This window comes from Armigeres subalbatus, chromosome 1, assembly GCF_024139115.2.
Source record: "Armigeres subalbatus isolate Guangzhou_Male chromosome 1, GZ_Asu_2, whole genome shotgun sequence".
In the NCBI taxonomy this organism is placed as follows: domain Eukaryota; kingdom Metazoa; phylum Arthropoda; class Insecta; order Diptera; family Culicidae; genus Armigeres; species Armigeres subalbatus.
Window position 1 is genome coordinate 55,336,885 of NC_085139.1, and position 66,871 is coordinate 55,403,755.

The 66,871-nt window shown below is 39.2% G+C and overlaps 1 protein-coding gene and 1 long non-coding RNA gene across 2 annotated transcripts; one reads left to right on the forward strand and one right to left on the reverse strand.

Moving 5' to 3' along the window:
- Window positions 1–26,403: 26,403 nt before the first annotated feature.
- On the forward strand, window positions 26,404–27,537 carry LOC134208407 (uncharacterized). Its single transcript, XR_009978649.1, has 2 exons — window positions 26,404–26,507; window positions 26,573–27,537. It is a non-coding gene; the product is annotated as an uncharacterized LOC134208407 (long non-coding RNA).
- Window positions 27,538–49,547: 22,010 nt separating this feature from the next.
- Window positions 49,548–50,810, reverse strand: LOC134208408 (uncharacterized). The gene is made up of 2 exons (XM_062684386.1): window positions 49,982–50,810; window positions 49,548–49,723 (listed from the first exon to the last, which is right to left on the reverse strand). Exons 1-2 carry the CDS (start codon window positions 50,808–50,810, stop codon window positions 49,548–49,550), a joined length of 1,005 nt encoding a protein of 334 aa, XP_062540370.1.
- Window positions 50,811–66,871: the final 16,061 nt, after the last annotated feature.

A 66,871-nucleotide genomic window follows, 5' to 3' on the forward strand; every position in this document is an offset into this window, starting at 1 on the left:
GCATAGCATATGTGATTGTACAAATCGTGGGTGGCTATACAATGCTCAATTGAGCAATTTACTGTATATTGCCGCAAATTGGTACTTGGGATTAGTACCTTTTCCTATACAGTAGCAGTTGTATACCTGGCCACGTCCTTACAATCACGGAAGGACGGGAAGGAATGCTAGTTCAACATCTACTAGTGAAGATGCAGGGAACCCATACTACCTTCATAGATGTCTCTGGAAGGAAAATTTGTGTTAGTGGGTAAGGTAAATAATAGGGAGCTCTATTCGACAATATAGAGCGTTTGTCAATAACAGTATATGCTGAAAAAATATTAAAATATATTCATCAACTAGTCGACCCGGCAGACGTTGTCCTGCATAGTAGGCGAAAATGCGCGTTGTCAACCCATGCGAAATTCTCATACAAATCTTCATTTTAGCTTTTCACGATTTAATCAACTTTACTAATGATTTCCCAATGAGGAAATGACATATAAACCCGTCGGAAACTATAATGAACGAAACTGCAGAAGGAATGAAGAAAATCCATCCAGCCGTTTTCGCGTTATGCGGATACGAACACAGACCAACTCATTTTTATTATATAGAAGATTTACTTACGAACCGTCCAAAGGAGGACAAAGTAACCTGGATTTTACAAATGTTTCGCATTATATCGGCACCAATATTTCAAAAGGGCGAAACTGCTTTTGTAAACAAGAGCTTCTTACGTCGCTGGTGGGCTTGTTTGTGCCCGCCCAAGCAATCCAGCGCTTTCGAATGAAATAAGAGGATTCGCCGCTTCTGTCAGTGGTGTTGGACTGCGTGCGTGGGCTCAAATTAGCCCACCATCGACGTGAGAAGCTCTTGCTTACAAAAGCAGTTTCGCCTTTTTGAAATGTTGGTGCCGATATACAAAAAACTTTCAACCGCACACTTATTCACTGAACATTAAAATCAAAAACACGGATTTTACGAATGTTCTAAATCCTACCTGAAACACGTCCGATCACGCGATCGTTCTGCTGCCCGAAACAAGAGCCAACACGCACTGAACTGATTAACTTTATTACCGGCCGCGAAATGCCTTGCAGACCCGACGAACTTTGTTTCGCCTAAAATTGATCTATCCTCTGATTAGATCTCGAGTTTTTCAGAAATTTGTGTTTAATTTTTATGGGAGCCTCCCTTTCCAGAAGGGGGCGGGGCCTCGAACCATATTAAAAACCTTCCCCGGCCCAAAAAACCTCTGCATTCAAATTTTCACCCCGATCGGTTAAGTACTTTCATGAAATTCATGTTTATGTATATAGAAGAAGAAGATTATCAGACTAAGGCCGGAGTGACCTGTGCAGTGCATAAATGTCTTTTCCATCGTTGTCGAGAACCATTTTCACCAGATTCCTGTCCAACATTCTGGCTACGTGCCCGGCCCACCGCAGTCTTCCGATTTTCGCGGTGTGAACGATGGATGGTTCTCCCAACAGCTGATGCAACTCGTGGTTCATTCGTCTCCTACCCGAACCGTCCGCCATCTGCACCCCACCATAGATGGTACGCAGCACTTTCCTTTCGAAAACTCCAAGTGCGCGTTGGTTCTCCACGAGCATCGTCCAGGTCTCGTGTCCGTAGAGAACTACCGGTCTAATAAGCGTTTTGTAGATAGTCAGTTTGGTACGGCGGCGAACTCTATTCGATCGGAGTGTCTTGTGGAGTCCAAAGTACGTACGATTTCCTGCCATGATGAGACTCCGAATTTTTCTGCTGTTATCGTTATCGGAGGTCACCAGTGAGCCCAAGTACACGAATTCTTCAACGGCGAACACCTGGTCTGTGGTAGAGCGCTCACCCATAAATCCTGCCTGGTACTGCCCCACAAACTCTCTTGCAATTGGTGTTAGTCGGCGGCATAAAATTTGGGAGAGTACCTTGTAGGCGGCGTTCAGCAATGTGATTGCGCAGTAGTTGCTACAATCCAGTTTATCGCCCTTTTTGTAGATGGTACACACGACACCTTCCATCCACTCCTGAGGCAGATCCTCATCCTCCCAAACCTTGATAATCACCCAGTGCAGCGCTCTAACCAGCGCTCTGGTTCACTCCAGGGGCTTTGTTGTTTTTCAGCCGTCCAATCTCCACCTCACACTCGTTTGTAAGAAGGTTCCCGTTCATGTCCTTACACATATCGGGCTGTGGCACGTGGCCCTTACGTGAACGGTTTAACTTCTCATAGATTTTTCGTGCGTTATTAGCGCGGTACAGCTCCGTCTGCGTCTCTTCACGGTCTCGATCTTCCAGCTAGCGCTTTTTCCTCCGAAAAATCGAGTTTTGTCTGTTCCGCGCCCGTTTGTATCGTGCCTCGTTCGCCCTCGTGCGGTGCTGCAGCAATCTCGCCTAGCTGCTCTTCCGTTGGGAGTGCCACTTCCAGCTGCTGCGCGTAGTCTTTAGCTAGTCTACCGTCTTGTAGCCGCCCAATGTTTAGCCGCGGCAGACGACTCCGACGCGGTTTGTACACCCTCGAGTGTTTTGAGCGCAGACATACTGCAACGAGGTAGTGTTCGCACTGCGGTAAATGCGTACGTTCTTGACGTCGGAGAAGAATTTACCGTCGATTAGAACGTGATCGATTTGGTTTTCTGTTTCATGATTAGGTGAATTCCATGTGGCCTTGTGGATATTGTTGCGGGGGAAGAAAGTGTTTCGGACTACCATTCCGCGGGAGGCTGCAAAGTTTATGCATCGTTGGCCGTTGTCGTTCGATAAGGTTCCAGACTATCCGGTCCGATGACCGGTCTATACATTTCATGTGGCCGATGACGATTTGAACTTCCCGCAGTGGGCATCCATCGTATGTCTGCTCCAACTGTGCATAGAACGCTTCTTTCTCGTCGTCGGGTTTCCCTTCGTGTGGGCAGTGCACGTTAATGATGCTATAGTTGAAGAAACGGTCTTTTAACCTCAGCTTGCATAATATAATTTTGATATAGAAAAAAGTTTAGTATGTGTAGCATAAATTTTCAATACGTGCCCAATTCAACTTTTCCGTTCATTTCCTTCGAGTGTTGCGAAAGTGTCGTCCATACATCACTTTATTCTGAAGAATAATCTTCGGCTTTGTAATAATGCAGTTTTTATGAAATACTCAACATTTGAATAGGGTAGTCAAGCAAGACCATTCCCCCATGCTAAAACAATGCTGACTCAGTATGCTCAACCCACTGGTAGTGTTTAGGCCTGCAGATCAAGAGGTCTACGGTTCGAGGCGCAGAGTAGATAAGGATTTTTTCTTGTCAAGTCTTATGGAAAATACCATGTTTTCAATGACCTTACGTGGTCGTTAACTACATTTGAAGGTGATTGATTCCAATGCCTTGTCCGAGACCGAGAAATTGATAAAACTTAACTGCGCAAAGAGTGACCCCAGTGTATTTATTTAAACATTACAGATATGTATTTCGATGACACGTTTTAGTGTCTCAAGAATGAATCCATACGGTAGTCTGCGCGTATCACAAGCAATATCAAAGCAGTTGATTTCAATCGAGTTTCGTTATATAGATGGAAGAATGCGTAAAACATTATTTCAATATCAAACGTGTAGATATTTCTAGTGAATTCAATTAAAATAATCACCTAGCGTTCATGTAATATGGGATGGGGAACGTCAGCGCTGCGGTAGACTAAAATATTGCTGCCAATGTAAACGCAAATTCCAGATAACATGCTTATTTGAAAACTTTATTTGTTCATTCTCTGCCAAAACAAATTAACATCATAAATTTTCTGATATTATTTCCAAAACTATCTTTATATTCATAGTCAGCAATAACTCTATCCGGCTATGAGAAATTTTCGTTGACTAGGATATACCAGGGAACCCTTTCCCTTAGCTCGCAGTATTGTGCCCTACCTTACCTACCTTACGCGAATTTAAACCAGCAATTCACATCGCTCTAAAACATTCCTATACACACAGCCAACTGAACGTCAATAGATTTTGGGACCATCCGGTGTAATGGAGACACCAAAGCTGACTATGCAATAATTTCGAATATTATGGTAGAATAATATGTAAAATTATCGGTTTCCGTTGCACTCTGACGCCCCCCGATTGAATAAATTACGCCTTCTGTGAAGCAAAACCTAATGAGTTAGTGGGCTGAATTGGCACTTCAGGGAATGTCGACCTTACACGATGCCAACTTCTACTTCAATGCTTGCAATAATTTTAAACTTTATGATGAAGAAATATTCATAATATGGTTTTCGTTGCTCTCCATCATTCCGAATGGAATAAATTTTACAATTTAGGAGCTAAGGCTGAGCTTGTAGCACAACACTTGACCCAACCATGAATATCCTCTTTTCAAGTTTTCTCATGGGAACCTTATCAAAAGACTGGTTTGTAAAAACATAGAGTAAAACCCGTTTTATGTTTTAACAATTAAGTACCCATACCGTTGTCCAAAAAAAATGTGTGCAGCAATTTATAAATGCATTTTTGCGAATTCTCCATATCTTTGCCATACAAGTTTCATAGCCGTGAAAAAATGTTGAAAATTTCCATAAACTAGCATCGATATACGCATAAATGACGATTGCAACTAATATTATTAGGTGGTTCAGAACTATCAGAACTGTTTTTGACCTTCATTCATGCACGAAACGGTACCACGGGTTAATCAGATTATTTTGAATCACTTTCAATTTGTAATATCTTACACAATTCATTCACACCTTAGTGTGAGACCATATCATGTACATAGTTGAGCATGCCCGGTTCTGTAAGCCGTTCCTAGCAATTTCGATTCAATAAATAAAGCAAGTGTCACGTTGTTTCATCGTTCCTGCTCGATTGTCCATTCCGGGAAAAGAGCAAATAAATTCGTTCAATGTCACGTATGTCGATGTAACCTACATAGGTGCCCTTCCAGGAAGCTGAAGCTGGAATCACATCATCTATCAGCTGGGATGCTTTCTGTTGGCTGTGCTGAACCATCGTAGCACCGGCGGAACCATTGGCCAATAGGGAAATTAGAATCGATGAAATAATAAAGAGTCCATTACGAGCTTATGGGTGCATAACCTCCGCCGGAGCCGCATAAAGTAGCAATGGCTATGGGGTAATGCATTTTGCTAGTGGAGATCTGCCTTCACTGTACACTGTACACCGTACAAGCCACGAGGCACAGGAAGTGCATCAAAGTTTCACCAGTAGTGGCAAGAAGTCGACTAACAAGAGGCAGTCAGTAGTGCGAGCAATCATATTTGTTTGTCGGTTACAGAATGGAACAGTCTAATTGTGTACAGTTTTGGACTGGGATTTCCACATAGCGCTGAATCACATAAGGCTGAACACGAAAGGATGAAAAAGTTAAAATCTTACATAAGGCTGAAATAACAAAAGGCTGATATTTCTTCCTTCTTTATTCCGATTTCTTCCTTTTTTGACGTAAACTACGTCTAAGGGGAAGACTCGGATACAGGGTGTAAAATGAAAATTTCAAAATTGGGGACCGTCACGAAATCATGTAAGATTTGTAACATTAATAAGTCCTATATCTTTCAATGGATTTGAAAGATTTATATATCCGTCGATTCGCAAACATCCCACCAATTTGCCAGTAGTATCGAAACTTTTGAGTATCAACGCTAAACTATTGAAAATTTTAGTTCTTTCATGCATCATGCATCTTCTATGAAGCGCGTTCCAATCCTTGGTAATTGCCTACTTTCAGGGTATTATCAATTGTTGAACTGGGGTGTATGAATGGGGTGTATGAATGGGGTGGCCCAGCTGCTAGACAGTGGGGTACCTACTCCCTCACAGAGTGGGAGAAGCTGCTAAAGCTGTGTAGTAGTGTCGGCGGGATAGATCATACTCTTCTATATAGAGCGGGAAATTGGTTGTGTACTATATTTGATTTTACGTAGTTTACGTCAAGCGGTCGTGTCTTGTATACAACCCCAACATTCTTTGACGTAAACTACGTCTAAGGGGAAGCCTCAGATACAGGGTGCAAAATGAAAATTTCCAAATTGGGGACCGTCACGAAATCATGTAAGATTTCAAACGGTAATAGCGTCTTTATCTTTCGATGGATTTTCGACATTTGCTTATCAATCGATTCGGAAACTCTCCAGCAATTTGCCAATTCTTTTGATACTATTGATTATCAACGTTAAACTATTGAAAATGTTATTTCTTTCCAAACCGGGTGAAAAATTCAATCCCGTTTATAAATCCCCAACACGGACATCAGATTGCAGTAACGTACGGGCCTTTTGATCCATTGCTTCGTTTTCCCTGTGTATAAAAAGCCCCGTGTTTCGCGTGCGCGCATCATTTTCATTCTGCATGTCACGGAGAACGGACGATTTCATTCGTACGGGAGGGCTCGTTGATTGAGATTTATGAGTGATGATGCGGATGAAATTTTTCGTCAGGTGGTGGTGGCGGTCGTGGCAACAGCAGTACACATTTTCATCCGTGTTCCCAACAGCATCGTTGAATCTGGCAATCAACGTCGTGCTGTTGATGAGGCACATAAGTGAAAATGAATCGGTTCTTTTCAGGACCACCATTATGTTTGGGAGGAAGGTTAAGTTGAAATAATGTTTTGACGTAAACTACGTCTAAGGGGAAGACTCAGATACAGGGTGTAAAACGGAAATTTCCAAATTCGAGACCGTCGCGAAATTAGGATAGATTTCAAACACTGATAGCGTCTTTATCCTTCGATGGATTTTTAATCGCTTACTCTCCAGAAGTCGAATGATGGATTGAATCTTATGAATTTTTGCGTTACTGCTGCCGATTTATTGCAACAATCTCATGAATTTACTCTCAGTCAAACCAAATTCCTCCAATGAAAAATTTAATGCCCTGAAAAGGACAGATTTCAGATCATGCGGATTTCTAATCACCAACACAACAGCAACCATTCGATAGTCAGAATATCACAAGAGTATTTCACTCAAATGCAGATGCTGGCTCTATGGTTCTACCGCTACACTGCAACAGATTGCCATCGTTGGATTCTCTGTCGCAACGATCCTGTTACGAGCGCTACCTACGCCATCGGTGGGAACGAAGAGCGTGCGTCAGAAGAAGAAGCTGCAAAAATGTATTTGCATGGATGGAAATTAAACCTGAAACAAGTAGCAGTCTATCTACTAAAATAATAATCTTGAGGGGAAATTTCACTGGTATTGATGCTATCCATGCGAATAAATTTTTGTAGCATCCCTGACGCACGGTCGTGATTCCACTACCGACGGAAACTATCAGGAAAATATCAGATTAATATGAACTTTGATCAAAATTCGTCTCGCCTCAAATTATGGCTTAAGAGCTGCTTTCACTGATTATATATCAGACGCAACCGTTGCAGAAATAAACACCACCATAGCCGCCATCGTAGAGACACGCAAGAAAATTCTATCTGAGTGCTGTTGATGCCACCCACACCTTCGCCGGGAATAAAATTTCCGGTAGGAGCTCCGCCGATGCCGAAGGTGGTACCATGGTCTGCTCTCTGCGACATCTCCAGCTAAATGGCTCGCGCGCGCGGGAGAGCTGCTTTCTTGTAATCAATAAAATTTAACCTATAGCCACGCCCCTTTGGTAAGTGTGTGACGGTTACACAATATTTGCAGTCATACCGGACAACAAAGAGGCGGGACTAATGAGACATCTTTATGATAAGAAAACTGCTCTCCCCCGCGCGCGTGGCATTTCATTAGAAATGTCGCGGGCGGCGGTCCCAGCATCGGCGGAGTTGCTGAACGAATCAATCGGTTCTTCTCAGGGCCACTATCCTATGCAAAGGAAGAGGTGAGGCGAATATTGTTCAAAGAGCAAATTAACCACTTGGCGACGCCATAATGTTGCCGTCCGTAGCAGAATCACGAGTGCGCCCCGAGAGGAGATTATTAAATATTAAATACAGTATTAAATACAGTAAAAAGTGCAATTATACCTGATAAATTGAAATTTAGAAATACCCAAGTTTAGTCAAGGTCGTTTAGAATATTTTTCGAAAAATTCGAAAAAGAACAATGAACTGAATTTAAACAAACAAAACTAAACTACTCATATTATACAAAACTAGTTCCTTTAAGAAAGTAAATTTCATAATAAATCCAAAGAGTCTTCCGGACGTTTGGTCTTTTTGAGCGAATGGAGTTCAGGAAACCGTTACATTCGGGCAAGTGTCCTTCTGGCATTTGTTAAAAAATCGTCATAGACAAATAGACATAACACTTAGGAATTTTTCATCGTACACTGATTTAACGATCTTTTTTTATCTTTATTTATGTCTGTCATAAGACGAGTTTAAACAATCCCATTGAATTCCACCACTTAATTGTATCCTGACAGATACGTATTTCGACCTCAACAGTAAGGCCGTCTTCAGTGTCTTGTACTTGACTCGACTTGACGTCGAGTCAAGTACAAGACACTGAAGACGGCCTTACTGTTGAGGTCGAAATACGTATCTGTCAGGATACAATTAAGTGGTGGAATTCAATGGGATTGTTTAAACTCGTCTTATGACAGGTGAAAACATTCCACTAAAAAGCTCAAAATAATTTTCTTATTTTATTTATGTGTTTACCGATCATTCTAGATAATCATTAGCTAGTCAGGTGATCACTTGTAGCGCGCTAATCGGTTTTCGTCGATTAAAACTTTTACTCATTACTATCATTTTCCGAAGAAGGACAAACCAACAAATGTCGCTAGCGTTTGTGCAACGATGAATTTGATGAGTAAATGTTCTATTTGTTATGTGTCTGTAGAATCATTCTACCTTATTGAAAGTAAAATGTGTACTAGTGCCGCCAAATGGATGGATTCAGAATCAACTGATGTTTTAAAGAACGATTTAAACTTTACAAACATCTTAGTTGAAGACCGCTACTTCTAATTGTAAATTTGTTTATCCTAAACATAATGGCTTAAATTAGCTTCTCGACCTTGAAAAAGCTTGGGAGCCAACATCAGCCAACAACAGCCAAGATCGATGTTGAACCTATTTTAAAATAAAAAAAAACACCTTAATAAAAAAAACAGCCAAGATAACGGTCCAAAATGTAAATGAAATTCGATAATTCTGATGCCGAAACTGATTTTTCACCAAGATTTCGTCAACGATTACCGATGACTCGATGAAGTTACCAAATCTCAGAAAGATTTTTATTATGATTCGTAGAAATCATTACCAAGATTTCAGCTGCTACATTCTTGGCAACCGTCAAAATTTGATATTTGAGTTTGTTGAACTTTGTAGAAGGCGACGACTTTCTTAATTGTACAGATTCTGAAATACCCTACCGAACTAAAAGTCTCATGTACATACACTAGCGCCTTTGGGTGGATGAATTCTGAACTAAACTAATCTTCAACATAATGGTTTTTACCTACCAAACAAATTTGTAGAAAACAGCTACTTGCTAAATTGTATAGATTCCGAGATATCCAACTTTGCCGAAGGTCTCATGTACACTAACGCCGTTCGGTGGATCAATTCTAAACTAAACTAATTTTCAATATAATGATTTTGACCTTTTGAACAACTTTGTAATTCTTAATTCTTTCTTAATTGAATAGCTTCCGAGATATCCTACCTTGCCGAAAGTCTCTTGTACACTAGCGCCGTTAGATGGATGAATTCTGAACTCAACTAATATTTAACATAATGGTTTTGACCTTTCGAACAACTTTGTAGAAGACGGCTACTTTCTAAATTGAACAGATTCTGAGATATCCTACCTTCCTGAAGGATCAATTCAAATCAATTCTGAACTAAACTAATCTTCAACATAAATGTTTTTACCAAATGTTGAAAATATCGATTCCCGATATATCGTATCGGTATCGCCCATTCCTAAGTTGGGTTGCAAGCCCTAATGCATTTTGAAAATGGTTTACACAAGCGGTGAAAGGAAATGTCTCAATGTTTTTTCCCAGCAGCAATCGGAAAAATGATCGTTGGATATCAACCCGATCAACGCCACCAACATTACGGTAGCCGAGCAAAGAGTGGAGAAGATCGAAAACTTCGAATATCTTGGCAGCTAGCTAGCGCCACTCCGCAGAACCAATACCGACGTAAAAACACGAATCAAGACAACTTGGGCTGCTTCTGCGAGACAACGCACCATGATTGGAATACCCAACTTTCTGCTGTTATCGCCAGTGAGATTTAGTAGCCTCACAACTGGATCTCGTATTCTGAGCTCCATAGACGATGCCATCAAAAACCGATATCAATATCAGATATTTCTGTAAGGCGGGTTCACGACGTTAGGCATAAGGACGTTAGGCATAATGTACGTTTGGCATAATTTGCCTTCTTTACGTCCATTATGCCTAACGTCCATTACGCCTAACGTCTTTATGCCTAACGTACTTATGCCTAACGGGAAATACCCCTGTGGGGCCATCCAGAAACCACGTGGTCATATTTTTGAAGATTTTCAACCCCCCCCCCCCCCATGTGGCTTATCGTGGTCATTTGGCAGACCCCCCCCTCCCCCCTTTGACCACGTGGTTTTTTTTCAAGTACAAAAATAAAAAAAAAACCTTATGTAACTAAAACATATGGTTAATCCGATCAATTTTGAAGATGGACAATTTCAATTGATTCAAAATTAAACTAAACCCAGCATGGAAATTATAAATTTTCATGAAGTCGAAACTTTTGATTGTGTTATCATGTTGTAATGTGTATCAGGTATTAGGATATCTACAACTCGCACACCTTCAATGCATCACGAGGATACAAAAAATGTGGACTCGCGAATATCTTATAAAAATTTCGAGAAAAATTTATAATGGTTTAGAAATTTTCCAAAATATCCCTATATCTTTAATTTTTTTTAAATTGTTTTATTAGCGTTTTTTTTTAAATAACTATAAAGTTCATCACTGAATATCCCTATAGATTTCTTAGAGTATTTGGGACCTTCCATAGCTCTGGAAGTACTGGAAATTCTTAAGATATTAACCTCAGCGAAGCATCTGATCTGAACTCCTACAACGAAAGGTTTATCAGAGAATCACAAAGTTAATATGTAATCTTAGAGATGCAAATAAAACCTCCTACTGTTCTTTTGAGTAGCATTCCTGTAGAAATTTCAGTATTGTTTTCAGAATCATCAATATTAGAAATAAATAATTATAAAATTATTATTTTTTAAATTGTTTATTGCTAATATTAATTTATTCATGAAAATTTTGTATTTTTTCGTTGAACATTTTGATTTGTTTATGGAAAATTCTTATTTCATAATTGCAATTTTTGCTTTTACAAGTGCTAATTTATTATTGTTGTGTGTATTATTGTTCTTTATTGGCAATTTCTTATTTAATTATGGAAAGTTTCTATTTTTTTCGTTATTAAAGAGATTATCAGTCCACAGCTGGCTCATCTCTTAAAATTTCTAATTCTTCATTGTAATTTTATTTTGATATCGACTCGTGGAAGCCAATGATGCCATACTAAACAAATTTTCTAGGTCACTCTGATGGTTCTTTTGAATAATTTTCCAAGGAACTTCTATTCCACATCTAGAATATGCTTAAGTCAATGATCCTTTTATAAGCGACTCATAGAGGAATGAATGTATTATAGACCAATTATTATTTGGAGTTCAGATCATTCGATTTATCCAATCAACCAACTTATGAAAGATGTATGATATAATATCCCAGTAGGTCCATTGGGTTGATATGACTTCAATTATTATTTATACATGTAGCTTGCAAGCTACTACAGACTTTTTAGGTTATACAAAACGTCCTGGAAGTCGTAATGTTTGAACTACTCAAGTCCGTGAACCCAGAGCTTCTAAGGCCCTACAAAAACAGTTTGCGAACAAACCTCATAGTCATTGTGCAACTTGCTGTTGACTCAAGATAATTTTGGGTACCTTGTCTCTTTGATCGCTTGTAATGGAAATTAGGATCATATGCTTATTTCATCGGATTGGGTATATACCGATGATGAGAACATTGCAAATGTCTTGATTGATCTGGTAGATTCGTGGGCTGAGCTTGAGAGCATTTTGAAGTACCTTGAGCATCTCGTATTCCTGAATATTAATCACTGGCTTAACGTTCAGGATGACCCATCTTATCTGACCACCCATCTGTTTAGAATGATTCAAACATTTAAACTTTATTTACACGTTCTTAGAATCGAAATCTTCCCAAGGTTTCGGATATCTGAGTTTTCATGGTCAGTCAAAGTTGAGCTCCCATATTTTTTCTGTAAAGCCAATATCTAGATGAACAATTTTACTGAAGAAAATGATGACCTAGCTCTCTTTTGTGATTTTATAGACAATCTAAAACGCTGGGCATATATGACCCATCATTCCTGAAAGGGTTGAGATTTGTTTTGGAATTCAATTTCAATCGTTATTATAACACTATTTTTTAACCTAGATTGTTTTAGGAATTGGAGAGTTTTTTTTCTGGAACACTGCCACTTTTTTCATATCGCAGGAATCTCCTTAGTTCTAAGACCCTTTTATGAATTTAAAAAGCATTTTATTTAGAATTTCATATTGATTTTTTAAATGCACTACTAGAATTTAGTGCAATCAGAACATTTAGGTGCATTATTAATTTTTTCGGTCAATTATGATAAATATTCAATATCATAAAAACGAGGCTTCTGAAGCCTAAATTATTGCCTACATTTATTACTTGGATTAATTTTAATTCCAAGATCTTCCTAATTTTCAAGAATATTTATTCTGGAGTTGCAAGGGAAACCCTTCAGAATATTGATAAAAAATTCTTCGGAATCTCCCCGGAAAATCTTTAAAATTTCAACGACATTTTTTTCCGAAATTCTGTAAAAGAGTTCCGAAAAATGTTCGGTAGAAATTTTGAAGAACTAGAAGAATCCGTAAAAGGATCCGAAATGCATATTTGCGATGAAAATTCCAATAAACATCAAATTCCGGAGAATTTCCAGTATAAAATAGAATCCAGCTTACTTTTTTACAGATTCTCTAAAGATTTTTTTAAAATCCTAGGCAACTTTAATGAATCTTCAAAGGAAATTGCCAATGGAATTTTTTTTCATTTTCCAAAAGAAATTTCAGTTTTTTTCAGAAAATTCAGCAGTTGTTTTAAATTTCCAAAAGAAATTATTTGGAATATGCCAAAATATTTCCGATGGAAATTCCTAAGATTTTCCAGTAGAAAATCGAAAAAAGTTCATCTGAATAACCAATAATGAATTTCCCGAGGAAATTCCGATGTTTTTACAAGTGGAATTCACGAAAATATTGTACTTTTGTAGTACTTGTAAAGGTTGTACTTTTGAAGCATTTCCAGTAGGAATTCCTTAAAAAATTAAATCAAAATTTTAAAGATTTTCTGATGTGAAAATTCCTTAAACCTTCTAAATCATTTCCTGTTCATCTTTGCATGGTAAAGATTTAAAGCAATGTTTAGCTGAACCTACAAAGAAATCAGAATGACATCCCGAGGAAGAATGAATTCCCGATGAAATTTTGAAATGATTTCTGGTTCAAATTCAAAAAACATGAACCTTGAAATTCTAAAGATTTATTCTTTGAAAATCCAAAGAATTTTTTGAATATAATCCATATACTCTTCCGTGGAAATTCTAGATAATGCCTCGAATAAAAAAATACTTGGAAAATTTAAAAAAATGTGATAGAACTCACAAAGAGCGTAAAAAAGTATTCCGAAAATTTTTCATTTCAAAATTCCAAAATTGAAAAAAAAATCAACGGAAATATATAAATAAGTGTTTCATGTGGCATTGGCTCCATATTCCAACTGGAAGTTGGTCTGCTTTTCAACTTAGTATATTCTATAAGCATTTCCTCAGTTATAAATTGAAAGCTTTTTTATGCCAGCCATTGCACGATTATATATCTTGTGTAGGAAGTACGATGGATACACTATAACTAGGGTGTCGAGAATGTTTCCCACCCGAAAACATCCTAGACAGGAACGAGAATCGAACTCGTCATCTCCGGATTGGCAATCCTATGCCTTTGCTCGCAAGGCTAACTGGAGACTGAACATTTTGAAGTGCACTCCTTAAAATGTTCGAAAAACTTCTTTTGTAAATGAAGAAGAATTTCTGGTGAAGATTCGGAAGAACTTGTCGAAGAAATTCAATAGAATGTTTTTCCACCGAAAATTATATGTACTTCCCACGGGACTGTTTTTAATTTTCAGACAGAATTCACATGCGGCGGATTTTTTTTTTAATATTTTTCCATTTTTCCTATCCAATTTGTTTTGTGGAAATTGAGACTGAATCGCAACCTGTTTTTTCGTTTATTTATGTATGGATATAGGATCTTAGACTAAGATGGTCAAATAATGCAGATATGCATCGGCGTTGCGACCGACGCTGCGTTATCGATTTTTCTCGATGCACACCTACGTCTTTTTAACGCTGAGTTGAAAAGACGCTACGTGGGCATTGGCCCTTAGATGCGCTTTGCGTTTAATGATTTAATCATTACATTTTAATGATTTGTATTTTTTACACCGCTATTGTTATTCACCAAAAGTTTTTCGTGTAAAAAAAAACCACGTGGTTCGAGAGCAACACCCCCCTCCCCCCATGTGGCTTATCGTGGTCATTTTCCAACCCCCCCCCCCCCTCACCCCATATATGACCACGTGGTTTCTGGACGGCCCCTGTATGGCAATCCCAATCATGTTCAGTATTCTATCTGGTCCAAGAGATTTATTTCTATCGAGCAGCCATCAACTTATCATTTGTCACCATTTCCATTTCGTTCACGGCTGCTGTGGCTATCGATACTGACGGCCTGGAGATTACTTTGGGAAGAGTACTTATGTTTTTCTTCGCCTTATTTCCATTAATTGTGAAAGGGATTCATTTCTTCACTTGATATGATATCGCTTTTGCGAAAGGAGCTGGGGAAAGCAATTGTGAAAGCAGGGCAGGGAGAGGAGCTGAAAGCAGTAACTCTCAGCCTAAGGACAAATACATACACTTCGTAATAATGTACAATGCAATTGGTCGGGGTTCAGCCAAACCGCACCAAGCGGCTTTTCGACCAACTTGTGATAGGGTAAGACGGTATAATGCGCCCACCTGGCCAAAACGCCCCCCTTTGATTTCTAGAAAACTATAACTAACTAAGGGTCAAAATCAGTGGGTACCTAAACATATTTGTAAAACCATCGTACTATGTGAATGTATTTTTGTATTACATAATGAAAATAATAGCAAAATACAAAAAGTGACAGTTTTGATGTAACTTTTCATGTTTGTATGCTCAACATTCTGAAGCGACGCTAGCATACTGTCCGCAAAACTTGCACGGGAACTCTCTGTTGGGCAACAAAATAACTTTTCTCAGTGGTTAATATGATATAAAATTGCTTCCATCTTCAAAAACGTAACGATTTTCGAAAATGTGTTTTACTGGCCAAAACGCCCCAGTGTAGGCAGGCTGATATGCCCTTACCAACTGAACACAAGCGCGGCGAGCTTGCAGCAGTTGCTTCCAAATTATATGGAAATAATAGAAATGTAATTAAAACCTGATTAAATGGACTTATGTTGGTTTTTTAATGTCAAGCACATAAGGATTCGTATCCTTTTTATTATGGGATTGATAAAATACTAATGAAGGGCTATGGAACGTATTTGGCTAAGGTGGGGCGTATTGCCCAGGCACTTTTTAACCTTCTGTCTGTGCTCAAAAAAACTTACGTTGTCTGTGCTCTGGGGTCAAATTGACCCCAAATTGAAATTGCTATAACTTTTTCATTGTTAGGCCGATTTTGGATTTATGGGACTGTTTCGAAAGATAATTTAATCATCTTTCAGGTCGTAACCAAATATTGACCATTGGTGGGCGGGTACATCGCGGGGAGGGGTTTTAGTGAACAAGGCTACAAAAACAGTGATTTTTCATGATTATTCTACTAATATCCGAAAATCCTACCCATTATGAACTGCACCTTTTTCAGAAAGGTTATGCAGGAAGGCGTGTGCTTTGGCATGAGGCGTTGATAAGTTTAGAACTTAGCCGCCAGGTGGTGGTATATTTGAATTCATTTTTTTAGACTACTCAAGATATTCCGTTATATAGAATTCTTCTCAGTGTAAATATTCTTATCGCACAAATTTAAAATTTGTTAAAATGGCGTCTTGATCAAAGGTCGTCTAGTGGGAATGGACTGTCTTATGACGGAAGTAATAATTGGGAATTTTACAAATAGGCGGCAAATTGGCTGATCTTTGGTTACGCATGTAGACCCTAAGGCGTTAATTCCAGGGTTTTCTTGGATGACCTGAAACATATTCTGTGAACACATTCTATTATTTGCAGCATCGCTGGAGCAGGTTAAATACAAAGAAAACTTTTGATGAACTCCTACCACAACATTCATGTTTGCAAAAAAATTGTACGAACCAAAATCCATGAGATCTCACATGGAACAATATACTCAAATATAACAGCTCACTAGCGTCGCATCTTGGAAGAAGTGTTCATTATATTGAGCACCACTTTGTAGTCCTGGACATCCTGAACAATGTTGCCGAATACAACTTGGGTGTAGGTATGAGGGGTCTCAAGCTAAAGCAATATTTCAAATATGCAAGAATATTGCAAGTACACTAGCGCTGCCTATTTGTAAATTTCCTAATTATTTATTCCGTCACATGACAGTCCATTCCCACCAGACGAAATTTGTTAAAGACGTCATATTTACAAATTTCAAATTGGTGCGATAAGAATATTTACAATGAGGAAAATTCCATATATCGGAATTTCTTGAGTAGCCTAAAATAATGAATTCAAATATACCGCCACCTAGCGACCAAGCTGTAAACAAATCGATGCCTCATGTCAAAGCACACGCCTTCCTGCTTAACCTTTTTGAAAAAATGCAGTTCAAAATGGGTAGGATTTTCAGATATAAGTAAAATAAACATAAAAAATCACTGTTTTCTACCCTTTTTTACGAAAACCCCTCCCCGCAATGTACCCGCCCATCTATAGTCAATTTTTAGTAACGACCTGAAAGATGATTAAATTATCTTTCGAAACAGCCCCAAAAATCCAAAATCGGCCAAACATTAAAAAAGTTATAGCAATTTCAATTTGGGGTCAATTTGACCCCAGAGCACAGACAACGTAAGTTTTTTGAAAAAAGTACGCTGTAGCGCATATATTCAAGATTTTTCAAGCGACAGATCTCGGCGAGTTTGACCAAACTACCAAAAATTAGGAGAATCGGTTGAAAACTAAAAAAATGGCAGCCATTCAAAGTGGCCTGGGGTCATATTGACCCCAGAGCACAGACAAAAGGTTAACCTTTCACGACTTTTCAAAAAAGCATTATTACGTGTTATCTGTAATATTTTATATGACTACTCACGGGCAATGCATTTGCGACTTCTTGCACTACCAAATAACACAAAGTTTGCATAAATTGCGATGAAATGTAAAAAGTTATCAAGGTTTTGCCTTAGGGGGGGCATATTATACCGTCTTACCCTATTTTGTTCGTAGAAGCACAACGAAAATAGTTTCATATCGATTTAAACGTACATTTGCAGTAGGATATCCTCAGTTATGGGGTTGAGGAATATCCGATACCATTTACGATCAATTAAATGTACTAAACGAAAGTTTGCGCAGAAAAATCGGTAATTTTTCGTTGGCGCTTGGTGCGTTTTGGCTGAACCCCGACCAATTAGAACTCAATGCTATCTAAAAAATGGCAAGATAGTAAAAGCTGGATGACTATACAGGTTAAAAGACAACCATCACGGTAGGGGGAGTTGTCTTCCACGGTGGGGAGTTATCATTGACAAACTTTGGCTGGGTGGTCAGCTATTATAGATATACGGATATCCAGGAATCGGTGTGAGGCCGTTTGACCGAACGCCATTTGACCGGATGCCGTTTGGCCGAATAGTTTAAAAAATGACCTCAGATTACGAGTAGTGAAGAGTGAGAAATGCGAAATAGGAAGTGAGTAGTGAGAAGTGAGTTTTGAGAAGTGAGAAGTGAGAAGTTATAAGTGAAATGTGAAAATTTAAAAGTAAGAAGTGAAAAGTAAGGAATGGGAAGTAAAAAGTGAGAAGTTAAAAGTATTAAGTAAAACGTCAAAAGTGAAAAGTGAAAAGTAAGAAATGAAATTTGAAAAGTGAAAAGTGAGAAGCAAGAAGTGGGAAATGTGAATTGAGATCTGAGAACTGAGAACTGCGAGCTGAGAACTGAAAACAGTGAACTGTGAGCTGAGAACTGATAACTAAGAAATAAGCACTGAGAACTGAGAACTCTATGGTTTTTCGACTGATGAATATATGTAATGTATCACTGTTTAAGTTTGTTTGTTACACTGTAGTCTTGTGTCGTATTGTCGTTCATGGAGAGGTGGAATTTTTTACAATTTGTGTCATGTTTTTACGATTATCGTATATTTTTTCATAAAATAATAAATTAATTTTTGATAACTTAATTCTTATTCCATCTTCAAGGAATGTAATTGTCGCTGAGAAATGCAAAAAACAAGCGACAAAAGAGAATAGCGATAACTTTGTCCTCATCTACAGAGGATAAAGACATTGTTGCGTTCCATTTTATTTGCAACAAACATGGAGAGGTAATTGTTGTAACTTGCATATTTCAGAAGTAAAACACAAACCATGTCAACAGATGGTTAAGTTTATATCTAAAGTATGATAACTGATACTTATTTAATCAAAAACATCATCGGAAACCGACTACTTCTCAAAATGCGCGGCAGGTGATCATTGTCCTATTCTGTTGCAGTTTGGGACAAACGCTTATTGCGAGTTGAGTTTGTCCCAACATTTACAAGAGAGGACAATGTTGTTGTCATTGGCAATGATGTTATTTTACATTCCTTGTCCATCTTTCATCATTTTCGTTCTTCTTTTCTCTTTCATTCATCTTCTTTATGTCTTCTTCGTTCTTCCTTCTTCGCTCTATGCCCTCTCTAAACCCAGCTTGGGGGCCGTCCAGAAACCACGTGGTCATATATGGGGGGAGGGGGGGGGGTTGGAAAATGACCACGATAAGCCACATGGGGGGAGGGGGGGTGTTGCTCTCGAACCACGTGGTCTTTTTTGGAAAAAAATGGGAAAATATTTTTAAAAAATTCGCCGCGCCACACCACCGCCGCAGATCGTTTTTGGCATCACGCCGCCGACACTTTTGCATTAGCGGACTGCAGCTACAATTTTGAAAAATGTTCATGTTTTTACAATAATCCAAGAAAAAAATTCAAAAGAATTTCTTGTGGATATTCAGGAAAAATCCAGCAAAGAAATTTCCTGTAAAAACTTTGACATTACTTCATATAATCCTGATAAAGTGCTGGCATTCCGAATAATTTTTGAACAATTCTCTCTGGAAAATTTTGTTTGGAAATTTTGCTACAAATTGTTTATGAAAAAAAACATCTCCAGCGTAAAATCCGAAAAAAATTTCAACAATAATAAATTAGCACTTGTAAAAGCAAAAATTGCAATTTTGAAATAAGAATTTTCCATAAAGAAATCAAAATGTTCCACGAAAAAAATACAAAATTTTCATGAATAAATCAATATTAACAATAAACAATTACAAAATTTTTCACAAAATAAATATTTTTGCTCCACGAAACTCTATATAATAAAAATAAGTTGAGATGTCCTTCCTGACGATTTAACTCGCGAACGGGTTGACCGATTTGCAAGATTTTCCCCTAATCGATTCGTTTTGGGATCCGCAAGGTTTGTATATACAAAAAGTTGGTGAATTTGTATGTCATGTCGGGAAAATGTTAAAAGTCATTAAAATACAATTTTGGGTCAGCTGTTGAAGAAAACAAAACAAACGCACTGAAATTGATCTAGAGTGCGGTGCTGCAAATAGTTCATTGTGACATTTGCAACACCTGGGCAATGCTGGGTTTCTTTCACATCAATAAAGAGCATTAAAAAATAAGAAAATAAGGAAGAAAAGCAATCGAATTAATAAAATTTTCCATGAACTTCAAACGCAAAGGGGTAATCTATGGAAAAATGCTTAATTTTATTGCTTTTTTATATTCTTTAATGGAAAATTTCCTTTTTTTTCAATGCTCTTTATTGATTTTGTTGTGGAAAGGTTTCAATTTTTCGTTAAAAAAATATTTGTTTTGATGAAAATTTTGTAATTATTTATTTCTAATATTGATTTCTTTATGGAAAATTCTTCTGTTATGTTTGCAATTTTTGGTTTTAATTTTTAATTTTTAAATTCCTAATTGTTTATGGAAATTTTGCATTATTTGTACAAAATTTAATATTTTTGCCTTTCTCGTACAACAAAGTTGTACCGAAAAGGCTATCATTTCACTCCGAAAACGACCTTTTTATCGAGGACTCGTAGACCCTAGTGTTATATACCAATCGACTCAGCTCGACGAACTGAGCAAATGTCTGTCTGTCCGTGTGTGTGTCCGTGTGTGTGTGTGTGCGTATGTGTGTGCACACTAAAACATTAGCCAACTTTTCTAGTACTAAACCTTAATCGATTTTACCGCAGCAAGTTGCATTCGATGGAGAATGTTTTCTTTTTGTTCACTATTGAATTTCAAAACGGTTGAACTTCGCAAAAAATAGTAAATATTCAAATAGTTATCACATATGATTATTTCGGTATGAAATGCTCTCGGATGACAAGGTTATGTTCTCCCAAGACACAATTCGAAACTGACAGCATTCAGTTTTATAACAAGTTCAGTCTCAGCATGATGTCACATGAAAAGGCCTTTTCCATCGTACACCGGAAGAAAATGTAGCTACACAGAAAAATATAAACCCATAATGAGATAAAAAAATACCCATTTTAAGGTTTTACGCACGGTAAAATTGGAATACCAATTTTCGGAGTACTTTCAATTTTCGGAGTACTAATCAATTTAAATAAAAATGGAGTCTGTTCAAATATTACGTAACGCAATAGGGGGTGGGGGGTTGTTCGATTTTTGTTACGCTTTATTACGCAAAATATAGCAGTGGGGGTCCTTCGAAATATTGTTACGCGGAAGAAGTTATTTTCACAGAGAAAAAAAAAATTTCCAAAAATATTCATTATCTTTAAAAAAGCATGAATCATACACGTAAAAAAATGTAATGTTGTTTATTATTAATATTTCTAATACTTGTTTGCCAAAGCAGGCGCTTAATGACATGTATAAGAAAAAACTTATATATCGCATTAGTCACATACATTCGGAAACTTATACTTTTTATTAACTTATGAATGTTATTAGCCTTTTGATATGGGATCATTCATAAGGTGGCATAATGAAGAGTATAAGTATTTTCGAATGGTTTTTTGACATAACATATCTCGCTTAACTTTTCAAAAGGTCCTAAGTAACATTTTTTTCATGAATTTATTTGAGTACTGCAATCAAAAAATTTCATATTGGTCTGTTGATTGCGCTATTCAAATTAATTCATGAAAAAAATGGTACTTAAGACCTTTTGAAAAGTTAAGCGAGATATAAGGTTATTTTTTTACGTGTACAATAGATAATAATTTATTGCATCGTCGACGGAACCAGGGACTAATACCGGGATCCGACACTCGCGATTTTCTCGTGTTGCGCTTAATTCTCAATCGGTGTGTAGGAGTCCTACACTGAAAACCGAAACTACCCAAAAGTGGGTTGTTTGCACTCAAAACCGTGGTTTGGGCCAATAACCCAAATTTGAGTAAAATGACTTTTCTGGCACTAGGTAGTTTGCCTTTAATCCCATGTAAACAATTTACCCAAAGCTGAGTTTAATTTATCCAAAGCGGACCTTGATCAACCCAAAATAGAGAATATTGAATTTACTCAAATTTGGGTTATTGGGCTGAGCAACCTCGGTGAGGTGTTTGCATCTTGCTCTAGTTTTGATAGCAATCATGGGAAAGAAAGGGAAAATGTTGCGGATCAAGCAATCGTTGGTCACTAAGGGTGACTACCAGTTGTTTATACCAACTAATAACTACGGACTATTTTTTCATTCCAATTCAAACCGTTAATCCCAACACACGTTCATAATAAAGAGCTGTTCCAAGTTACAGAAGTTTGGTCTTTTCTTGCCTGCAAAGTTCTACGGACGTCAATAGGTTATGGGCGACAGCAAGAAAGAAGTGACCGTTCACGGAATCCCTCAGTTTTCTGGAATTGGCTACGATACCTGGAAGTTTCGTGTTCAAGTGTATCTCGAAGCCTCGAAGGTGTGGGACGCTGTGGTGAAGGATGTTCCAGCAGCGGCTGACGAAGCTGTGAAGTTCAGGGAAATGGACTGTAAGGCGAAATCCCTGCTGGTGAGCTTGGTGTCGGACGAGTACTTGGGATGTATCCGAGAAAAGAATACGACCAAAGAAATGTGGAAGATTCTTGAAGATACGTTTGCCAAGAAATCGGCCGGAAAGCAAACGGTAATTAGGAAGCAGATCGCTCGTCTTCAATTGAAGGAAGGGACATCATTGCGCGCCCACCTGCTAAAGTTTGAGGACCTCATTCGACAACTCCGAGTGGCCGGCTCAAATCTTGAAGAAAGCGATGTTTGTGCAGCCTTAAGTTTAACGCTTCCGGAGTCGTATGACCCCCTTATGACCGCTCTTGAAAATCTTCCGGAAGATGAATTGACATATGATGTGATGAAGACCCGGTTGCTTAGTGATGAATCGAAGCGTTTGGATCGAATGCATAGTTATGAAGAAAAACCTACTGCATTTGCTGGAGATCAACGCCGGAGACATGGAAGCGAGAAGTTTAACGGAAAATGTCATGGCTGTGGCAAGCGTGGTCACATGAAGAAGGATTGTAGGAATAAGCCCAAAGCCAATGCAGCGAACGAATCAAGGTCAGTCGTGTTCATGGCAGACAGTGCAATAAAACGGAAGAGCTGCGGTGAAAAGCTCGAGTTTCTGCTGGACTCCGGGGCCAGCGATCATATGGTTAATGCGAAGCACCATTTTTCAACTGTAGAAACCTTGAAGCAACCAGTGTACATCGACATAGCTAAGAATGGCGAATCCCCTAGTGGCTAAGGAAGCAGGTGTCATCCGTGGAATGAGCAATTATGGCGTACTGATGCACGCGAAGGATGTACTATACGTTCCGACTCTCAGGGACAACCTCATGTCGGTGAAGAAGTTAACCAAGGCTGGTGTTGAAGTTGTCTTTAACAACAAGATGGTGATGCTGAAGATGAACGGTAAGACTATTGCAACGGCGCATCTACGAGGAAACCTTTACGTTCTTGATATAGCGGTACAACGAGCTAATGCTAGCTTGGCTGAAGTGGAGTGTGCCGAACTGTGGCATCGTCGGCTTGGTCACATCAGTGAAAGCGGTATGGCTACAATGGTGCGTGAAAATCTTGCCCTTGGTGTATGTTTTAAACCGGAGAAGTTGAAGTTCTGTGACGTGTGTGTCCTCGGTAAACACAGCCGGGAGCCATTCAATGGTGCAAGAGATCGGGCAACTCGACCGTTGGGACGTATCCATTCTGATGTATGTGGACCGATTGAACCTATGTCTTGGGATGGGCACCGCTACTTCGTTTCGTTTATTGACGATCATTCTCATTTTGCTGCCGTATATCTGTTAAGAAAGAAATCAGAGGTATTTCAAGTATTTCAAGAGTTTGCGGCGATGGCAACAGCAGCATTTGGTAACAAGATCTCAAAACTTACGGTAGACCAGGGACGTGAATATTGTTCGAATAGCCAGAAGCAGTATTACAAAGCGATGGGAATCCAGATTGAACCTACGGTAGCCTACTCACCGCAGCAAAATGGAGTTGCGGAGAGATTCAACAGAACTTTGATAGAAAAGGTACGTACTATGCTAATCGGATCAAATTCTCCAAAATCGCTGTGGTGTGAGGCCGTGTTGACGGCCGTGTACCTGCTAAATCGAAGCTCAACCTCTGCGTTGCCAAGAAATGTCACACCGGCTGAACTCTGGTACAAGAAGAAGCCAAGTCTAGAAAAGGTTCGAGTTTTGGTTGTCAAGCTTTTGCATGGATACCGAACCAACACCGAAAGAAATTGGATGCGAAGAGTCGCAAGCTGTTCATGGTCGGGTACGCACCCAATGGCTACCGGCTATGGAACGAAGAATCGAAACAAATTGTGATTGCTCGTGACGTAAAGTTCAATGAAAACTGTTTCCCCTGGGCCAATGATGGAGAAGATCGTGCTAATGAAAATCTGGTGGTTCCCATAGTCTACGAGCAAGAGGGGGAAGAGCAAACCGAGCAGTTCGATGTGCAAATTGAAACTCTACAGCCTGATAATCAAGCCTTGCTCGAAGATGGCACTGATGATGCAGAAGTTGAAGATGTAACGGAATACGATGACACTGCGCTCCCTTCGCATTCAGATCTGGACATGTCTTCTGGCCCAAGTGGCGAGCAGTCCACGAGGCGCAGCGAACGGGAGCGCCGATTTCCCGGTAAGTTTCTCAACTATCTTACTGGGTTTAGCGCAAATGCTGTTGGTTTTCCCATTCCATCAGATGCTCCCGAAACTTATAATGAGATTGATACCCGTGAGGATCGTGCCCTTTGGTACCAAGCAGTGCAGGACGAGCTGAACTCAATGAAGGCTAACAATGTGTGGAAGCTGATGAAGAATCCTGGCGGTGTGAAGCCTCTCAAGACAAAATGGGTCTTCCGGCTCAAAGAGGACGAGGCTGGTCGCCCGATTCGATATAAAGCGCGACTGGTGGTAAAAGGGTTCCTCCAACGTCCAGGAATTGATTTTGAAGATACGTTTGCCCCAGTAGCCAAACTGTCAACGGTTCGTGTGGTGTTAGCTGTTGCCATCAATCAGGGCTTTCATATACACCAGATGGATGTCAAGACGGCTTTTCTCCATGGTGTGCTGAAGGAGGTTCTCTACATGGAAGTACCCCAAGGCGTAGAAGCAAAAGGAGGTACGATTTGCAGACTTCAGAAATCCCTATATGGCTTAAAACAAGCTCCACGATGCTGGAATGACAGGTTCAATTCAACGCTGCTCAAACTAGGGTTCCGTCGATCAAACCGAGATTACTGCCTTTACGTGTCCACCGCCGAAGGTGATGAGGTTTATCTAGTGCTTTATGTAGATGACCTCATGATAGCCGGAAGAAACATACGAACGATCGAAAAATTGAAGCACTGCCTTACAAAAGAGTTTGAGATGACCGACTGCGGCGAAACAAATTTTTTCTTGGGAATGCGGTTTGAATTTAACTCGAATCGTACTGAACTGAAGTTAACTCAAGAGACAGCTGCTTTGAAAATCCTGGAAAAATTCGGCATGGCTGAGTGCAATCCAAGCAAATCCCCGATGGAAAAAGGACTCCAACTAAGACGCGAAGGATGTTGTACCTCCCAGCCTTACCGGGAGCTTCTCGGGAGTATGATGTATCAAATGCTGTGTGTGCGACCTGATTTGTGCTATCCGGTCAGCTATATGGGAAGATTTCAACAAAACCGACGGATAACCATTGGCAGGCACTCAAGCGCATTGCCAGATACCTAAAGGGATCAGCTACCATGGGTCTACATTTTACAAAAAACGAAGATAGTAAACCAATCGTAGGATACGTAGACGCCGACTGGGCTTCCGATGCAGAAGACCGCAAGTCAGTTACGGGATTTCTGTTCAAAGTTTTTGGATCAACAGTATCCTGGGCAAGTCGCAAACAAGCTACAGTTTCCATGTCGTCAAGCGAAGCCGAATATGTTGCACTGAGCGCAGCAGTATCTGAAGCAATATGGTTAGCTGGACTTCTGGAAGACCTCAACTGCAAGGCACTGTCGGATCCTGTTCTAATATATGAAGATAATAGAGGGTGTATAGGACTGGCCAAGAATGCTGAATCAAAGCGAATCAAACACATTGATATCAAGCATCATTTCATCAAGGATCACGTGGCTGCCGGGAACATGAAACTAGAATCAATTTCTACTACCGAGCAGCAAGCAGACCTATTCACCAAGTCATTAGACGTTGGACGATTCCAGTTTCTTCGCAATAAAATTGGAGTCACCGATTGAGAGGGGGTGTTGCGGATCAAGCAATCGTTGGTCACTAAGGGTGACTACCAGTTGTTTATACCAACTAATAACTACGGACTATTTTTTCATTCCAATTCAAACCGTTAATCCCAACACACGTTCATAATAAAGAGCTGTTCCAAGTTACAGAAGTTTGGTCTTTTCTTGCCTGCAAAGTTCTACGGACGTCAATAGAAAACTACCCAAATTTGGGTAAATTTTTTCAGCGATATTCTCAATAGTGCGTATATTGAACTCAAAGTTTGGGTTGATTTATCTGTCCGTGTATACAACTGAAAAGACACTAAAGACGCTGTCACTTTTCCGCGTGTTTCTCTCACCGTGCATTACTGACAGCATAGTTGTCAAACGCACGGTTTTTCTGTTCAAGCTGCGATTGTTGTAAGTATTTTTCGTAAGTAATTTTCAATAAAGGAGTGAAATAACCGTTTAATTTCCGTTCCAAGGACGCTCGTCAGCGGTTATCCAGTTTCGCTTCGCACCGACGGCTTTTTCACTGAGTGAGATCGTGTCTAGAACCACCAATAATTGGAGCCATTTGAATGTTCCGCCAAGTGTAATTCGTGTACGGACGTGGACGGATTTGGCGCTTACCAAGGGTGCAGCAAATGACCATGTATCAGTGCGACTTTGCTCGAAAAGAATCCAGGTGCAACAGAAGAGGCAAAGTCGACAGAGAGCAGAAAGTTTTCCAGTGGCCGTACGAGGGATGTCCCAAACTTTACAACTACACGCGTAATATGATGACCCATCCACGGCTGGCTGGATTTAGGTGGGAGGGTCGTGGCCCCGGGCTCCATCCAACCCTGGGCCCATGTCAAATGAAATCAGGAAGGAGTCCGGATCTACGTCTGCAAAGTGGAGAGCTGTGGCCGACTGTTTATCCATTAGAAAATGGACCAGCGAATGCACGAGTCGGCTGCTAGGACTGTTCCGCGGATGATGCTGCCAGCAGAAACGCTCAACCGGTTGGTAAACGTCCGGGTGGCGGCCACTGCTCGAGCTGGAGGGTTCGTTTGCGATGGACTCGGCTTCCGAGTCGGAAGTGGAATTCAGTGCCATGGTAGCAACGGTTCTGCACAGACCGGAACAGACCGTTAAGAGTTTATTTTGTCTTTATTTGAGAGCCTTTTAGCCCAAGGCTGGCTCGTCTCTAGGACCGATCAGAGTTAAATCTGTTTCGGATCATTTGTATTAAGGAAAAATAATAATTGTTTCTTTTAACCCTTTTCGAGTTTAAGTTCTATTCTATTGACTGCATTAAAGTAAGAAAGTGTTTATTTCATTATTGGGGGAATGCTTCTCTAATTTTCCGGTCAATTTCACCAAATAGTGCATGTACTCCTGTATATGCACGATTGTGATGCAAATTGTGCACGTATTACCTGGCAATATAAATGTATTGATTGTATGTCGTTCAGAATTCCCTATAAGGTTCCGTTAAAATATCACAAATTATGTTGGTTGTTTTTGCAAAATGGAAATCTGCAAGCACACACCTGAGGGAGGAAACTTAGATAGTGTGGGGATGGGTGTCCAGTCCATAGTAGCGCAATTCCGACACTAAAACCAAAACCTTTTCCACTAGCCTTTAGTCATCTTGACCACCAATTAAGCAATATATCGGGAGATGTGGTTGTTTGTCGAAAGGGAGAGAAAAATACAATGAGTAGGGGAAAGTGGGGTCAGTTTCCAATAGGAGGCAAGATCGCCAACGTTTATTATGACACTATTTACTGCGCATCATATTCACATTTTTTATCACGATTGACAGTAATGTCATAAGGAAATAAAACTTAAAAACGCATTTCGGGTATTTATTCAAAAGACGTATGTGATTTTGTGAACACAGATTCAAACGTCGATTTGTCCGATCTGATAGCCCTCCCATGTAAACTGTCACCATAGACAGGGAAGGCCGCGGCTACCTGTTGGTGGTGTTAGTTTGCGTGAGAGTGCCATTAGATTTCTAAATCGACGTTTGAAGCTTTCTTTACAACATCATATACGTCCGTTTGATTAAGCAGCCGAAAATTCGAAGTTGCTTTAGTTTAAATTCCACTTTTCTTATAATTTTGTAATAACATAATTTAAATTTTACAGCTAAAATTATTAATTTTATTGCATCGATAACAGGAAATCAATATTCGAGCAACGCCTAACAATCCTTTGTCGTCAATAGAGTTTGTTACTGACAAACGCACTTAGCGACAAACCTTTATCAGAACCCGAACACAATATGACAAGAATCATTTGCCTTGCATGCTCTGATATTTCCGAAAATACAATGCTAATTTTGTAATCATTGTTCGATTTTCGAATATTTCTATAAAAGCAGAAACTATGATAGCATAAAACCGAAATTTGCTCTAGAAATAATGCGGGATAATAACGGGATGAAAAGTTAGCAACAAGATTGTCTTCTTTTTTGTTGCTGACAAATTTTTTCGGATCTTTGTCATTTTTTTCGCATTTCAGAAAAATTGATTCCCTGATCGATAATCATCAATGCTTTTATATGGTTATAGTTTATCAACATTTGCGTTAAACTTGATGTATCATTAAAAAAACACAATAATAAAGTTAAAAAAATTATCAACATTAAATTAACGAGGAGGTTCACTGTAATTATGTTTGATAAGATACAAAGCATGTATTGCCAACTCTGCTATGACACCATTTCCTCAGAGCTTGAGAAACGTCTTATCACTGAATACACACAGCTGTTCACAAAGCCATTACATTAGTTTTTGCTTGAATTAGAGATACTAGGAAACAACGAAAATAACTTTGATGATGTAAATAAGCCTAAAGCTAATCGTATTATAATCATATTATACTATAATAGTTTTGCCTTTCTCGTACAACAAAGTTGTACCAGAAGGCTTTAATTTCACTCCAAAAGCCAAATTTTGATAGAAGGCTCGGAGACCCATAGTGTTATATACCAATCGACTCAGCTCGAAAAACTGAGCACATGTCTGACTGTGTGTGTGTGTAGCCCCGGGAATTTTTTATTGTTAAACACGTTTCATATAGAAGGACTTGACCGATTCGAGTGCAACTAGTTTCATTCGACGGAGAAACTTTCCTAGTTGGACACTATTGTTTTTGTTTGCTAATATCTCATGCGGTTTGAATAATATTTCTATTTTTCTTTTATCAAATACGCTGTGTACATGCACATTTTAAATCGTTAATCAATTTAGCCGTGACGCAATCCATTACTCTCATAGTTGAGTTATTTTTAAGCATCGTGATATAATCGCATCAAAGCTATTAACCGCCTAAATGTAGGCAATTTACGTTGCATTTACCATACTAATTCAAATTCAACACATTGAATCGAGAAAGGCATAATCACCACTGGTGGATAAATTTGGGTTTTTTATTGCTAATACCATGATATCTTTATTGGAAATTTCCTAATTGTTATGGAAAATTTAAAAAAAAAATTAGGCTGAGTTTTCATTTCAGTCGATATCCTATCTTAGAACATCGACTCATTGTAGCTTGTGAAAGTAATAAATGAAATCGCATCGGCTCAATGGACCTGCTTGGATGCTTAGCGATGCACGGATACATCGTTCAGGACTTGGTTGATCGGGTCGTTTCAAAACTCCGTAATATCATGTCTTAGGACATTTCGTTTCTTGACATGATTTTTAATACTTTCAAGCGCTTTCTAGGATATGTACTTCAGAGCAGTTTGGCCTATGACACCCGAAAAAAAAGAAAGACTTTTTAGTTCTTTCCATACTAGTTTTGGCAAGATCGAGTGGAAAACCCTAAATATGTACGTTAAATCCATGTGAAAAAAATCGTCCTGAGAGGGTTAAATACCAAAATATAACAATAAATTCTAGAATACCAAAAGGAACCCAAATATATCCTCCTGGTGTGTGAGTTATAGATTTACTAATACCTGATACACATTACAACTTGATAACATAATCAAAATGTTCAAATTCATAAAAATTTATAATTTCCATGCTGGGTTTAGTTTGATTTTGAATCAGTTAATATTGTCCATCTTTTAAATTGATCGGATGAACCATATGTTTTCGTCATATAAGGGTTTTAAAAAAAATTGCACTTGAAAAAAACCACGTGGTCAAAGGGGGGGGAGGGGGGTCTGCCAAATGACCACGATAAACCACATGGGGAGAGGGGGGGGTTGAAAATCTTAAAAAATATGACCACGTGGTTTCTGGATGGCCCCTTGCGACACATCAAACTTTATGATTTTGCAACGCAAATACAATAGAAGACATTTGCAGAACATCTGAGCGCATTGGCCACTTTCGGAGGTTCTGGGAACCTGATGCCCTCAGGGAAGTGGTCGCTTTTTAAGTGACTCTTAAACCCAGCTTGCGACACATCAAACTTCATGATTATGCAACACAAATATAATAGAAAATATTTACAGATCCTACCTTGTTGCAGTATGTCTGTGCTCAAAACTCTCGACGGTGTACAACACGCGTCTGAGTCCTCCGCCGCGGCTATACATTGGGTGGCTACAAGACGGTAGACCAGCCCATGACTACGCGCAGCAGCTGGAAGTGGCACTCCCAACGGAAGAGCAGCTAGGCGCAGCATCTCTTGAAGATGGCTGGAGAGATATTCGATCCGCTATTGGAAGTACCGCAACCGCTGCACTAGGCACGGTGGCCCCGGATCAGAGAAACGACTGATATGACGGCGGATGTAAGCAGTTAGTGGAAGAGAAAAATGCAGAATGGGCGAGATTGCTGCAATACCGCACGAGGGCGAACGATGCATGATTCAAACGGGCGCGGAACAGACAAAACTCGATTTTCCGGAGGAAAAAGCGCCAGCAGGAAGATCGAGACCGTGAAGAGACGGAGGAACTGTACCGCACTAATAACGCACGAATGTTCTATGAGAAATTGAACCGTTCACGTAAGGTCACGTGCCACAGCCCGATATGTGTAAGGACATAAACGGGAACCTTCTTACAAACGAGCGTGAGGTGATCCAAAGGTGGCAGCAGCACTACGAAGAGCACCTGAATGGCGATATGGCAGACAACGGTGGCGGTATGGTAATGAACCTTGGAGCACGCGCGCAGGACATACGACTTCCGGCTTCGAATCTCCAGGAGGAAATCGGCCGGCTGGAAAACAACAAAGCCCCTGGAGTTGACCTGGAGAGCTATTTAAACACGGTGGTGAGGCACTGCCCAAGCAGCACAAGTCAAGTGAAATTGGTTACAGCAACCTTATTGTGACTGAATCTGGTCACATATGAGTTACTGTAATCTATGTGCAACATGTGTGCTGCTCGGGTGGCTAGAGCGCTGCACTGGGATGAGGTTCTGCCGCAGGAGTTGATGGAAGATGTCGTGTGTCCCATCTACAAAAAGGGCGATAAGCTGGATTGTAGCAACTACTGCGCAATCACACTGCTGAACGCCGCCTACAAGGTACTCTCCCAAATTTTATGCCGCCGACTAACACCAATTGCAAGAGAGTTCGTGGGGCAGTACCAGGCGGGATTTATGGGTGAACGCTCTACCACAGACCAGGTGTTCGCCATACGTCAGGTATTGCAGAAATGCCGCGAATACAACGTGCCCACACATCATCTATTTATCGACTTCAAAGCCGCATATGATACAATCGATCGGGACCAGCTATGGCAGCTAATGCACGAAAGCGGATTTCCGGATAAACTGATACGGTTGATCAAGGCGACGATGGATCGGGTGATGTGCGTAGTTCGAGTTTCAGGGGCATTCTCGAGTCCCTTCGAAACGCGTAGAGGGTTACGGCAAGGTGACGGTCTTTCGTGTCTGCTATCGTCATATATGTCAATACCGCTTTGGAGGGAGTAATACGAAGGGCAGGGATTGACACGAGTGGTACGATTTTCACGAAGTCCGTCCAGTTATTTGGTTTCGCCGACGACATTGATATCATGGCACGTAACTTTGAGAGGATGGAGGAACCCTTCATCAGATTGAACAGCTAAACGGATTGGACTAGCCATCAACACGTCTAAGACGAAGTACATGATAGGAAGAGGCTCAAGAGAGGTCAATGTAAGCCACCCATCACGAGTTTCTATCGGTGGTGACGAAATCGAGGTGGTTGAAGAATTCGTGTACTTGGGCTCACTGGTGACCGCCGATAACGATACCAGCAGAGAAATTCGGAGACGCATCATGGCAGGAAATCGTACGTACTTAGGACTCCGCAAAACGCTCCGATCGAATAGAGTTCACAGCCGTACCAAACTGACTATCTACAAAACGCTTATTAGACCGCTAGTTCTCTACGGACACGAGACCTGGACAATGCGCGTGGAGGACCAACGCGCACTGGGAGTTATCGAAAGGAAAGTGTTGCGTAACATCTATGGTGGGGTGCAGATGGCGAACAGTACGTGAGGAGGCGAATGAACCACGAGTTGCATCAGCTGTTGGGAGAACCATCCATCGTTCACACCGCGAAAATCGGAACACTGCTGTGGGCCGGGCACGTAGCCAGAATGTGCACATCGGGCAAGGTGGATCGATCAGGTGGAGGACGACTGCGTGGTTGGCGAAGTGCAGCCATGGACCGAGCTGAATGGAGAAGACTTTTATGTATTGCTGAGGGCACTCCGCCCTTTTTCTGGAAATAAAATAAAAAACATTTAAAGATCATCTGAGCACATGGGCCATATCCTGAGGTTCCTTGGGAACCTGGAGCCCCAAGAGAAGTAGTAACTTTTTAGCGATTCTGAAGTCCAGCTTGCAAAACATAAAACTTCTTGATTTTGCAACACAAATTCCATAGAAGGTATTTGCAGACCATCTGGGCACACTGGCCACTGCCGGAGGTTTCCTGGGAAGCTGGAGCTCTCGGGGAAGTGGTCGGTTTTTGAATGGTTCTGAAACCCAGTTACACACATTTTTTTGTCTTTATTAGCGAGACTTTCGGTCTTTTAGTCAGCGTAGTGGCGATCGTAATCAATGAGGTACAAACGAGGTGCGATTATTGCTAGTTGAAAGTTGCACACATCAAATTTTCTGATTTTGCAATACAAATACAATAGAAGACATTTGCAGAGTATCTGGGCACATTGGCCAATTGCGGAGGTTCCATGGAAACCTACTGCATTTCACAACCTTGGGTGGTTATGAAACCCAGCTTGCGACACATCGAACTTGATGATTTTGTAACATAAATCAGTAGAAGGCATTTGCACATTTGCAGAGCATGTGGGGACATTGGACTCATTCGCTGGAAACCTCCCCCCTAGGGAAGCGGCCACTGTTTGAAAGGTCCTGAAACCCAGCTTGCTATATATCATGGCACCACTACATGATTTTGAAACATGAATACAATAGACATTAGCATAACGGCAAGACAAATTGAATACTTCTTGAGCTTTGCGAGATGCCTATGTAGCCAGAAAAGTGATCACTTTTTTATGGTACTTCAGCTTGCGACATATCAAGTTCCTCCTGAAACCTGGTGTCTTCACGTAAGTGGCCATTGTTAGGTGGTTTTGAAAGCTATATAGCAATAAATCAAGTTTCATGGTTTTGTAACACAGATTTAATTAAAGATAATTACGCTGCATTTAGATACATTGGCCACTATTTTTTACCGGTAAATATGCTATATGAGGCCTTCCTTAGCAGTGAGATAAGATGCACGGCTACAAAGCAAGACCATACTGAACAAAGCTGGGTTAGATTCCCAGTTTGGTGCAGGAAAGTATGCTCAGAAACACATGATGTGTCGCAAGCTATTTTTCGGAACCATTAAAAAAGGCCACTCCCCTGGGGGCATCAGGTTCCCAGGGAACCCCCGGAAGTGGCCGATGTGCCCAGATGCTCTGCAAATGTCTTCTATTGTATTTGTGTTGAAAAATCATGAAGTGTGATGTGTCGCAAGCTGGGTCTCAGAACCACTCAAAAAGTGACCATTTTCCTAGGGGCATAAGGTTCCCAGGGAACCTTCGGGGGTGGCCAATGCGCTCAGATGTTCTGCAAATGTCTTCTATTGTATTTGAGTTGCAAAACCATGAATTTCGTTGTGTCGCAAGCTGGGTTTCGGAATCAATCAAAAAGTGACCACTTCCCTGAGGGCTTCAGGTTCCCAGGAAACCTCCGAAAGTGGCCAATGTGTCTAGATGCTGTGCAAATGCCTTCTAGTGTACTTGTGTTGAAAAAATCATGAAGTGTGATGTGTCGCAAGCTGGGTTTCAGAACCACTCAAAAAGTGACTTCTTCCCTGGGGGAACCAGGTTCCCGGAACATCTGTAACCGGATTTTGGAGGTCCAAACGTGCAGTTTCCATTCCGACTATTGCAAAATGATGAATAAAAACGATGGCATCATTATTGAGACCATTTAGGTTAAGACGGTATAATATGCCCCCCCCCCCTAAGGCAACTCTTTGATAACTTTTTACTTTTCAACGCAATTTATGCAATATATTGTGTTATTTGGTAGTCCAGGAAGTCGCAAATGTATTACCCGTGATTAGTCATATAAAAATATTACAGATAACACGTAACTTTCTTAATTGATTCGACTAAAATGGCGACGTTTGAGGTTTTGGCTTTCAGTCTTTTGGGATCAAAAACGGGGTTTTATGTTTTCATCCGACGTTTCGGACACATGTATTGTGCCTTTTTCAAGGAGTCTGTGGACAATGAATGTGTTTATGTTGTGTTTATGTTTTTATGCTTAGTGTACTTACTAACTATGATCCGTTTTATTGTCACATTAGCCCTCAGCATAGGACCTATTTGTCACCACAATTCGCTACAACGAGAGAAACAACGTTATCCGGAGCACTCACTGTGTAGGCGGTCATTTTTAGATCAATTAAACTTACTTTGCCCTGTCTTGTGTGAGGTAGGGCGGAAAATTTGAATTGACCCGGCTCGCAGAAACTTTTTGGTGCACTTTTCTGTTTGGCGCCACTTTTACTCTGGTTGTGTCGGATTGTGTTGTGATGGCTGTCCTATCTGTTGATCGGCTCTTCTTCTTCTTCTTATTGGCATTACATCCCCACGCTGGGACAGAGCCGCCTCGCAGCTTAGTGTTCATTAAGCACTTCCACAGTTATTAACTGCGAAGTTTCTAAGCCAGGTTACCATTTTTGCATTCGTATATCATGAGGCTAGCACGATGATACTTTTATGCCCAGGAAAGTCGAGACAATTTCCAATCCGAAAATTGCCTAGACCGGCACCGGGAATCGAACCCAGCCACCCTCAGCATGGTCTTGCTTTGTAGCCGCCCGTCTTACCGCACGGCTAAGGATCGGCTCTACTACATCTATTGTTTTTCAATGTATGTAGTATGCCGGCGTACGTACTGCTCAAATTGTCTGTGTCTGTACGTTTATTGACTGTGTGTTGTGTGTTTACAATGTGACAAGTTTCGAGAATGTGTAAATTTTGTTTCTTAAAACTAGAGTCTAATATTTGTGTGCGGTCGAATGCAAAGGCGTGTTGGTTGACGATGGAGTGATCGAGTAGCGCTGTTCGTTCCCGAAGCATAGCTATCTCTTGGTCTTCCGCAGTTTTGCCTTGATCCCACAAGCTTTGCAGTCTGTTGGAACAGGAGCGGTGGTTGGAAATCCTCGTTTTCAGTTTGTTTGGTATGACGTCAATGTTACATGAAAGTTACATCAAAACTGTAACTTTTTGTATTTTTCTATTATTTTTATTATTAAATACAAAAATACTCCTATATTCACATAGCATGATGGTTTTACAACAATTTATAGGTACCAACTGATTTTGACCCTTAGTTAGTTATAGTTTTCTAGAAATCAAAGTGGGGCGTATTATACCGTCTTACCCTACTACTAATTATCCACGATTAAAAGGAAGTTGACCCATTTTTGACCCCATTTGACCCAGGGGACCCCCTCGATTAAACCGCCCCCAAAGACCCAATCATCAAATCAATACATCTACACAAAAATATAGGCTTTAATGCATCTTTTCTCCAAATTTCATGCAAATCGGTCGAAAAACAAGAGAACGGTGGATTTTATAATTTGAAATCGTAGGCCGGGCCAAAACGGGTTAAGCCACCCAATTAGCAAAATGATTTGGTAATTATGGCAGTAAAAACATCACTTGTCATAAGACGAGTTAATACAATCCCATTGAATTCCACCACTTAATTGTATCTTGACAGATACGTATTTCGACCTCAACAGTAAGGCCGTCTTCAGTGTCTCGTACTTGACTCGACTTGAGTCAAGCTTGGGCCTTACTTTTGAGGTCGAAATACGTATCTGTCAAGATACAATTAAGTGGTGGAATTCAATGGGATTGTATTAATTCGTCTTATGACAAGTGAAGACATTCCACTAAAAAGCTCAAAATAATTTTCTTATAGTAAAAACATTCCGTGATAATTCCGTATCCTAACATTTTAAAACGCGGCATTACAAAAAAAATATTACAGTCCATTTCTAATATTGAAAACTCCTTTTCGTTGCACGGTTTACATCCACTGGCATACCATCGACACGTCGTACACATTTAGACCCAGACAGTTTAAAGTTTACGCCCCGCCAGCAGAGGTAAGTATGACGAAGAACCGTCACTTGACTCGAACCGGTTGGCTCTTGCTTAGATAGTCCTAGATTGGCGCTTCCTTTCGGGAATAACTACCTCTCGGCACCGGCGCATGCATCCGGTACATCGTGCCGTATTTCATGGCACCTACATTCCGAGGGCTTACCTATTTTTTGCAATTTAAAAATTGTAAACGGTAGAATGCAATGTTGCGCGAACGAACAAGTGGCAGCGTGAAAAAAAAAAGATCCTAGGAATATATTTACGACTATTGCTTTGCATTTATTGCCTAGGTAACGATATATTTCCAACTAACTGGCATGAGTAGTTGCAAATAGGTAACAATCAAGACGCAAATTGCGATGCTGAATTCGTTTCAATGGTGCTGTGAATGTAGATGAATTCTAAAAATAATGCCATACTGAGTACTGCATTTTATAAGACACTCGTCTTCATGATACCATGTTTCGGCAATCTTCAATTCAAGGAAACCACTGAGAAAATCATTACTTTGGAAGGATGCTTTGATCAAATGGAATGCTAGTTTATTCGTTTCAAGTCAAGGACAAGTATTTGAAAGTAAAATTATAGAGCTAATTGTGGGCGGACCGTCCTTTAGGAAGCTACTCTTCACAAAAAAACGATTTGAATAGCGAAGCAACCAACAAGCCAGAGAGAAGCATCTAGGATTTATTGGTTACCTAGTTTTTAGTGTGGTCACTGGTCTGTGAGTATTTCAATTATTTCCTACAGGGCACTTATTGGAATTCAATGTTCGCTGACCGGGAAAAAAAATTAGCAAAGCTCATAGGGCATATGGCCTTACGCTCAATTAGGCTGAATGGAATGCTTCTAGCAATGGCATTTGAACCTAATGGGCACTTTTCACTGAAGCTAGTGAGGGAACGTGTTTGGAACTGCTATTTTGTGAGTGCTTTTGTTGCTGCTTTGCAGAGAGTCTGTTTTATAGATTCCCATTTGTTTCAGGTTATAAAGCACAAATACTTTCGAAATCAGCCGTTATCTATAAGCTGTGCTAGAAAAGTGGGTCTTGTATTATGAATTCTTTTAGGAGACTGTTCTAAAATTAAGACAAAATGGCTCTAAAAGTTTAACTTATCAATATAAGATCATGCTGTTACGTTAATATTACGTTTATTGTACGTAAATGCTATATGGTCGCTCCAAAACCGAACTTTTTATCGAAGTATCATAGACCCATAGTGTTGCATACCGATTGACTCTGTTCGACGAAATAAGGTGATATCAGTGTGTGTGTGTGTGTGTGTGTGTGTGTGTGTGTGTGTTGCGTATGTATGTGTATTTATGTGCACAATAATTCAGAGCCATTTGGGGAACCGAAGCGACAATCTTTATCTGGTAACTAAAATATCTTTTGCACTTACCCTTAACCGATTTGTTCGCAACTAGGCCATAGCACTAAATTGAAAACGTCCATGATAAAAATATTTGACTTATGCTGATCCAAATGACTATAATGCCCATAACTCAATGTAAATAATAAGCCTATCCACTCTAGGGACCGTACACATATTACGTAAGCACTTATAGGGGGAGGGGGGCTCGGTCAATATCTTACGCTCCATATAAATATAACATCATATGTATGAAGAATTCGAACATGGGGAGAAGATTGGATTTGGATAGGATTTGGATTGGATTTGGGTTGGATTTGGATTGGATTTGGATTGGATTTGGATTTGGATTGGATTTGGATTGGATTTGGATTGGTTTTGGATTGGATTTGGATTGGATTTGGATTGGATTTGGATTGTATTTAGATTGGATTTCACAGCAAATAATTTTGAAAATTCAACGGCGTGTAATATTGTAGCTTATCCCATCAAACGAATTAACATTCGATATTCAATTAAATTTGATTGAATCTTACAAGCAAGCACCGTTCAAATTTATTTCGATTTAAAAGAATAGTGAGATCGATTGAATATTAAGTTTATTTGCATGCTCCAAATATGTGCATGAAAATACATTTAAAATCACAATATATTTTTATCTGTGTTGGATTGGATTTGGATTGGATTTGGATTTGGATTGGATTTGGATTGGATTTGGATTGGATTTGGATTGGATTTGGATTGGATTTGGATTGGATTTGGATTGGATTTGGATTGGATTTGATTAGATTTGGATTGATTTGATTGGATTGGATTGATTTGGATTGGATTTGATTGATTTGGATTGATTTGGATTGGATTTGATTGGTTTGGATTGGATTTGATTGATTTGGATTGGTTTGGATTTGGATTTGGATTGGATTGGATTGATTTGGATTGATTTGGTTGATTTGGATTGATTGGATTGGATTTGGATTGATTTGGACTGGATTTGGATTGACCTGACTGATTTGACTGATTGGACTGGATTTGATTGACCTTGGACTGACCGATCTGACTGACTTGACTGGATCTGATTTGGACCTGATCGACTGGATTGACTGATTGGATTTGATTGACCGATTTGGACTGATTGACTGATTTGACTGGATTTGACTGATCTGACTGGATTTGGACTGGATCTGGACTGATCTGGACTGGATCTGACTGGATCTGGACTGACCTGGACTGGATCTGGACTGGATCTGGACTGATTTGACTGGATCTGGACTGACCTGACTGATCTGGACTGATTTGACTGGATCGGACTGGATCTGGATTGATCTGGACTGGATCTGGACTGGATCTGACTGACCTGGACTGGATCTGACTGGATCTGGACTGACCTGGACTGGATCTTGACTGATCTGGACTGATTTGGACTGATCTGGACTGGATCTGGACTGGACCTGGATTGATTTGGACTGGATCTGACTTGACTGGATCTGACTCGGATTGACTGACTTGATTGACTGGATCTGACTGACCTGACTGGACCTGACTGGATCTTTGACTTGGACTGGATCTGGATTGATTTGGATCTGGACTGGATCGGACTGACCTGACTGGATCTGGATTGGATTTGACTGGATTTGGACTGGATCTGACTGGATTTGACTGATTTGGACCGATTTGACTGACCTGGACTGGATTCAATTGATCTGGACTGGATCTGACTGATCGACTGGATCTGGACTGGATCTTGGACTGATCTGACTGGATCTGACTGGACCTGACTGACCTGGACTTGACTGGATCGATCTGGATTTGACTTGGATCTGATTTGGATCTGGACTGGATCTGACTGACCTGACTGGATCTGGATTGATCTGACCGACTGGACTGGATTTGGACTGATTTGACTGATTTGACTGGATTTGACTGGATCTGGACCGATCTGGACTGGATCGGACTGGACTTGACTGATCTTGACTGGACTGGACTGATCGACTGGATTTGACTGGATCTGGACTGGATCTGGACTGACTTGACTGACCTGACTGGATCTTGGACTGACTCTGGACTGGATCTGGATTGACTGACCTGACTGGATCTGGACTGGATCTGGACTGACCTGACTGACCTGACTGATCTGGACTGGATCTGGACTGGATCTGGACCGACTTGACTGACTTGGATCTGACTTGGACCGGACTGATCTGGACTGGATCTGGACTGATTTGGACTGACCTGACTGGATCTGGACTGACCTGGACTGGATCTGGACTGATCTGGACTGGATCTGGACTCGATCTGGACTGACCTGACTGACCTGGACTGGACCTGGACTGGATCTTGACTGACTTGGACTGATCTGGATCGATCTGGACCGATCTGGACTGGATCTGGACTGATCTGACTGATCTGGACTGGACCTGACTGACCTGGACTGGATCTGGACTGACCTGACTGACCTGACTGGATCTGACCGGATCTGGACTGATCTGACTGACCTGACTGGATCTGACTGGATCTGGACTGGATCTGACTGACCTGGACTGACTTGGACTGGATCTGGACTGGATCTGGACTGGATCTGGACTGATCTGGACCGATCTGGACTGGATCTGGACTGGATCTGGACTGACCTGACTGATCTGGACTGATCTGACTGATCTGGACTGGATCTGGACTGACCTGGACTGATCTGACTGGATCTGACTGATCTTTGACTGGATCTGGACTGGATCTTGACTGGATCTGGACTGATCTGGACTGGATCTTGGACTGACCTTGACTGGATTTGACTGGATCTGACTGACTGGACTGACCTGGACTGACTGACTGACTTGACTGGATCTGACTGACCTGACTGGATCTGGACTGATCTGACTGACCTGACTGATCTGACTGGATCTGGACTGACCTGACTGACTGGACTGACTGGACCGACTGGATCGACTGGATCTGACTGACTTGACTGGATCGGACTGACCTGACTGGATCTGGACTGACTTGGACTGGATCTGACTGGATCGACCTGGATCTGACTGGATCTGGACTGGATCTGGACTGATCTGGACTGGATCTGGACTGGATCTGACTGACTTGACTGATCTGGACTGGACTTGACTGGACTGACTGGATCTGGACTGATCTGACTGATCTGGACTGGATCTGGATCGACTGACTTGGATCGATCTGGATCGATCTGGACTGACTTGGACCGATCTGACTGGATCTGGACTGACCTGACTGACCGATCTGATCTGGACTGATCGACTGGATCTGGACTGGATTTGGACTGATCCTTGACTGACCTGACTGGATCTGGACCGATCTGGACTGGATCTGACTGGATCTGGACTGACTTGATTGACCTGACTGACCTGACTGATCTGGACTGGATTTGGACTGATCTGGATCGACCTGGACTGATCTGACTGGATCTGACTGACCGACTGATCTGGACTGGATCTGGACTGGATCTGGACTGACCTGGACCGATCTTGACCGATCTGGACTGACCTGGACTGACTGGATCTGATTTGGACTGATCTGGACTGGATCTGGACTGATCTTGACTGATTTGACTGATCTGGACTGGATCTGACTGGATTTGGACTGACCTGACTGGATGACTGACTTGACTGGATTTGGACTGATCTGGACTGATCGACTGGATCTGGACTGGATCTGACTGACCTGACTGATCTGACTGGATCTGACTGGATTTGACTGGATCTGGACTGATTTGACTGGATTTGACTGGATTTGGATTGATCTGGATTGATTTGGACTGACCTGGATTGATTTGGACTGGATCTGATTGATTTGACTGGATTTGACTGGATTTGGATTGGATTTGATTGGATTTGGATTGATTTGATTGGATTTGATTGATTTGATTGATTTGGATTGGATTTGGATTGGATTTGGATTGATTTGATTGATTTGACTGGATTTGGATTGATTGGATTGATTTGGATTGATTTGATTGATTGGATTGATTTGGATTGATTTGATTGATTTGGATTGATTTGGATTGTATTTGATTGGATTTGGATTGGATTTGGATTGGATTTGGATTGGATTTGGATTGGATTTGGATTGGATTTGGATTGGATTTGGATTGGATTTGGATTGGATTTGGATTGGATTTGGATTGGATTTGGATTGTATTTGGGTTGGATTTGGTTTAGATTTGAATTGGATTTGGATTGAATTTGGATTGGGTTTGGATTGGATTTAGTTTTTCTATTTGATTTGTATTGGATGTGGATTGGATTTGAATTAGATTGGTTTAGTTAATGGTTTAGTAAATCAATATTTTTAAACAGAGTTAACTGAGCAGGTTTAGGACAGCGTCAATGCTTTATAGCTACAAATAATAAATTCCCAGCTGTTATTGATATTTAAACAAATGAGCCGGTACAAAAAATAATACAATTAAATTCATGTTTTCGTATAAGCAACTTCAAATAATAAGCAGAGTAAAAAGTGAAAGAGTAGAGACGGTCAATATTGTGGGGAATAAAGTGAGCCTGAATAAATTATTCGCGTTTTTTGGTTAAATTGATAGATAAAGTAAAATGTATACATATCTTATTTCATAATAAAAATAAATAAATAAACTAAAATATTTTCAAATGACAATAAACAGATAACAAATTTGAAATTCAAGAAGTTAATAAAAAGAAATTTGAAATTGAATCCCAGTAGGCTGACAGGAAATTGTAGATTGTTCGAAGGGTGACAGAATATAAATTAAGATCATTCAGTGTTCGTTTCTTGAGGCGGAAGGACGCTGATTCTTTATCGGTGTCCAAAGCTTGTTTTCCACGGAGAAGGAAGACAAATCGTTTGGCTACGACAGTCATTTTCAATACAAAACAATGGGACAGCATCGTCAAATGGATCTTTTTGCAATACATCGGTTAAGGATAAATGCCCGTAAAATGAGTGAGTTTTTGAAAAGCATTTTGTATATAAAAACTCAACTTAATTCACCAAGTGGTGATACTGCCTTTCTCGCATTTAACCAAGACACCAACCTTATATGGCGCTTATATAGTTCGATTCCATTTTCTTAATAACTTTTAAACGCAATGGTCGATCGTTATCAAATTCAATAGTTATCAACAAGACATTGTCCCCTGTCGAATGCAACTTGTTGCGAGAAAATCGGTTAAGAATTACTGTATGAAAAAGTGGCTAATGTTTTTCTGTTTTCGTGTGCACACATACACACGGACAGACAGACATTTGTTCAGCTCGACGAGCTATATAACATCATGGGTCTTCGAGACTTCTATAAAAAAAATCGATTTTGGAGTGAAATGATAGCCTTTCGGTGCGACTTTGTTGTACGAGAAAGGCAAAAATGTATTTTGGCCCTAACTTCTGAGCCTATCCAGTATTTTGCGCTCGGTAATGGCGGCGTGAGTTACCCTTAGTTTGACATTCAAGAGGTAGAAAACATTGGAACTCATCTAGTTTGCCATGATGAAATAAAATTTGTTGAGAAAATAAACAAACGTTAACAATCGTATGTAATGGAAGTAAAACCATAGATATAATTATCATTAAACTTAGTGTCTAAATAATGCTATTTATGTGCCTTTTGAAATTTTTTAGGAGATCCACAGTTGAAGGCAATGAGTTAATATTATTCCAACATATTCCGACCAGAAAATATCATCTATATTTGAACAAGAGAAGGTCTGATTTAAAAACGCCCCTATTTCCGACCAAGTTTATGAAAGGTTTTTACACCACTATAAATGTACGTAGAAATGTACCAGAAAACGTTGAATGTGGCTTAGTAAAAAACGGTACGAATGAGAACATAAATGCTAAACAAATCTTCTACCAACAATCTCAAATTTTTATTCTTCCTTCTTCTGAATTACACTTACAAAAAACCAGAAAATTGAAAACGAAACATTAATATGTAGTATCAGTCCAATTTATAAAAGATGTGTATATGATTGATTCTTTTATAATTTTTAGAAAATTGTATTTGAATGCCAATGTTGTTTGTTTCAGCTCGTTTGTATTGAGTGAAACTATCAAAGTTTTATAATTTTTTTTGAGATGCTGCATGGAAAGATAGATTATTAATGAAGTGACAAGCTCAAGCTCAAGAATGTGTTAGTAGGTTGGTAGGACTACGGGTTCTTGAAAGCTGAATTGCATTTTTCCAGTCTTTATCTACAGATGGAAACGTTCTAAGGCTAATTTTAAATTTTGTTTGAGATTTCACGTTTTCAGAAGACTGCAAGCCTGGTGGGAAGTTATTTCGTTCGCTGTGTTCGTGTGAAGTTGCTCAACAAACGGGGTCAGAATGAATGTATCAATCCCCAACAGTTCCACATAAAATCGAAAGACCTAAGTCAGAGCAGGAATGTTGGCTGTGGTTGCGAAGAATATATATGTATGTATAGTAATCCATCAGGGCTATCAGCATAATTGACTTGATCCACACGTATTAATTATTCATTTTCCTTGATTTTTTTTAATGTGTTGTGGTCCTCACATTCCTAGAAAATAAAATTATTAGGAAAAATTGAACTGAAAAAATAACAAAATTCTTATAGAACGTATGTGACGTTTGCTTGTTGTTGGGAATCCCGATGAGTGCCAATATTTTTAATTAAAGCGAAGCCTACATTGATTAAAATATGTAAATATTTTCTACCTCTTGAATGTCAAAAAAGGAACTCACTAGACCGCCATTATCGAGCGCAAAATACTGGATAGTCCAATATGGTCCATTGCTAATGAGAAACAATTGAACAGGATTCTCCGACCTATTCAACTTATTGTAAGCAAATAGTCCTGAAAATAAGTGATTCTTTTAAATACATTTTACGAATAAAAAGTGAGTCTCCGAGCCTACTATAAAAAGTTTTTTTTGTAAAAAATAGTATATTGGCCAAAAATTCCAAGCCCAGAGTCCGATCAGCCCAACTTTAAGTAGGAAACAATGAGACAGTATTTCCCGTCAAACGCAGTTTATTGCGAACAAATCGGTTGATGGAAACTGTTTGAAAAATTGGCGAGACTTTTCACGCCTTTTTTGCATGGTCCCAAATGTATTTTGACCATAGTTTCTGATCCCTTCAACCCAGTTATCAATAGAAAGCAACGGATCAGGATTCCCCGTCGAACGCAACTTGTTGCAAACAAATCGGTTAAGGATAGGACCCAAAAAGTGAGCTAGACTTTTTGCTCACATACACACACAGACATCACCTCAATTCGTCGAGCTGAGTCGATCGGTTTGGCACATCCTCTGGATGGTGTCCTGGATAATGCAAGAGAAACAGCATCGTTACTCGGTGAATTTAGTTGGGTTTCGTAAATAATCCGCTTTGTATCCTAAGCACAACCCAGAACATGAGTGTGCTATTCTAAATTCAAGATTGACAATAGCATACACAGAAACGCAGAAAACATTGAAAATTATTGATGAGCTCATACCTCTGATGCAAGCAAGGGGGATCATCTCAATTATAAGTTTTGTGATGTACTTCTGAACTGATTACATTTCCTAGTCTTCGGGGCTGTGGATCGCATTCGGGTCACCAAATATTGCGACAGCAAAACGTGATTGACATCTGATTCGAACGAAAGGAAAAGTTGATTTCCGCTGTATGGAGAGGTGCGGAAAACTTCTACACAATAGTCCTAAATAAACTTCCGAAAATTAATCAATTTGTGCTTGTGTGCGCCGTAATCCGCTTAGTGCGTACTTATGGATGAAAGTTTCAATGGAAAAGCAATACACATGGTGTGCTATCCTAATAACCGAACTGGGTCAAATAATCGATTGGTAGCTGGGGGATAGCGATCAAATACCTAGCATCTATGAAGCAGGCGAATACAGCTTTCAACTTTCACCAGAATCATAGTCATAAATTACTTTTCTCAATAGTTGTAGGGTGCTTTCCATTGAAAAGTCTTGCCACTTGATGTAAAGGGTACCGGTGGCGATGTGTTCGATAACTAAAACGGAGGAAAAACAGCATTACGCTTACCGGAACAACTATAAATTAGGAAAAGTAGGAGTATCATGGAAACGCTACAAAGGTATGTTCTATGGTTGTTTAAGGCAAGGAGCAGTATAATGGTGTTTATTTTATTATTCAAATTTCATTGCTCTACCTAAAACACAATGCAGTCTTCTACCATTATTTTATATTTCAAATGAGCTGTACTACACACGCTAAAAATGAACTACTCAAAATTGAGTCGAATCCGACTCATTTTCATTAAAAACGGGACAACTCAAAATTTGAGTAAAAGATACTACTTCAATAAAATGATGATTTCGCGAAAGTTAAGCTTGGCCTTCCATCAATTTTTAATACGACAGATGCGAATCAAGTTTATCTGTCTATCTAAGTGCATTTTACGACAAACAGACTCCTAGTTTAAGTGCAATCATCATTTTATTGAAGTAGTATCTTTTACTCAAATTTTGAGTTGTCCCGTTTTTAATGAAAATGAGTCGGATTCGACTCAATTTTGAGTAGTTCATTTTTAGCGTGCACATCTAAGTGAATCGAGGATGGCTTAAAATGGTTTATTGAAGATTAATATGGTACACTTTGCATAGCAATGCAGTGTAGATTGAAATAATTGGTGAAACAAACCAGAAAATAAGACTCTGTTGGTGGATGACCAATTGAAATTCAGAGAGAGACCGGCCTTGTCCTTCATCGTGTTGTGTCGTAGTCGAACGGCTTGGACAACTTCGATGCTCAGAAAGCGTTCGGCAAACAATCGAACAACCCAGAAAAGACAAAGTTTTAATCCTTTGTGCATTGCAATTTGCAACAATCTTCCTTAGAGTAGGAAAGCAGCAAGCTCTGCAAAATTCAACGCTGTTGAAATGCTGATTGTTCAACCTACTGCCACATTATGGATAAATGACCTATATTATCAACTATACGAAATAAAAATAAATAAATCCAATCGATTCGTTGACATCGTCGTAGTCTCACTGGAACTACGGAGCGAGATTACTTACCTTTAGTGTTATGACAAATACCAAAGTTATGACAAATACCAAATCGAATTGGGCATTTATTCAATAAAAACATTGTTTTCGAAAATATATGAATCTTTCTATCAATTTATGTTCACAAAAAATGTTTATCCTCCTCCAACAACTGCTACTTGTAATTTATTTTTAAAGTAAAATGCAATGGGTCGATTATGTGTCGAACCTAAACAGTACAACTTTTATTCTCCCATTTTCGCGTTCCACCAGAAAAGAATGGGCATCCCGGATTTAATATGTAAATGGGACCATCCGGTATCCGAAACCAATTCGTTTTGCAATGCCGCTCCGACGGTTGAATAGAAAGTTAAATGAAAATGTACAACAACGAACTTCCAGATGAAATAATTCATACCCAGCGCCTTTTTTACGATTGCAGTAGAGGTGAATTAAAAACAAAACTTTTTTGCAATGTTTTATCTACTTATCTTATCTGGTAGCTTTGGAGGATTTACAGGGATTTACTGACAGTAACTTTTGCAGCAATCTGATTACATTTTCTTCCTTATCGCTGGGGTAAGGTTCTGTGAGTAGGGAAAATTTTGCGTTGACAGTTGAAATAAATTGGAATAAATATGTATTATAAAGTAAATTATCCCTCGAAGAAGGAGTAACTTAAGTGACATTCCAAGTTTTTTTGCTCACATTTGAGTTTACCAATGTCATTTCTATAAAGTTATATGATTGAATCGAATACTATTATTCAACAAGATGTGCACATTGGCTGTTGCGTTACGTAGTTTATTAACATAACCTGAATATGTAGTTTCTGAATGTACCCTTTAAACGTCAGTTTCATTCACACGCATATCTAATTCATTCTGTTTTACGTACGAATACGTACCAGATCGGATGTGATTAATAAAATCGATTCAATTAAACATTTTCGAAGCAGTTTATTTTATTTGATGACCAAATATTGTGGATTTAAATAAAAAATGGCAACGGGTCGCTGGCACACTGGCAACCTTGTTGACTTCCGATGCAAATTTCCAGTAAAATAATTCATTCTCGCAACACTGTACTGATCAAAACAAACAAGTTTCATTTTCAAAAACAACAACAAGTGTTCGTACCCAAAGTTTATATTTGAATAAAAATCAAAGGAACTATGCAGTAAGTATAGTGGTTTTTCATGCAAAGTGGTGTTAAACTTAATGTTGAATTTATTTCAGGGTTCAAGACGAGAATCAAGATGAATTTTCATATACCGATTATGAAGAACTCATCAACCCCGACACCGTCGAAGAGGGTGAAGCTGATAACGCCGAGGAAGCCGATCCGCTACAAGAGGTCAGCGGTGCAACAAGCGACGACGTATATTCATTTACGGGACTCTTTTTTCAACGGTTCTACAAGAGCCAACTACGTCCCAAGGAATGGACCAGGATGGTTGTGCATGGGGACACCGCCACTGAGATCATCGACTGTATGTGGGACATAGCTTTGGCAAAAATTGAACGACAGGTGCTATTCGACGACGAAACCCCCAGATGGTCGGAAAACGCTCATCTTACGGTGAACGATGCCAACGATTTTATTACACTGCAAGACACTACCAAAAAAAGTTCTACTCAATTGATGCTATTACTGTCAAAATTTTGGGGGGTTGGATAGGAAAATCAGTGAGAATAATGTGTATGTTTGGTCCACGAATGTGCAAACCAGTGCACAATATCAAGCAATAATGCGTAAGTTGCTTTCTCCTCAACATGCTGATCGTGCTGGTGCACACTCCGTCAGAGATGATGCAGCTTTAGCGGACGAACTAAAAAGCAAACACATACACCTTGAGGGCCATTACAGCTCATGGCTGCTGTGGGCAAATTTCATTCATTCGTCACCGGCGCACAAGCAGGACGAAATGAAACACTCTTCCACGCCCCCAATGCAGCTATCGAAGTACTTCCGATGGGTTCCCACATCCGAGCCGAGTAGGTTGGATGCAGTTCATAAGGGATTAATTGTTGCACAACATAATAACAGTGGCTGGTTGCGAGAAATGGGAAATGTGAAACGAACATTGATCGAGTGCAGGAAAGCGCTGGATGGAGCAATATCGATGGTTGAGAACTTGGAGCATCGAGGGTTAGTTGGCACCGAACTGTTCACTTCCATGGAGCAGGCTGTTCGTCCAGATGAAATGGAACTGAGCCAACACCGAGCGGGCAGTGTAGCTGACTGCGAAGACCTTGATCACCAGTAAATTCAATCTACATTCCGTGGTTTAAAATCACAAAATCTTTATAACGAATGTTTATAATATTGTTTTTAAGAGTCGTTCTTTCGAATTAAAGAATGTGAAATAAATTGCGACTTCCTGTATTTTATATATTCTTTTTATTTTATATTGCTTGTAAGAGAACCCATCGTTTATTATCGGGTTGTAATATTCAAACCAATGTTCTTAACATCTTGCTGAAGACCTTTCTATGGCAGAAATGTACCACCGGGAAAGTAACCGCAATGCTCAAAGATCTTTGCACATGGATAGACTTTGAATCGATTCATAGCATCCCAAATATCTGCCAGAATAGGAGCTCCTTCAAGATGTGCTATTTTCAAATTTCGTTTGATCAATCCAAAAAGTATTTCAATTGGGTTAAGGTCAAGCCATATGGTGAATTTCAAATTCACCACACGGTTTTCTACTCCTATTATCAAAAGTTCAAATCTAGCGTAATAACTTGTGTACAATGCTGAAATTGAAGTCGATTGTTCAGCACAAGTAAGCAAACGATCTACGGATGTTTCATCCCCATGGGTATTGTGGTTTTCTCAATTCGTGTTCTTGAAAAATCACAAGAAAAGGCACGTGGTTTCCAAGATGGCCGATTTGTGGCTTTGTTGTATAACCACCTTAAAGAATGGACAATATGGTGGCAGAAAGATAGGGATTATCCCAATAGATCGAAGATATCGTATAATATTAACATCACAGTGGATCCTTGCCCCGTCTAGGATCCAGACTGACAGTAATCCTGGATATTTCCGAACCTCTTTGTTGTTGAGAGCAAACTTTCTACAGCATTCGAAAAACTTTCTCCGGTTAAAAGTACCCTCTGTCCAGAAACTGTCTGCCATTCCTCCTACACCAAGGAAGCATAAAAACGATACTCGAGGTTTTCTGCAAAACTCCCCTCGGTACAGAATTTTCTTCCCAACTATCCCGTAACCTTTCTTACGCAACATTTCGCGGTTATCAAAACTAACTTCGTCCAGAAAAACAAGATTGCTGAGATCCCATGGAATGGCCAACATATCACGAACAAACCGGGTTATTTCGTCCTCCCGAATTTGTATTGCTCTTCGTTCAATACATTTCCATTTCATTCCTGCCTCATGCAGTATAATGCATACAGATGAGACGCTTATTGTGACATAAAAATGTTTTTGAAACCGGTCCCTTGCTTCCTCGAGCAGCAGTACAGGTTCACGACGGTAAAGATCGACCAGCCATTCCCTCATGCTAGCGCTAAATTTTTTGTATACCTGCCGTCGCTGTTTTCGCTTGAAAACTCCGTTCTCCTTATATTTAAGAATCCAATAGCCTATGGTGGATGTTGACTTCCCGTAAATCCTGGAGAGCTCCTTCCTGGGAATTCCCAGGAAGTAATAGCCATAGAGCGCATGGTAAACGGTACTTGTAGCCGCGTGTTGATGTCGTACCGTTTGAATAATTATATTGCTCATAACTGCTCGTTACATAAACAGCACAATAATTTATAAAAAGTGGAACAAAAAGTGACCCAATCAAGTTTGCAACTCTGTTTACAAAACCATAAACAAAAAGTTATCCGTCAAACAAGTGACACAAAAAGTTCGGAAGAAAGGTCGGAAGTCGGAAGTCCCGACTTCCGAAGTTCAATTTAGTGCTGGCGACACAATAAAACATGGTGTCAGAAGTGATTACGAACTAGATTGTTTTTCTGGCGTCATTAAGATATCACGGAAGTGTATTGTTAAGGAAAAGTTCGGTCCGAGCGGCGAGGAAATCATTAGTAGCGGTGATCGCGAAACCGTTGTGCGGTAAAAAGCAAACGTGTTTGATCCTGTCTACGACTATATTTTATCGATTTGAGCGTTTTCCCGGAAGTGTGATTCATTCAAGATGAATGATGAACAGTTTGCCCAGTTTATAGAAATGCAGAAGCAGGCGATGACGGCGCTGATTAGTTCAGTGAAGAGCCAGCCTGCAGCACCTGCAGCGCCGGCAGTTGGGAATACAGCAGCATTATTTTCCAAGTGGTCGACGTGAAGCATGGCCCACTTCTTTCGGCAAATATTTGTCGCATCTTGGGCTTTGTAAAATTCTGTAACACGGTGAATTTCACTGCACCAAAGACTGAGCAAGGATTGCTGAATATTTATCGTTTGAAAGCAGGACATCGTCAAACAGCATGAGGATGTTTTCCACGGAATCGGGAAATTTGCGGGAGCCGTATCTTTGGAAGTATGCCATGATGTTCCACTATCAATCCAACCACCTCGCAGAGTGCCGATTGCATTGCGCGGAAAGTTAAAGGAGGAGATGGGGATCCTGGAACGCGATGGTTTGATCGTTAAAGAGACTCAGTACACCGAATGGGTCAGTAACATCGTGCTGGTTAAGCGGAAGGAGTAGCAATGTGACTCCATTCGTATTTGTCTTGACCCAATTCCTTTGAACAAAGCGCTTAAACGCCCCCATCTGCAGTTCACCACTATTGACGGAATTTTGCCTGAACTGGGAAAGGCGAAAGTTTTCTCGACGGTAGATGTGCGAAAAGGATTCTGGCACGTTGTATTGGATAGGAAAAGCAGCCAATTAACAACATTTGGACTCCGGTTGGCCGTCACCGTTGGATTGGTTTGCCGTTTGGGATTGCTCCAGCCCCGGATATCTTTCAGATGAAGTTACAAGAGGTGATCCAGAGACTGGAGGGGGTGGAATGTGTTGCTGACGATTTTCTAATTTATGGTATTGGGGAGACGTTGGAGGAAGCCTTAAAAAATCACAACATCTGCTTGGAGAAGTTGTTGGTTCGCGTGGCTGAATGTAACGTTAAACTGAACCTCAGTAAGCTCAAATTATGCAAGACTTCAGTAAAATTCTACGGTCATGTATTGACAAAACCAAGGCATTCAACCTGACGAGAGCAAATTGACAGCAATCAAACATTTTCCGCGACCAACGGATCGAAAAGAACTTCACCGGTTTATAGGCATGGTGAATTATCTCAGCCGTTTTATACCAAATTTAAGTGCAAATTTTGCCGTTTTCCGTCGGCTGATTTCGGAAAAGGAAGATTGGATTTGGTCTGAAAAAGAGGACGACGAGTTTGATCGTGTCAAAGGCTTGGTAGCTGACACACGCACCCTGCAATATTATAACGTGAACAAGCCGTTAGGTATTGAGTGTGACGCTAGCTCGCATACGGTTTAGGCGCGGCGATTTTCCAGAGTCACGGAGTCATCGGATACGCTTCGCGCACTCTCACTCCGACCGAGAAAAATTATGCGCAGGTAGAAAAAGAGCTGCTAGCAATTCTCTTTGCTTGTGTGCGGTTTGATCAGCTAATTGTAGGAAATCCTCAAACAACTATCAGAACTGATCACAAGCTGCTGGTCAACATTTTTCAAAAGCCATGACTTTCTGCACCACGTCGTCTACAGCACATCCTGTTAAATCTACAACACTATCCATTGCAACTAGAGTTCGTTACTGGAAAAAAACAACGTGTTAGCTGATGCGATTTCGAGAGCTCCTTCCAGTGAAAAGCAAGCCGACGACACCTTTGACAAACGCAATATATTCCATGTTTTTCGAGAAATCGAGGACGTAAATCTGTCTAGCTTCTGGAAGGTCAAGAATGAACAACTGAATGAGATCATTGAGGAAACGAAAGCGGATCCGTCTCTACAGCTTCTTGTGCGATTCATACAGAATGGCTGGCCAGCGTCGGTAGCCAAGGTTCCAGATAGTGTTAAAATCTTTTTCAAGTACCGGAATGAGCTTAGTACTCAGGATGGTATCGTCTATCGGAATGAAAGGATTGTGGTGCCATATTCGCTACGACGCACAGAAAAGTAACTAGAACAAATTCGTGGACAAAGCCCAATTTTTTTTTCAACATTTATACATTCTTATATTTTTTTAGATACTTGAAAACATTCTTCATACTATGGCTGTTTCAGAAATGACCCAAAATATTGTAAAAAAAATATAAATAGGGCTCAAAAATGAGGTATTGGATTGGATTTTATCTACTTTATTTGTGGAGTATTTGGAAAATCTGATTTTTACACAACATAAATGTTATCAACAAGCTATTATTGGTACACAATGAGTAGATTATAGTTGTATGTCTCCATTTTGTTCATGTTTATGGTCAAATTATAAATTTTATGTTTCAGGTGATGGCCACTTGAAAATCACTATTTTTTCTATTTTTTATGTTTTTCTTCAGAGGAAAAGTTAATCTATACGGCAAGATCCGGCAAAGATAAATCACTTGGGTGTAACTTCAAGATATGGACTAAGCATTCCACGTGAAAACTCGTCCGCAAACGTCCGCAAATTAGATTCTGAGCTATTCGAATAAATTGCTATTTTTCATTTTAACCCTTAAAGGCGCAAGGCGATTTTTTTAGAAATCGTCGGGAATATTTTTAACGTAAATAACCATTGAAATTATTAACATTAAACGTATTTTCGGTTTGTTGTTTTAAAACAAAATTTCGCATTTAAGGGTTAGAACAAAATAATTTACCACATATAACGAATCCAGGAAAAAATGTAAAAAGCATGCTATTTAGCATGCATTTTGTAAAAACACAAATAGAATAATGGGTCTCCCATGAGTTGCGGTTATATTTTTTTGAAAACCTTATATTGAAATCGCTTATCTATAAATTCTGCATTGTAGAGAAATCTGTTACTACCTAGATTTAGGATGAACCCGTTTTCATTGAAGTGATCATAATTTGTGAACGGTGCCTTATTATGATAGTTTCGTCATGGCTAGCTATGATATCTTGTGGGCTTCGACTCGGACATGATAATCGTTGTTGTTTCAAGCCATAGTATATAGAATTCAGGTGATTTATATTTTTTACTATAGGCTTCACCTTTTCAGACCCTTTTTTTAAAATTATGGTTTAAGTAAAGAAGAAAAAAGTGTTCAAGCAAAAAACAGTGTTTTCTTTTGTGCATGCGAATTCATACAACCATTTTTCTTTTGGGATCTCGGGCATGGGTTAAAATAAGTTAGATGTTTTTTTCCTATATAAATATTAGAAAATCCATTGAGGATAGAGCTTTAACTACGGGTTTCTTGCTACTTTGTGGAATATAGCCATTTTAGAAATCGAAACGGTTACATTGCCAGCTACAGGCAAATCCTGACCCAATGAATACCTTCCTCATTATCCTACTCCGTGGTACTTATGAGGGTGTCGCTAAGTCGGTAGCCTCTCGTTAAGTAAGTAGCACATCAACACTTCCTTCCTCTCCCTAGTTACGGTGAAGATGGGCGTGGCCAGGAGTAGTAATCCTCATGCTTATTGACACAATAAATCTTGATCTTTCCAGCCATAACGCTCCCACTTCGTAGTTTTTCATTTTGAGTGTTGTTTTAGTGCTCCACCAGTTATTAGCTTATGCCTTTTGGCTTTCATTGGTATGCAAATTACCCACATTGTGCAATTGGACGAAAGTTATGGACCAAAAACAAAAGCATGCTGACAACCGGCCTCCTTCCCCTACATAAACAATTTTAAATGTTTGTAAACCATTTTGGTAAACTTCCAAATATAATCCAGAACTATTCGGGTGACTACAGGGTTAACTTTATTGATTACATTACAGCTCGCCACTATGGTCCAGGATACAGATTTACGCGGAAAGATGAATTTTACGCCAAAACTATATTTAAAAAAAAAAAACTGTTGTTCTACAAAATTGTTCGAAATAGTAAGGCCATCATTATGGTTTTACCAAAAAATAGGGTGGCCCATCATATAAAAAAATTAGAAAATATTTTTTTTTATTTCTTGGAATATTGACATGTTATGTTCTACAAAGTTGTAGCGTAGCTTATTCCAATCAATTTTGCTAAAAAAACTTTTTCTGTAGCTCTTAAGTTGGCTGATTTAGAGCAATTTTACCTGATTGGATTAGGGTGTACCTCAAAAAAACAGTATTTTTGATCTAATTTTTTTGTTTTAGATTTCTCGAAAAAGTCGTCTTCAGGTGACTTTTATAGCTCAAAAAAATGCAGCTTTTGATGGGTAAATATGCACAATATCTTTTTCCGATCAAAAGTTATAATCGTTTTTCCACAGACAAACAGACATAACACTCGTCAAATTCCCATCGTTCACTGATTTACTGGTCAGTTCAAATATTCATTAGTTGGCCAATCGACCACTAGTGGCGCGCGCATCGGATTTGCTCGAGTTTGACGTTTACTCACTACCGCCATCTGGTTCGTGATTTGCCTAACTAACTGAAATCAACAGATGTCGTTAGTGTTCCAACGACGATGAATTTGATGAGTGAATGTTCAATGTGTTATGTCTGTTTGTCTGTGGTTTTTCTGTCAAAACTACATTTTTTTCATAAGTTGATATCTCCAGTTAGGGCAGACCAAAAAAATATGTTTACACGGCATTTGAAAGATAAATTAATATTCTTTATGTCAAAAAATTGGGGATATGTTATTTTTTTATCTCAAGTTTTACCAATTTTACTAAAATCATGTTTTTTCAAATAAATTAATATAACTCGACAACGGAAAAAGATACAGACGATATTCTTATAGCAAAACACGCGTTTTGAAAAGCCTGAAAAGTCTTCAGAGGATGACATTCGTGAGAAATGAAAAATAAAAAATCTACAGCTCTAACACTTTTTATAAGTTTTATCATAATCATCGTATTGCAAGATTTACGAGAAAAGTTGCATTTTCGGTCTGAAGCATACTTTTAAGAAACAAAATTTGTTCGACAAAGTTTTTCTGCATACTTGAGCCCTTATTATAGAGTTACCGAAAAATAGGGTGGGCCATTTTATAAAAATGTAAAATCTAAATTTTTTTTATTTTGCGGAATATTGACGTAAAATGTTCTACAAAGTTGTAGCGCAGCTTTTTCCAATCAACTTTGCTATACAAACTTTTTATGTAGCTCTTAAGCTCACTTGTTGAGAGTAATTTTACTTACCAGGATTAGGGTGTCCCTCAAAAAACAAGATTTATGATCTGCCCATTTCATTTTTTATTTTTCACGGATGTCATCTTCTGAAGACTTTTGGGGCTTTTCAAAACGCGTGTTTTGCTATAAGAATATCGTCTGTATCTTCTTCCGTTGTCGAGTTATATCAATTTATTTGAAAAAACATGATTTTAGTAAAATTGGTGAAACTTGAGATAAGAAAATAACATATCCCCAATTTTTTGACATAATGAAGAATATTAATTTCTCTTTTAGATGCCGTGTAAACATATTTTTTTGGTCTGCCCTAACCGGAGATATCAACTTATGAAAAAAATGTTATTTTGACAGAAAAATGATTATAACTTTTGATCGGAAGAAGATATTGTGCATATTTACCCATCAAAAGTTGCATTTTTTGAGTTATAAAAGTCACCTGAAGACGACTTTTTCGAGAAATCTAAAACAAAAAAATTAGATCAAAAATACTGTTTTTTTGAGGTACACCCTAATCCAATTAGGTAAAATTGCTCTAAATCAGCCAACTTAAGAGCTACAGAAAATTTTTTTTAGCAAAATTGATTGGAATTAGCTGCGCTACAACTTTGTAGAACATAACATGTCAATATTCTGAGAAATAAAAAAAATATTTTCTATTTTTTTTATATGATGGGCCACCCTATTTTTTGGTAGAACCATAATGATGGCCTTACTATTTCGAACAATTTTGTAGAACAACAGTTTTTTCTAAAAAATATAGTTTTGGCGTAAAATTCATCTTTCCGCGTAAATCTGTATCCTGGACCATAGTGCATTGTAACTGTAGATCGGAAGTTCCGGACTCAAAGACAGTTTGGATGATCTTCTTCTTCTTCTTTTTCTTCTTATTGGCATTACATCCCCACACTGGGACAGAGCCGACTCGCAGCATAGTGTTCATTAAGCAGTTCCACAGTTATTAACTGCGAGGTTTCTAAGCCAAGTTACCATTTTTGCATTCGTATATCATGAGGCTAACACGATGATACTTTTATGCCCAGGGAAGTCGATACAATTTTCAATCCGAAAATTGCCTAGACCAGCATCGGGAACCGAACGAAATATTTTTCAACAATGTTTTGTCAGTTCTGCATTACTAATCACGAAAACAAATGGAACATATCAAGTTTGTTGCGTAATACCGTTTAGAAAAACCCAGATTAATCCACCTAGCGGTGATGGTGCCTTTCTCTTTTCTTTCGAGTGAGTAATTTCTACGCACTTTTGGTGAAAAAAAAGTATTTTGACCATTGGCGTAACTACCTCTGATGCCTAGGGGGGGCTATAGCCCCTCCATATTTTGTCTCGAAATTGACCTTTTGTCGAAAATTCTCGAATATTTTAACACCTCATCAAATTATCAGCGGTAATGTGACAAATGCAGTCCAACTACCTAAGGCAATTGCGGATCAATCACACTCATTCATATTATTCTCTTTTCTCAAGCACGTGCACGTGTGCACGTGTGAGCAACAACTCACAGTCTATGTTTAATTGCGCTCGCCTAGCGTCAGGCAGTGGATATATTTGCATACTTCATAAATATTCTATCTATCTCAAATGAAAAAACCCAGATTAATCCACCTAGCGGCGATGATGCCTTTCTCGTGCATCGTAAAATGTACTGAAAAAATCACATAGGAAAGGTCAAAAAAGCACTTTAGGGGGATAGATCGCATATTTTCTATCATTTTGCATGCTTTTGCATTAATTACTATGCATTCAAACCATTCTTGAAAAAAAATTTTTTTTATTTTGAAATTTTTTTTCCAAGGGGGGACTCTTGGGAAAAAACAATGATTTTTCAATAATTCCGAAATGCAATGTCCGATCAGGCCAATTTTCAATAGCAAACAATGGGACCGCATTCGCCGTCGAATGCGACTTGTTGCGAGTAGATCGGGTAATGCTAAGTTCCAAAAAGTGTGTCTACAAAATTTGTACACATACACACATACACACACACACACATACATACATACACACAAACAGACATCACCTCAATTCGTCGAGCTGAGTCGATTGGTATATAACACTATGGGTCTCCGAGCCTTCTATCAAAAGTTTGGTTTTGGAGTGAAATTATAGCCTTTACGTATACTTAGTATACGAGAAAGGCAAAAAATAGTGCAACTTTCCATGGATTCCGCCGAGAATCTTCCAAGAATTCTGATGAGAATCCTTTAGTGATCCTGACTGGAATGTTCCAGGGACTCCGATGGGAATCTCTAGATATTTCGACAGGAATCCTTCAAGAATACCGATGGGAGCCTCCAAGGATCATGAAGGGAATCCACCAGGAATTTCGACGGGAATATTTCAGGAATTTCAATATGATGGTTCCAGGTATTTCATGTACAATGTTCCAGTGATGAAGACGCATATCGTCGAAGGATACCGAAGCAATCCGTCCAAGGACTTCGAAGCAAATCGTCGAGCGACTCCGAACTAATCCTTCAGTTATTTCGAAAAGAATCCTCCAGCGATCCCGACGGGAATCCTTCAAGGATGTTGAAGCAAATCTTAGAAGGATTCCGATGCAAATCATCAAAGGATTTCGAAGCCAATCGTCGAATGGTTCCAAAAAAAAAATTCGTTATGGGACTCTGAACAAAATCTATGAGAAATTCTGAAGCAATCCGTCGATGTATTCCGAAACGAAACGTCGAATGATTCTGAAGCAATTCTTCGCGGGATTCCGAAGCTAATCGTCAGCCGGATTCCTTATCGCCTAGAGATCCCAGCGCAGATCATTTGCAAAACGTCGAGAGACTCCGATTTAAATCTTCAAAGGATTACGAAACAAATCGCCGAAGGATTCTGATTTGTCAAGGAATTCCTAAACCAATCTTAAAACGAATCTGGAGATATTCCGGAGCAAATCAATGAGAGATTCTAAAGCAAATCGTCCATGGATTTTAAAAGGTATTTTTTCACAGATTTCCAAGGGTGTTGCTTAACAATGCTGGAAAGAATCCAGTAGGAATTCTTCTGGATTACGATTGGAATACTTCGACGAATCCGAAAAGAATTCTTTAGAGATTGAAGTGAGAATTCTTCTCGGATTCTGATGAGAATCCTTCTCGGATGCTGATGGGAATCTTTCTCAGAATTCAGAAACAAGCTAATTTTTCTTCCACTCATTTCATTAAGTATGATAGAATGAATATGAGAGATAACTCTTTTGTCTTCAAACTTTTTCGGTAATTCATTATGCTATATGTTGAAAACTGATATCACTGCTAACTAACTTATCAAATCCTAGAAGGGGCTAATTTTTTTCTAGGGGGGGCTAAGCCCCCCCCAGCTCCCCTTTATTTACGGCCAATTTTCAACAGGAAACAATGGGACCGGATTCTGCATCGAATGCAACTTCTTGCGAGCAAATCGGCTGAGGGTACATATGTGACTAAAATGAGTGAGATTTTGAAAAATGTATTTTGGCCATAACTCCGAATCCCATAGTCCGATTCCGCCAATTTTCAATACGAAACAATGGGACAAGATTCCGCGTCGAATGCAACTTGTTGCGAGAAAATCCGTTAAAACAAAGTGCATGAAAAATGAGTGAGAATTTTGTACGTGTTTCTTATGTAAAAAAAAATGAATTTTGACCATAACTTCGAAACTTATAGTCCGATTGGGCCAATTTTCCATACGCAACAATTGGACAATATTCTACGTCGAATGAAACTTGTTGCGAGTAAATCAGCTAAGAGTAAGTGCCTAAAAAGTGAGTGAGAATTATTCTTATAAAAAAATATGTAAAAAAATGAATTTTGGCCATAACTTCGAAACCCATAGTCCGATTGGGCCAATTTTCAATACGAAACAATGGGACAAGATTCCGCGTCGAATGCACAACTTGTTGCAAGCAAATCGGTTAAGGATAAGTGCCTGAAAAATGAGTGAGATTAGCGCGCACACATACACACACATACACACACACACACACATACACACACACGCACACACAGACATCACCTCAATTCGTCGAGCTGAGTCGATCAGTACATAACACTATGAGTCTCCGGGACTCCTATCAAAAGTTCGTTTTTAGAGCGAACATATAGCCTTTACGTATATTTTGTATACGAGAAAGGCAAAAAATTGCCCTGAAAGGGTCGGTGTTTTATCGTAGACGACTTCTTCTGTCTCAAACTATTATTTTGCCTTGAAAAAAGTAAACTCAAATTGTATAATTAGGCGGAAAAAAAATCAATCTCGTAAATTTTGTAATTAACACTAGGATTTATTCGCTAAAAAAACTTACGCGGATGCGGATGTATTTGTCTTTCACTTGCGTCTCAGATCCAGGCATAAGAGATATTGTAAGATCTCCAAAATGTCCTGGAATTTGCATCAAATAGTCTGGCGAATCAACCAAGGCTTCCATGATGTCCCCTGCCTCGATACCAACCCAAATATGTGTTCTGAATACTTGTCTTTTACTTGCCTCTCAAACGTAGGCATTTGAGATGTTGAAAAATCTCCTAATTGTCCTGGAGTTTGAATCAAATGGTCTACCGAATCAACCAAGGCTTCCATGATGTCCCCAGCCTCGGTACCAATCCAATTATGTCCTCCTGGCTGGGGACATCATGGAAGCCTTAGTTGATTCGATAGACCATTTTACTCAAACTCCAGGACAATTTTAAGGTCTTACAACATCTCAAATGCCTGGATTTGAGACGCAAGTGCAAGATAAATATTCGGAGGATATAACTGGGTTGATACCGCGACATGGGACATCATAGTTGATTCGGTAGACCATTTGATTTAAATTCCAGGACAGTCCGGAGATCCTAGTACATCATAACTTATTATCACACATGTTTCGAGTATAGTTTACATTTATTTTAAGAAGTTCACAGAAGACGACATGCTTGAAAACATTTTCTGAAGCTTCATACATCCTGCAGTATAAAGTGTTTCCAGCAGGCACCGAATTATCATCGTATGCATATTAGGGATGCTCAAAATGTGTTATTGTGTTCCAGGTGATGACTTTTATGGATTATTTCCATCATCGCTATATGAATAGATATTATTTTTGGTAATGAATTTAATAGTATATCTCCAATATCGCATTTTTTCAAATCCGTTGCATTACTCCCACAGCTCTAGTAAAAAATTGAACACCCCTAGATACAATTTTTGTAATGTTCAGAATCTAGAAGAGATGGCTAAGAAGTTGGATCCGTTGAAAAACCACTGAGATATAGCCATTTGAGATATAGCCATTAGGTTAAACGATTTTCTGAACGAATGAATACAATTAGTGTTAAAAGGAACCTTATGTCGAATTCGTTTTTGAAAAGTTCCAACCTAGGTTGGAACCAGTTCCAACCTAAGTGCTGTCAAAGTGTTTTTTTATTCGCTCAGGTTGGAACTAGGTTCGCACTAGTTACAACCCCAAAGCTGTCGGGTTCGCACTGTGTTGTTTCACGGTTTCGGACCGGGTTCACCAATACAACTGTACTTCAACTGTCAAAACCACGTGGGTGGGTGGGACTTGGAGGAATAAACACGCAGAAGGGAGAAACGAAACTGTCTGTTTCTTACAATGAAATGCACGTTGAAAATCTTTTTTTCCGGGAATTTTCTAATATTTGTTATTGTAGTTTTAAATGAAATTAATCCGGTACTGTTGTCTAGATTCAGTTTAAAAAATAATTATTAGGGATGTTATGTACCTATTCATAAGTTCATTCAGGTTTTTTCCTCACAGATTGTGTCCTAAATTAGGTCGGTGAATTTATGTAGTTTGGGAATTCGCCTTGAAACCCGTTCACAAAATCCGCTAAGAATTGTCAGAAAAATATATTTAAGGAATACCGAATAGAATTATTTATTATGCAGAAATTACTTCAGAAATTATTTCTTTTGAAATTCTTCCAAAAACTCTTTCGTGCGTTTCAGAATTTTCTTCGGGAATTCTGCCAGAAATTACTTCAGAAATTCTTTCAGTAATTATTTCTTGAATTTTTGGCGATATCTTTCAGGCATTCCTCCATATTTTTACCAAGGGATCCTTTCGAGATGAATTCCTTTGGAAATTCTTCTAGGAATATCTTTGAAGACTGTTCCAAGATTTTTTCTGGAAGTTGCTCCAGGAATTAATTTGGAAATTCCTACAATATAATTCCTTCAGAAAATCTTTCTGTAATACAGGAACTTACTCGAAGTTTCTTTCGGGAATTGCTCCGCAAGTTTCGTACATAGATTCCCCCGGAAGTACCTTGAGCAATTCCTCCGGGAGATTCTTGAAAATTAAAAATGCACGGGGCCCAAAATCCGGCGGAAAATTTTCCCGAGGTGTGAGGTTACCTTTATCAGGAGAGGTAGCGAGGAAAAAAATAGTGAATCCTGGAGAATTTTTATTACATGCTCTGAGTGTTCTCCGAAAACTTTAGCAGAAATAGATGATTTTTTGTAGAATAGAACATCTCTTTTACATGAACTCTATACGGAATTCTTGTTATAAAAATGTGCACGGGATTATTGAATATAATAAAATAGGGGAACTGTTCCGATCTCCATCTCACTGAACATATATTCATCTAATCGGGAAACAGAGAAATACAGCACCAATTTCGTCGCCTCTTTTTGTCAACATGCGTGCTCGCTGTTGAAAAAAATCGCAAAAATAATAAACAATCCTAATTCCTTGCTTTGTTTTTGATGGGATGAATATCGGAGCCATGAGATGAATTTCAGGAGCAGTTCCCCTATTTATATCCACCCAAAAGTAAATTCCACTATCCGCAAAAATCAGATCACGCACTTAAGAGCCAGTTCGCGAGAAGCGCGACCCCCTCTTGTATCGATATTCTCCGATTTGGATGAAATTTTCAGGGTTTGTTCATATATGTAAGAGAAGACATTTTGCAAATTTTCAGATTTTTTCATTGAGGGAAAGTGGGGTAAAACGGCCCTTCAAAAATTATTGTTAAAAAATCGCCAAAACCATAAAAATGCAATAACTTTGGCAATGACTGACCGATTTTGTTTAAATTGTGCATGCCTTTTTTACTCACTTAGTACTTTATACCAAGTGGTTAATATGGTTACAAAGTTGTTCACTTTAGGAGAAAATGGACTTTTTCGATAAAAAATTGTCGTTTTTCCAAAGGGAATATTTTTCACCAACAGATCTAGGATAAAAAACTAAACCCGCAAGGCAATTAAGGAACTAAAGAGCTTTCATCTCATATATAATTCAAAAGCGCCAACTCAAGAATTTCTAAGAAAATCCCAATTTTCTGCAACACTGTTTATTCAAAAGAAAGTTCGCATAAATTTCGACCCTACACCTATGTTCATGTTTTCCGATCTGGTGAAAACTGATCAAACTTTGTTGTCTAAGTAGAAATAAAAAATCAGGATTTTCCATTAGGGGAGTTTAGAGTAAAATAGTCCTTTAAAAATAAATGTCTAAAAATACATCAATACTTTTATGTGAGTTCTTGCAGAAAATACATAAGTTTAAAAACACTATTTTTTCTCCCTTCAATTCATCTATATTTTTCGTCTCAGTAGATACGTATATCCTTCGCTGATCTATATTAGATAGCAAACTCTTTGCAGAACAAATTTCAACAGAAATAAAATAGGACCAAAATAAGTGCCTTAAACATTAGCACGTCTTTCGCAAACTGAAACAAAAATGAACGGATTCGGCGAGAGTGCTTGTTGTTATTTTTTTTTTGAATCAGCTACAATTACTGGTACTGATGTTGCTTTTACAGCTATATGAAAAAGAAAAACAAATACATATTCTTAACGGCAAATGAGCAATTTCGTAGAGTTTAATCACAGCTTGTTGGTGAAGCTGCTTCTAAGATTATATTTTTCTGTTGTACTTGCATCAGTTTACCATAGGCTTGTTTTTGAAGCTTGTAACGATTGTGCTGTATTCATAATTCTCTTTCATCCTCCATCATTATCAATTTAAACCAAATTCTGCAAACCATCAGTTTATTGTGCAAAAAAGTCAAACCGTGTTCCATTAATATATTTTGAATTACCAACCTTCAAACTGCTAGCAGATATTACAGAGATACAATCTATACAAAATGTTTGACTGAATTGTACTATACCAGTTCTAATCGGGTGTATATATTTTCAAGGGTTGGCCAATTTTATCTCATAGGTAATAGAATACCCTCGATTCTATGTTTAAACAACTGTGTGAAAAACACTGCAAAGTTTAACAAAGTTGCATTCATTTTGCACGATACGAGAAAAAACTTTTTTTTTACAACGAGCTGTTTTTTACACGGAGAGCGTAACTATGTAATGTGTATACTATTGAATAGGATAGAGTATACTATTGTCTGACGATTTTGAAGCACACCCCTCATGAAAATACTTCAAATTTTGGGATACACGTTTCTACACTCATAGATCAAGTATATAAATTGTAGATCGCTTAATCAATTAATTAAAAGATTACCAAGCAAAACTGGTTTTATTCTCGGTTTATTTACACCACCTGAAAGTTCTCGAGTACCTTAACAAGACTGTGTAGTTGATGTGTAAAAAGGATGCTTTGAATACCAGCCTTTTTCTCTTAAAATCTTTTCTAACCTTATATGAACATATTTCCAACCAACCATCCAAGATGTGGTTTGCTAAGAAGTAGTACTTGGGTAGTAACAGCTTGCAATACTTTTTGAGAAATCTATCTATTGCTTTTTTCACCGAGGAATAGACTACCGTGTTGAAGTACCAAAACAAATGTTCACACTTCCGAATGGATGGAAACTAGCTAAAGCATTGGATTGTGCTTTACGTCGTTCTTGAACCATCGTTCTTGCAGTTAGGACGTCACCCATATATGGAGGAACTGGTGGAATATATTTTGGTGGGACAATATTTTTCAACGGGAGTTTAAGACGGCGCTAAGTTTACAATACCTCCCTCGGAATATTATATAAATGACATGACTAGATGACCAGTTCACATTATTTTTTTGAGATTGAGAGAATATGAAGTATTTAATTGTTGACAGATAAAAAATCATAAAAAATACTACGCTTGGAAGAATTTCAGAGCAAACAAAGCAAACGATCAGTTGCCAATTGGGTCGGAATAATCAAATCTAAGAAGTGTGGTTCCCAGCAAACACAAGATCGTATTTCATAGTGAATAAGTATACAAAGTGGAGGCCATATACGCACATTTTGCATGCAGTCAAATGGAAGAATGCGCCTATATCGTCTCCACCATGTACACTTATTCGCTAGCATATGCGATTTTGTGTACGATCATCTGGTTTCGTAACATTATTTATATTTGGAGATCTATTTTACCCCTCTCTCCCCATCCTAATATTTTGCCAAATAGTTTCATCTACATATAGAAATAAACCTTGTAAGTTTCAGCCAGATGCTGAAACATCGATAAAAATAGAGTTGCGATTCTCATAAACTGGCTTGCAAACAAACAGTGCAGCGTGCAGAAACTTTGATTTGATTGATTGTTCTTAAGACGACGCAATGAAATAAGTTTCAATAAGTTTCCAAGTTAGAAAGGAAATACGTCATATTTTTATACTAATGTATATTCTGCTTGAGCTCACATAAAAAAATTATGTATTTTTAGACATTTATTTTTACAGGACTATTTTACCCTAAACTCCACTAATGGAAAAACCTGATTTTTAATTTCTACTTAGACAACAAAGTTTGATCAGTTTTCACCAGATCGGAAAACATGAACATAAGTAGGGTCGAAATTTGTGCGAACTTTCTTTTGAATAAACAGTGTTGCAGAAAATTGGGATTTTCTTAGAAATTCTTGAGTTGGCGCTTCTGAATTATATATGAGATGAAAGCTCTTTAGTTCCTTAATTGCCTTGCGGGTTTAGTTTTTTATCCTAGATCTGTTGGTGAAAAATTTTCCCTTTGGAAAAACGACAATTTTTTATCGAAAAAATCCATTTTCTCCTAAAGTAAACAACTTTGTAACCATATTAACCACTTGGTATAAAGCACTAATTGAGTAGAAAAAGCGTGCAAAATTTAAACAAAATCGGTCAGTCATTGCCAAAGTTATTGCATTTTTATGGTTTTGGCGATTTTTGAACAATAATTTTTGAAGGGCCGTTTTACCCCACTTTCCCTCAATGAAAAAATCTGAAAATTTGCAAAATGTCTTCTCTTACATATATGAGCAAACCCTGAAAATTTCATCCAAATCGGAGAACATCGTTGCAACCTCCCTTGGAAAGGGGGTCGCGCTTCTCGCGAACTGGCTCTTAAACATATTTATTTATCATGATCTGATGAGTCAAGACCAACGCACTGCCAGTGCACTGACCCAGGTTTAAAAACGAATTCGACATTAGTTTCGTATCGTTTTTGTCTCTTGGTGCTCCGATAGAGATTTATACAGATAATGGAACTAATTTCCACTGCGCAGAGCAGATTTCTATCAGGAAAATCAAGAACGCATGGGAGCTCCTAGTGTTTTCGTTGCAGAATGCGATGGAGATGGCGTGTCCTATCAGGCAT

Excerpts from the sequence above, each read along its gene's own strand:
- LOC134208408 (XM_062684386.1), bottom strand. The coding sequence starts at position 50,810 with ATGAGCAATATAATTATTCAAACGGTACGACATCAACACGCGGCTACA. Across the intron at positions 49,724-49,981 it reads GCCACCATATTGTCCATTCT|TTAACCCAATTGAAATACTT; the intron begins TTAAGGTGGTTA and ends TATGGCTTGACC.